The 57,737-nt window shown below is 42.0% G+C and overlaps 2 protein-coding genes across 2 annotated transcripts in view; one reads left to right on the top strand and one right to left on the bottom strand.

Annotated features, from left to right (window-relative positions):
- The first annotated feature begins 26,083 nt into the window (after window positions 1-26,083).
- On the top strand, window positions 26,084-54,046 carry slc1a7b (solute carrier family 1 member 7b). Its single transcript, XM_044043204.1, has 11 exons — window positions 26,084-26,384; window positions 36,397-36,476; window positions 36,721-36,936; window positions 45,078-45,120; window positions 45,196-45,427; window positions 46,115-46,214; window positions 46,960-47,193; window positions 49,678-49,872; window positions 50,352-50,486; window positions 50,966-51,065; window positions 53,374-54,046. The coding sequence occupies exons 1-11, from the start codon at window positions 26,244-26,246 to the stop codon at window positions 53,632-53,634; spliced, it is 1,737 nt and encodes a 578-aa protein (XP_043899139.1). The 5' UTR covers window positions 26,084-26,243; the 3' UTR covers window positions 53,635-54,046.
- A 1,306-nt stretch (window positions 54,047-55,352) lies between these two features.
- Window positions 55,353-57,737, bottom strand: part of podn (podocan) — a 16,449-nt gene continuing 14,064 nt past the window's right edge. The window contains exon 11 of the mRNA XM_044043202.1: window positions 55,353-56,000. Coding sequence (XP_043899137.1) covers window positions 55,868-56,000 — 133 coding nt within the window. The 3' untranslated portion in view covers window positions 55,353-55,867. The remainder of the gene's footprint in view (window positions 56,001-57,737) is intronic.

The following is a 57,737-nucleotide window of genomic DNA, read 5'->3' as shown; positions in this document are numbered from 1 at the left end:
GCTCCATGTCCACCTGCTGACCTTGTGGCTCCACCTGCTCCAGTTGTCACTCCATGTCCACCTGCTCCACTTGTCAGCATTAAAAGATAAACGGACATATTTTTTCGACAGTATTTATGTAACATTGCATAACAATAAAAGTCATGGTCAATAAAAAACAACAGCAAATGAAGATCAATGTAGTGTTCCCAATGATTCTGTAGATCCATCCCATATTATAACAAACACATAAATCTGAGTTTGGTGCATGAATTTGTTAAATGATTCGTCACATGTGTTTGTTGACATTAGAACAGCTGTAGTGAGAACGGGAGGCGGGAGGAGCAGCGGCAGCCTGCGTTCAGCGTAGTTTAGTAATCCACGGCAGTACTGTTGTGTAAGAACCGTGACGATTTAGCAACGTGAGTACCATGCAACACTCAATGTTTAAATCACAGCCCTACGTTGTATACGCCTCCCTGTAATTCACTCATTGAGTCCATCCTCACCTCCTCCATCACCATTTGGTACGCTGCTGCCACGGCCAAGGACAAGGGCAGACTGCAGAGTGTCATTCGGTCTGCAGAGAAGGTGATTGGCTGCAATCTTCCATCTCTCCAGGACCTGTTCGCCTCCAGAACCCTGAGGCGTGCAGGAAAGATTATGGCTGATCCCTCCCACCCTGGACAGAAACTCTTTGAGTCACTCCCCTCTGGCAGGAGGCTGCGGTCCATCAGGACCAGAACCTCACGCCACAAGAACAGTTTTTTCCCGTCTGCTACGAGCCTTATCAACAAGGCCCGGAGCGCCCCCCTGACTCCTCACACTCCTCCTCTGCCTCTACATGTCACATTATCTTACATCCTTTATGCGTTACATTAACATCATTACTGTGAACTTTTGCACCTGGTGAATATTTCACTGTTACTCACTTACTGCCCAGTTGTACTGCTCTTTACTGCTCTTCTGTAGTGCTCTTTTTCATCTTTAAAAAAAACAAACAAACAAAAAAAAAACATTTATATACTGTGTATATATACGATACGTTACTGTTTCACTTAACTTTTTACTGTTTTACTGTTTCACTTAACTTCTTACTGTTTCACTTTTTTTTTTTAAACTTTGTATGCTTGTATGCACCTATGTCACCAGAACAAATTCCTTGTATGTGCAAATCATACTTGGCAATAAAGCTCTTCTGATTCTGATTCATCAGTTACTCTGCTCATGTCGTGACTAGCACAGACATCCATGTTGCTGCTAATCAGTGTGCTTGCAGAAGCAGGGCATTATAATTCATTACTTGTGTTGTCGTTGTTGTTGTTGTTGTTGTTGTTGTTGTGAATGTACGGCAGGCTGTAGCCAACGATATATAGCGCAATTTATTACTTATGGGAAACGATTCAAGAGCAACAGGCTTACCTCCAAGCAGCGCAGCACAAGGGACAAGTGGGTGTAATGCAGAAGACCCAGCTGGAGCCAGGTCAAACCAACAAATAGAAACTCTTCTCTCTTCCACCAGCGTAGGCCCCGCCCATCAAGTGCAGTTGGATTTACAAACAAAACTTTATAACTCGTAAGCAAAGAGGACTGATTTATAAGCAACATGGTCGTATATTTTTACTTACAAACATTAGTTTTGATCAAAGTTGATGAAATATGTTCTCGCATTGTTTTTATCAATTGCAACCTGTTCTGTTTCGATCTCAAAACATTTTTTTTTTTATTGGCACTAAGTCTTTTTTGCTCTCTTTTGGTTTCAAATCTATTCTATTTGATTGAATAACAAAGGAACAGAATTCTCTCCATACCTGCACACTATCCCTTACATACTCTATGGCCAGCATTCTGTTCTGAGAGCTGATGCTAACAGACTCAATAAACTCATCAGGAAAGATGCTCCTGGTCCAGGAGTGGAATTCCAGTTGGCTGTGAGAGAGAGGGATGCTGAGGAAAACTCTCAACATCATGGACTGCAAACCATGAATAACTGTACAAATGAAAATAGTGGCAGTGGACAGCTATAATAGTTTTGAGTCAGTTGTGAAGAATGAAAAATCGTTTTAAATGATGAGTGAGTACTATCTGGATATATCTCGACTAAATATTGGCAGAACTTGGTGTTCTGTAAGATTTGGGTAATAACAAGCTAAACTGTTTTGAAAACACTTGATCCAGTTCGGCTAAACAAGTCTATAATTCCTTTCCAATACATCATTTAATTAGTAATAATAAAGCATCTCACCTTCACAAAGGTACTAAAATGAGCCTATGCAGGTTGTCTTGGGCGAAATCAGTAAGTCTGCAGCGAGGGGTGAGGATTTCACATTTTACGTTGCCCTTCTTTGACTTCTTTCCAAGAAGAAGTATTGGTTTATAGCCAATAGCAAGGAGTTTCACAAGTCTGTATTATCAGTTGAAAAATACAAACAAATACAAAGTTAGCAAATACAACACTAACTTAACACATTGATTATTGGCAAAAATATAACATTACTGAGGACAGCATTGATTCTAATACCATTTAGGATGTTTTAACTTCATTGTGAGTGTCACACTTTTGTATAAAAATATATGTGCAAACAGGAACAGTTCATAAAGTGCAAGCAAAAAACAAAACTTTCAGACGAATAGCAAAAGTAAGGGTACAATATGTATCGCATTTGTAACACTCATTCTTCATTTAGATAACTAGAAACTGGAGCTTCAACAATGACAATTTCTAAATGTATTCAAAATAGAGAGAAACCTTTGTGATTCTATGACTGCTGGTGAATGCTGCAAATGCATTTATAGTTGGCAGTGTATACATTTTAAAAGCTGTAGTGCTATGAACTTTACACTATTGTATTGAGGTTGGTATTTTTGTTATGAACACAGAATATTTCCCATTTGTGCCACATAACATATTTCCAATATTATCTGAGCAGTTTAATGTCATTTTAAAATATGTACAAACCATGATGGTGGCTTCATCCTTGATGGGTGCCACGTTGTGGTTCTTCTTACGGCCATCCACCCATGCTTCTCTCTTCTCATCAAACCTCTGAAACTAAAGAAATACTTTCACAATAATAGTACGAAAAAACAATATTTAAGTAACATCAGATGGCATTGCATTGTCACAGTAGTGGCACATTAAAAACTAAACAAATAATACCTTGCCATATAGTGTATATGAAAATTAAATGCGGACATTCTAGCTGTATTGTATGGGGAAAAAAGCAGGAAGCGGATATAGAAAATAACCTTAAAAGAGTTTTCTAATCACAAAATGCCTGAATCCTGCAGCAAAAAACAAGAATAAATTCATTATTTCGTACATTCTTAAATGTATTCTTAAATGTACAGATTTGACGTCACATTAAAAAAACGATAAAGAAGACCGAGTTATATATACCACATGCAATATGATATACGAGGAATATCTGATGATTAAAATGCTATGTTCAGTTGTTGTGAAGGTCCAGAAATGAAATAAAATCAAACCCCATCTTTGCGCCGCATTTACAATATGACTGTCGTGCTTGTAGGCACGAAATGAACTTCCAATTGAAATACATGCGATTGGAATACGTTCTGAGTAAAAATCAGGAACGCACGCACAAAACAATAGATTAATTAATGTGACAGTTTCACGAATTCCCATGAGACCACACTGACACTCACTTCCACACTTCATTGTATGTTAACTTTGTATTTTGTCAAATAAATTTGTCTTATTTCACGTCACACGTGTCTTTATCCATGTTTTGGTGCGACCCTAGAGCCAGTCGTAACAATCCCGATGATCATAGACCAGGGATGCCCAACCTTTTTTGACTCAAAATCTACTTTTCAAGTAGCCAACCTCCCGAGATCTACCAGTCCAGTGTCAACATTACAAACCCACACACATGTTTCCAGCATGCAGTAACTAACCTCTGTCACACCCTGACTCTAAAGGCATGACAAATATGGCAGATACACCACTTTAAGAATAACAAAGTCATGCATTGAACAAAAGTCAAATTACAAAATGAACGGCTAAATATTTACTATATAATGACTATACTTACTATATGTAATGCTATTATATAAATATAGTGTGAATATCAGTGCAGTCAGTAGTGTAAGGTGTGCATGAGGGATAATGTGTGTGTAACTGACCTTAATATCAACAAAATACAATAATACAACACATACAAAACAGGTAGATATACACAATATACAGGGACTGCCTGTCTCTTCCTCTCTCTCTCTCTCTCTCTCTCTCTCTGCCTGTCTCTCTCTCTGTCTCTGCCTGTCCCTCTCTCTCTCTCTCTCTGAGTGAATGGTGGGAGTGAGCGTGGCTGAGAGTGTGGTCAGGGTGAGTGAAATTTCTAACTTTTCTGACTTTTTCTATACTCTTCTTTTTGCTGCTTGGTGGTTTTTTGTTGATATTTAGTTTTTCTTTTGTGACCACTGATTTTGAGTTGTTAATAGTTTATAGTTTTAAAGTTATTTGTGTTTGACGGTAGCTGCCGCCGGCGCTGCAGCCGGGCAGGTAAATGGCAGCACCTGTAGTCTCCGGGTTGGAGAAGCTGACTCGCCGACATGCCGTTAGACTGTCGGCGTGTCAGTGGAGGCGTGTGGCCTGGCTGTGGGAGCAGTCGTGGGCTACAGCAGAGTCAAGTCCGCCTCCAGAATGAACAGTGCTGTCGTCATATTTTTGGACAGCACTGACAAAGTGAACGAGCTGGTTGAGAGCGGCGTGGTGGTGGACGGCTCTCTGGTAACGGCTCTCTGGTAACACCTGCTAAGAAGATCATTATTTCAAATGTTCCGCCGTTTCTGAGCAACGAGTCTCTAATGAAGGAACTGTCGCGGCACGGGAAACTCATGTCCGCGATAAAGATGATTCCGCTTGGCTGTAAATCTGCTCTCCTGAAGCACGTCGTGTCTTTCAGGAGACAGGTATTTATGATACTCAAGGACAACAGATCCGAGTTAAATCTGGTTCTGAAGTTCAGAGTAGATGATTATGACTATACAGTTCATGTCACGTCAGACTCGCTCAAGTGTTTCGGTTGCGGGGCAGAGGGACACTTGGTCCGCTCATGCCCGGGAAGAGCAGGTGACCGCCGGCCTGACGCTGCTGCTGCTGCCGCTGCAGCGGAGCCGCCGGTCAGTGCCGACGGTCCCCGCACAACACACACACCACAGACACAGACACACACACACACACACCACAGACACACACACCACACACACAGACACAGACACACACACCACAGACACAGACACACACACCACACACACCACAGACACACCACAGACACAGACACAGACACACACACCACAGACACCACACACACACACACACACACACCTGAGACACACACGGAGGTACAGAGTGATGCAGCACACACACAGACAGGGACAAGCCCTGATGGACAGAGTGTGATGTGTGGAGATGTTTCCACAGGAGCCAGCGTCAATAAACCTGGCTTCACTCTAGAGGCAACACACTGTCTTACGAGCATCATTTTAATGTTTTTAAGAGCAGTATGATCAGCCCTGTCGGGTTCTCCGATCACTCCCTGGTGCAGTGTGTGGTTTTTATAAAGAACGTGAAATGCAGAAGTGCGTACTGGCACTTTAACACCACACTGTTGACCGATAATGGTTTTAAAGAGTCACTCAGATATTTTTGGTTTTATTTCAGACGGACTAAGTCCGAGTACAGTTCTCTACAGCAGTGGTGGGACGTGGGAAAGGTTCAGATCAAACAGCTTTGCTTGCAGTACACTCTCAGTGTCACTAGAGACATGACCAGGTCTATGAGAGATCTGGAGAGAGAAGTGGTGGAACTACAAAACCAAGCAGACTCCACAGGAGACCGAGAACACATTGAAGTTCTCAAAGTCAAACGCTCAGCTCTGTCCGACCTGCTGGGTTTTCACGCCCATGGTGCTCTAGTTCGGTCAAGCTTCCAGAACGTCGCGGAGATGGATGCTCCTTCTCATTTTTTCTTTGGGTTGGAGCGGAAGAGTGGACAGAAGAGACTAATGCACTCGCTGAGGTCTGACAGTGGATTACTATTGCAGGAGGACGCAGACATTCGGCAGTGTGCTGTGGGTTTTTATCAGGAACTTTACACAGCAGGGCTTCGGGAGGAACCAGAGGTGGCACTGTCATTCCTTGGAGGGCTGCCGCAAGTGACCGAAGACCACAGAGAGAGTCTCGAGGCACAACTTTCTGCCCAGGAGCTACAGGAGGCGCTACAGACTCTGCAGAGCGGGAAGGCTCCCGGCATAGACAGTCTCCCTGCGGAGTTTTATAGAGCCTTCTGGACAATCATGGGGGACGATCTTCTGTGTGTCCTGCAGGACAGTCTGAACAAGGGACGGCTGCCCCTGAGCTGCAGGAGGGCTGTCCTCACCCTCCTCCCAAAGAAAGGAGACCTGCAGGAGCTTAAGAACTGGCGTCCTGTGTCTCTGCTATGTACTGACTATAAACTGCTCTCTAAGGTGCTGGCCATGAGACTCAGGAAGGTGATGGACCAGGTCATTCATGTGGACCAGACCTACTGCGTGCCCGGCAGGTTGATATCTGACAACATTAGTCTGATTTGGGACATTTTGGACCTCTCTAGTTCATTAGGCTCAGAGTTTGATTTCTCTAGATCAAGAAAAAGCTTTTGACAGAGTTGAACACCATTACCTGTGGCTGACGCTGCAGACTTTTGGCTTCAGCTCAGGATTCATAGCTAAGATCAGGGTCTTGTACAGTGACATTGAGAGTGTGCTGAAAGTCAATGGTAGATTAAGCGCTCCTTTTAAGGTCCAGAGAGGTGTTAGAAAGGGCTGCTCAATGTCGAGCATGCTCTACTCTCTGGCCCTGGAGCCTTTTCTCCACAAGCTGAGGTCTCGTCTGTCTGGTCTGTCCTTTCCCGGCTGTGAGGGCTGTTTTAAATTGTCAGCATACGCTGATGACGTCATCCTGTCTGTGAGGACTCAGGATGACATAGTGCTCTCACCCAAACTGCCACTGACTTCGGGAAACTCTCCTCCTCCATAATTAACTGGGAGAAAAGCGAAGCTGTGGCAGTGGGGGAGGGGCTAGAGAAGAAGCTGGTTTTACCCGGGGGCTTAGTGTGGAGAAGGGGAGGACTTAAGTACCTTGGTGTCCATCTTGGAGATGCAGCCTCCACCTCCCACAACTGGGACCTTTTTATTGAACAGGTTGAAAGTCTTCTTAAGAGGTGGAGATGGATTTTACCCAAGATGTCCTTCAAAGGTCGAGTCCTCATTATTAATAACCTTGTGTCCTCCATGCTGTGGCACCGGCTGATGTGTCTGGACCCGCCAGAGAGGCTGCTGTCCAGGGTGCAGGCCGCTATGGTGGACTTCTTCTGGGACCGTTTGCACTGGGACCCCCAGAGCGTCCTCTTTCTCCCAAAAGAGGAGGGGGGCCATGGACTTGTACACCTGGCCAGCAGGAGAGCAGCGTTCAGACTCCAACACATCCAGCTTTTTAACTAGACCCTCGGACTTGGTCTGGAGGCCGGTGGCTCGTGCCATACTGGAGCGGTGTGGTGGACCGGGTCTGGCAGACTCTCTGTTTTTAATGGATTTACGTGGGCTAAACTTGGATAATGTCCCCACCTTTTATAGAGGACTCTTCAAAGTGTGGGGACTCTTCTGCAAGGAAAGAGGGCGCTGCGACTTTTTTTCTGGCTCCTAAAAGAACCAGTGACTCACGGGACACGGCTCCACTGCGTCGCAGGACCGTCCCTACTCCAGAAACTGCGCGATGCCAGGGTCCTGACCCTAGGCCGTGTAGTTCAGGTGTGCGGACCTCGCCTGGACAATGCTGCTGCTCTGGCCCAGTGTCTGGGGACCAGGTCAGTCAGGGTGAGTGGTCTCCTGCTGAAAGACTGGAAACAGTAGCTCACTGATCCTGAACTGACTCTTTTAACGAACTATTGTGACGGCTCAGCTCAGCCTGACCCCACAGACTCTTTCCCTAACATGAACATTACTCCTGTTCTTGAAAGTGACTATGAATTTTATTTGAAAGTGAATGATTTTATTGATTATGGTTTGTGGAACATGACGGGAAAGACAATGTATTACTTGGTTTTAAAAGCATTACTGCAGAGCAAGCTCAGGGACAGAGTGGATACTCCTTGGAGGACCCACCTGTCCGTCACAACAGCTCAGAAGCCTGAGTGGAAGGCTCTGTACAAGCCACCGCTAACCAAGAAAGCTGGAGACCTACAGTGGAGGCTTCTTCATGGTGCGGTGGCTGTAAATGCTTTTATCTCTGTTATAAATCCAAATGTCACTGATTCATGTCCATTCTGTTCACTGAGAGAAACTGTCTTTCACTGTTTTTTACAGTGTGTCAGATTAAGTCCTCTGTTTCACTTTCTGTTTCAGGTTTTCTCTTTGTTTAATGAAAATTTTTCTCACTCTGTTTTTATTCTTGGTTACAAATATGACAGGAAAAGAAAAAATCACTGTCAGCTATTAAATTTTGTAATCGGCCAATCAAAGATGGCCGTTTATTTAACCAGTAAGAATAGAGTGGAGAACAGTGTGGATGTAGATGTTAAACGGATGTTTGTGCGAATGCTGAAGACAAGACTGAAAACTGATTTTACTTTTTATCGATTAACAAATATTTGGTGTTTTTTTTGCAAGTGTGGGGGGAGAAGGGAGTTTTATGTTCGGTGAAAGACGATGATTTAGTTTTCGGTCAAATCCTGAGTTGATTATTTTATGTTTGTTGAATTTCTTCCACTGTTTTTTTCTCCTCCAGAGCCAAAATGTAATGAATAACATGCTCTGAGCAAATAAAGGAGACTAAAAATCAAAAAAATCTCTCGCTGTCCCTCTCTCTCTCTCTCTCTGTCTCTCTCTGAGGTGGTGTGTGAGTAAGGAGCTGAGAGCTTGTGGTTTTCGTTTCAACTTTTAGTAAGTTTTGAGAAAACCATTTTCTTTTTTGTCAGTATGAGTGTGTTTATGAATCTTTATTTTATCCCTTGTTATTATCAGGGCTTTTGTGTGTGTGTGTGAGTGTGTGTGTGTAATTGTTTGTGAGGGGCAGCGTGCTCTGTGTGGCACAATGCCGGTGGCAGAGGCCGCACCTGCGGAGTTTGAGAAGCTGACTCGCAGACATGCGATCAAGCTTTTGCCCGCGGTGCAGTGCTCGGTGGAGGAGGCAGGGCTGGCTGTGGGAGAGATTGTCGGTTGTGACAGCGTGAAGTCTGGCTCACGGATGAACAGGGCCATTGTATTGTTTGTCGACAGTACGGCTAAGGTTGGCGAGGTGGTGGAGAGGGGAGTAGTTATCCGAGACACCTTCACTCCCATCTCACCTCTCGTCAACCCTGCCACAAAAATGATTTCAAATGCTCCCCCGTTCATTACGAATGAGTTATTAGTGAAAGAGCTCTTCAGATACGGACACATCGTATCCCCAATCAGGATGGTTTCACTGGGATGTAAATCTCCGAAACTAAAGCATGTCGTGTGTCACAGGAGACAGGTTTTCATGATCCTTAAAGAGAGAAACACTGATCTGAGCCTGTCTTTCTCGTTTAAAATTGATGGTTTTAATTATGTGGTTTTCGTTTCCTCGGAAACGATGAAATGTTTTGGTTGTGGGGGCGAGGGGCATTTGGTCCGCTCTTGCCTGAGGGAAGGCGGAGCGCGGCGGGCTGCTCCGGGGGCTGCTGCTTCTGGTGGAGATCCGCCCGTTGCTGCTGCTTCTGGTGGAGATCTGCACGTTGCGGCAGCTTCTGGTGGAGATCCGCCCGTTGCTGCTGCTTCTGGTGGAGATCCGCCCGTTGCGGCGGGTGCGGGGGGAGATCCGCCCGTTGCTGCGGGGGCGGGGGGACATTCACTCGCGCCGATTACTGTGTGGGGCACTCCTGTTGTTGCCGCAAGGCCGTTTTTTTCTGCTCCGGTGGGGCCATCCGTCGAGGAGAATCCTCCCACGGCGTCGGTCCCCGTGGTTGCTGAGACTCTAACTCCTAAAGCAACCATTTCGAATACAACTGAAGACATGGTTGAACAGATGATGGAGGGGGATATGTCTGATGACGATCTCCTCAAAATGTCACTGAAGAGAAAGAACTTTGAATCCGGAAAAAAGAACAGTAAAGTAAAAAAAACGAGCTCCCAGACTGAGTCCACTGAGTCAGAGAGCGATGTTCTCCTGACCCAGCTGGACTCTCAGGGTAAATACCCCCCAGAGAGTATTAAAGCCTTCCTGGAGCAAACTAAAGGAGCCAGGCTGCCTAATGTAGGTGAGGTCTTTCCTGACCTACAATTATTTATTAATTCAGCCAGGCCGCTCACCAGGAAGAGCTGTGGGGAGGAGGTTTTAACAGAGCAGGAAATATTTAGACTAAAAAAGTTAATACTGAAGGTGAAAACCCAAATCAAGAATGATGATGATTTTTAGATGTTTTTACCTTCTATTGACTGCTCTTTTTACTGCTGTTCTTTTTTATCTATGTGTGATTTTAACATCAGCACCTTAAACCTGAACGGGGCCAGGTCTGATTTTAAACGAGCCGCTCTTTTTAAACTGATGGAGACTAAAAGATTTGATGTCATGTTAGTTCAAGAAACCCACAGCACTGTAGACATCGAAAGTGACTGGAAAAGGGCTTTTAAAGGGGAGGTGGTTTTAAGCCACAGGTCCAGTCTGAGTGGAGGAGTGGGGATTTTATTTGCTCAGAGCTTTTTACCTTTGTCTTTTACTGTGGATGAAGTAATTCCAGGGGTTTTATTGAAAGTCAAAGCTGTCTTTGAAAATGTTAAACTGGTGTTTTTAAATGTCTACACTCCCACTAACGCAGTGGACAGGGTAGCTTTTTTAAACATTTTAAGTGACTGTGTTAGGAACTGTGAGGATGATGGTTTTATGTTTTTAGGGGGGGATTTTAACTGCACAGAAGATCCAACCCTAGACAGGAACCATCCTGAGCCACACCCTCCTTCATCTCACACACTCAGACAGCTGATGGAGAACCGGGAGCTGAGTGATGTGTGGAGGGTTTTTAACAGTCAGCACAGACAGTACACCTGGAGCCACAGCAGGGAGGGGGTTTTATCTCTGGCCAGACTGGACCGCTTTTATTGTTTTAAACACCATTTATATATTTTTAACGTTTTATTCAGCCCGTGGGTTTTAGTGATCATTATCAAAAACATTTATTTAAAGAGCGCCTATTGGCATTTTAACACGGCCCTTTTAGATGACCAGGCTTTTAGAACTGCTTTTAAGTTTGTTTGGGAGTCCCATAGAGAGAGCAGGCCTGCCTTCACTAGCATACAACAGTGGTGGGACTTTGGCAAGAGCCAGGTTAAGCAGCTCTGCCAAGAGTTCACTCGTGGTGTCACTACAGACTTAACCCGGTCCATGAAAGATCTGGAGTCGCAGGTGGTGGAGCTGCAGGCTTTAGCAGACTCCACGGCAAATCGAGGGCTTTTAGACTCCCTCAAGTCAAAAAAGTCGGCCATAGCCAACCTGCTGGGCATCTCAGCACAGGGGGCTCTGGTCAGGTCTAGGTTCATGAACATCACACAGATGGACGCCCCATCTCGCTTCTTTTTTGGGCTAGAGCGGAAAAATGGACAAAGGAAGACCATTAATTATTTACGAATGGGTAGCGGCTCCCAAGTCGCAGATTTGTCTGAGATTAGGAAGTATGCTGCCGAGTTTAACAGAAAACTCTTTAAGAGTGAGTGGACACATAATACAGATGTGCACAGTAGCTTCCTCAGCGGTCTCCCTCAAGTCAGCGAGGCTGACAACAGCGAGCTGGCAGCAGAGATGACGCTGCAGGAGCTCCACACTGCCACTATGAGCCTGCAGAGTGGCAGAGCTCCTGGCATGGACGGCCTTCCTGCAGACTTTTACAAGTCTTTCTGGTCCACATTAGGACTAGATCTACTAGAGGTAGTAAACGTAAGCCTGAAGACCAGCAGACTGCCTCTGAGCTGCAGGAGAGCCGCAATAACCCTGCTGCCAAAAAAGGGAGACCTGCAAGAACTGAAAAACTGGAGGCCAGTCTCATTGCTGTGCACAGATTATAAGATCCTGTCCAAAGCTCTGGCCCTTAGACTGAGAGAAGTGATGGGGTCCATCATCCACCCTGACCAGACCTACTGTGTACCCGGCAGGCTCATCAGTGACAACGTCACTTTAATTCGAGATGTCTTGGAGCTCTCCAGTTCATTGGGTATAGAGACTGGTCTGATCAATAGACCAAGAAAAGGCTTTCGACCGGGTTGAACACCAATACCTGGGGCAGACTCTGGCTGCTTTTGGATTCAGCCCTGGCTTCATAGCCATGGTCCGGGTTCTCTATAGTGACATTGCGATCATTCTGAAAATGAACGGTGGGCTGAGCGCACCTTTTGAGATCCAGAGAGGGGTAAGGCAGGGCTGCTCTCTCTCTGGGATGTTATATTCAATAGCCATCGAGCCTCTGCTCCACAAACTCAGAGCTAAGCTTACAGGTGTGTATGTTACCCCCAGTGTCCCGTGTCTTTTAAACTGTCTGTGTACGCAGATGATGTCATTGTTTTAGTTAAATCACAAAAAGATATTGACATTTTAACTAACATTGTGAAAGACTTTGGTTTTATTTCATCTGCTCGAGTGAACTGGGGAAAAAGCGAGGCTCTGATGGCTGGAGGGGAGCTGGGGGGTCGGCTGGGGCTGCCTGGTGGCACACAGTGGAAAAAGGGAGGTCTCAGATACCTTGGGGTCTTCCTGGGGGATGAGACCTATAAAAATAAGAACTGGGACAATGTCCTAGAGCATGTCAAGGGTCGGCTGGAGAAGTGGAGGTGGCTACTCCTAAAAATGTCGTATAGAGGCCGAACCTTGATAGCAAACAACCTGGTCTCATCCTCCCTGTGGCACCGGCTGGCCTGCGTCGATCCTCCAGTTTCTCTCCTGTCAAAAATTCAGTCTGTTTTAGTTGATTTTATTCGGGACAAGTTGCACTGGGTCCCACAGAGTGTCCTGTTTTTACCTAAAGAAGAGGGGGGGCAAGGCCTGGTCCATCTGGCCAGCAGGGGCGTGGCTTTCCGCCTCCAGTTTATTCAAAGACTGCTGACCGGCCCAAAGGACACTCTGTGGAGACCCCTGTCCCACTGCATTCTGCAGGGTTTTAAAGGCCTTGGTCAGGATTTGAATTTGTTTTTAATGAACATACCAAACATGAGCACATCTCCTTTACCTGCTTTTTATAAAAGTGTTTATAAAAGACCTTCCCAGCTGGGCAGGTCAGAGTCTGACCACAAGGCTGCAGACTGTGGGGATCGTTACACTGGGACAGGTGGTGGCACTGACTGGGCCCCGGATGGATGACCCCTCTGGACTCGCTGCCCAGCTGGGACTAATGTCAGTGAGGGTCACACAGAAACTCCTAGAACACTAGAAGCAGAGACTCACAGGACAGTGATGTTCTTCCTTTGTCAATATTTCTGGACTGTTTGAAATAAAGTTAAGAAAAAGAAAAAAACACCTTGTTTTTCATTGGGTATCAATAATAAGCCCCACCCCCAAAAATCCAGGCCAGTCAGAGCGTCCGTGCAGGACCCTCCACCTTCATGGACGTCACGGTTGCCATGAAGCAACGCTCAGAGTCTGGAGGCTGGTTGTCACAGTCCAGTTTTCCTCTCAGGAGGTGTTTCCTGAAACCGCGAGGGCCGCGGTGCACCGCTCTGACTTGGTTCTGGTCCTTGTGGACGCAACGTGGAACCTGAAAGGCAGGAAAATTCACCTGAGACTGATTCTGACATAAACACAATTGTATGTTTGTAAGAAAACAAACAAAATAGCTTTTATTTTGTTTTTGTTCATAAAAATAAGCCGATTGAACTTTGAACTGTGACGTTTTTCCATGAATAAATTCAGTACATAATTTTTCAGTATATGACATCAGTGCATATGTAGAGTCAAGAACATGCTCTCATGGACGTGTTACCAGAGTGAGTCAGCAGGGGGAGCCAGTGCTGCAGTGGTTACCTGCTGCTGCTCGCAGTGAAAGACCATCGTCCAGCCCTCTGGGTTTGGTGGTGATGAAGAGATAACAGAGGACACACAGAGTGATGATGAAGGCCAGAAGAACCAGAGCTGCTACAGAGAGACCCAGCAGAGCCCCAAGACTGAGACACACACACACGATCAATCAATCAATCAATCAATCAATCAATCTACAGAGACCCAGCAGAGCCCCGAGAGTCCGCCATCAGACACGAGAATCTGTCCACGAGCACGTTTTCTGTGCTGTAGTAACTCTCACAGTCTGAGCTCATGACAGACGCACGGACACAGAGACAGACACGCAACTCTGCTCATCCTCCTCCTCCTGCTGATGTTACTGCTGCTGCTGATGAGGCTGCTGATGAGGCTGCTGCTGATACTGCTGCTGTTACTGCTGCTGCTGCTGCTGATGTTACTGCTGCTGATGCCACTTCACAGCATCTGCAGGAGCTTGACTGACTCTCTCCCCCCACTCTCTCTCTTCATGAAGAATTTACAGAAGCTTTATGTTTTCATGTTTTCATTTCATGAACATGAAGAAAACTAATTTTTTTTAACCACTTCACAATTAATCAGAAGCCTACGATATCTTTAATAACATGTTTTGTTGCTGCCTCGTGTGGTCACTTTTATAGATAGATGTATAGATCTATAGAAGGCATAGATTACATAATCCCACACACGAGTGAAAAACACTCCAGGTTAAAAACATAAAGGAAATTTAACATGTGTTGATGCTGCTGAATTGTCTTTCATTAGATGTGTGTGTGTGTGTGTGTTTTGATGAATGAATGAATGACTGACTGCATGTCAGGAATTGGGAGTCTGTCTGACACTGTGTAATCCCGGCAGATTGAGTGGAAATACTGGTAAATAAGAGCAGGATTATGGAGCGTGCACATGCTTTACTCACACACATGCAGCTCGGCTCTGCTTGGCAACTTTCATCATTCCTCCACACATCAAAGAATTGGACGCGGCTGCATCACAACCTGTTCTGTTCAGCTGCATTCTCATTACTTTATATCTTTGATATTTGTATTGACTTTTTTATTATTCTCCTGACATGTTCATTTAGCATGTTTTTCTGTATTATTATCATTATCATCATTATTAGGGACCGAGCACTCACACAGTGTGCGAGGACCTATTGTAATTCGAGCAACATGGACCGAGCACTAACAAAGCAGTGTACAAGGACCTAGGACCGTGCACAAACACAGTAGTGTGCAAGGACCGAGGACCGGGCACGCACACAGCGCACGTGGGGTCCGAGCCCATGCAGTGGGCGAGGACATATTGTTATTCTAGGAATTATTATTATTATTATTATTATTATTATTATTATTATTATTATTATTATTATTTTCTTTCTCTCCACGGGATCTTGAATTTGACCCCCTGAACCTGCGTGAAAACGGACGAAAATTGGCACGCACACCAGAACTGCCGAAAAATTCCAGAAAATAGTGGAATTGCGAAAAACCAATGAAAAATGGCTCAGTAGCGCCCCCACAGGTCACGTGCCTATGGAGCAGGCAAAATTTAGTTTCACCGAATTTCCCGAAACTTGGCGGGGTGATTGTTCGGCGCAAACCGAACAAAAAATCCTTTTGAGACCATGACCTCGACTCAACAGGAAGTCGGCCATCTTGGATTTGGCGTCCATCTTGGCGTTTTACAAGTTTCGTAACTGAATTAACTTGTCTGAGGGCGTTCATCATAGCGGCGCGGAAAACGCGTCAAATTGTTCTAGACCCATCCAAGATCAAAAGTTATAGAAAACTTTCGCAGATTCAAAAGGGCGTGGCCACAGCAGCCATCGGAATTTTGGCGAATTTCGATGGCTCGCCGCGAAACAGGAAGTGCGCTATAACTTTGCCATACTTTGGCCTATCCGCACGAAACTTCATACGTGACACAAGACCCCGCCCCTGAACACGTCTACGAATTCGAACTTGACCCCAACGGGATGTCGGCCATTTTGAATTGCGCGTTTCGCCGCTAAACAGGAAGTGCCCTGTAACTCGCCCAAAAATTGACCGATTGGCCCAAAACTTGATATGTGAGACCATGTGCCCGCCCTGAACACATATGCAAGACATCACCTTGCACACAGGAAGTAGATCCTCTGAAACAGGAAGTGCCCTTTAACTTCACCAAACATTGACCAATCAGCCTGAAACTTGATATGTGTGACCAAGGGCCCGCCCTGAACACGTCTGCAAAGTATGACCTGCACACAGGAAGTAGGTCGCCTGAAACAGGAAGTGCAAGGCCATTTGCCCGAACATTGACCAATCGACATTTAGTTTCACCGAATTTCCCGAAATTTGGTGGGGTGATTGTTCAGCGCAAGCCGAACAAAAAATCCATTTGACACCATGACCTCAACTCAACAGGAAGTCGGCCATCTTGGATTTGGCGTCCACCATGGCGTTTTACAAGATTCGTAACTGAACTAACTTGTCTGAGGGCGTTCATCGTAGCAACACGGAAAACGCGTCAAATTGTTCGAGACCTATCCAAGATCAAAAGTTATAGGAAGCTTTTGCAGATTCAAAGGGGTGTGGCCACAGCAGCCATCAGAATTTTGGCGAATTTCGGCGGCTCGCCACGAAACAGGACGTGTGCTATAACTTCGCCACACATTCGCCGATCGGCACAAAACTTTATACGTGACACGAGACACCGCCCCCGAACATGTCTACAAATGCGAACTTGACCCCAACGCGATGTCGGCCATTTTGAATTGCGCGTTTCGCCGCTAAACAGGAAGTGCCCTGTAACTTCACCAAAAATTGACCAACCATTCCAAAACTTGATATGTGAGACCAAGGGCCCGCCCTGAACACGTCTGCAAGACATCACCTGCACACAGGAAGTAGATCCTCTGAAACAGGAAGTGCCCTTCAACTTCACCAAACATTGACCAATCGTCCCGAAACTTGATATGTGAGACCAAGGGCCCACCCTGAACACGTCTGCAAGACATGACCTGCACACAGGAAGTAGGTCACCCGAAACAGGAAGTGCCCTTTAACTCCGCCAAACATAGACCAATCGGCCCAAAATTTGATATGTGGTACCAAGGGCCTGCCCTGAACACATCTGCAAGACATCACCTGCACACAGGAAGTAGGTCTTCCCAGACAGGAAGTGACCCGTAGCATTGCCATACGTCGACCAATCTGCAATAAACTTCACATGTGAGATAAGTAGCCCGGCCAGAGCCCACGTTATACATGACATGCCGGTAGAGGGTGGCGGCCGCGAGGTCCCGTACAACGCTGCTTGCAGCTTTAATTATTATTATTATTATTATTTTCTTTCTCTCCACGGGATCTTGAATTTGACCCCCTGAACCTGCGTGAAAACGGACGAAAATTGGCACGCACACCAGAACTGCCGAAAAATTCGATAAAATAGTGGAATTGCGAAAAACCAATGAAAAATGGCTCAGTAGCGCCCCCACAGGTCACGTGCCTATGGAGCAGGCAAAATTTAGTTTTACCGAATTTCCCGAAACTTGGCGGGGTGATTGTTCGGCGCAAACCGAACAAAAAATCCTTTTGAGACCATGACCTCGACTCAACAGGAAGTCGGCCATCTTGGATTTGGCGTCCATCTTGGCGTTTTACAAGTTTCGTAACTGAACTAACGTCTAAGGGCGTTCATCATAACGACGCGGAAAACGCGTCAAATTGTTCTAGACCTATCCAAGATCAAAAGTTATAGGAAACTTTCGCAGATTCAAAAGGGCGTGGCCACAGCAGCCATCGGAATTTTGGCGAATTTCGAAGGCTCGCCACGAAACAGGAAGTGCGCTATAACTTTGCCATACTTTGGCCTATCCGGACGAAACTTCATACGTGACACAAGACCCTGCCCCGGAACATGTCTACGAATTCGAACTTGACCCCAACGCGATGTCGGCCATTTTGAATTGCGCGTTTCGCCGCTAAACAGGAAGTGCCCTGTAACTCGCCCAAAAATTGACCGATTGGCCCAAAACTTGATATGTGAGACCATGTGCCCGCCCTGAACACATATGCAAGACATCACCTGCACACAGGAAGTAGATCCTCTGAAACAGGAAGTGCCCTTTAACTTAACCAAACATTGACCAATCGGCCTGAAACTTGATATGTGTGACCAAGGGCCCACCCTGAACACGTCTGCAAAGTATGACCTGCACACAGGAAGTAGGTTGCCCGAAACAGGAAGTGCCAGGCCATTTGCCCGTACATTGACCAATCGACATTTAGTTTCACCGAATTTCCCGAAATTTGGTGGGGTGATTGTTCAGCGCAAGCCGAACAAAAAATCCATTTGACACCATGACCTCAACTCAACAGGAAGTCGGCCATCTTGGATTTGGCGTCCACCATGGCGTTTTACAAGTTTCGTAACTGAACTAACTTGTCTGAGGGCGTTCATCGTAGCAACACGGAAAAGGCGTCAAATTGTTCCAGACCCATCCAAGATCAAAAGTTATAGCAAGCTTTCGCAGATTCAAAGGGGCGTGGCCACAGCAGCCATCGGAATTTTGGCGAATTTCGGCGGCTCGCCACGAAACAGGACGTGTGCTATAACTTCGCCACACATTCGCCGATCGGCACAAAACTTTATATGTGACATGAGACACCGCCCCTGAACACGTCTACAAATGCGAACTTGACCCCAACGCGATGTCGGCCATTTTGAATTGCGCGTTTCGCCGCTAAACAGGAAGTGCCCTGTAACTTCACCAAAAATTGACCAATCAGCCCAAAACTTGATATGTGAGACCAAGGGCCCGTCCTGAACACACCTGTAAGACGTCACCTGCACACAGGAAGTAGGTCGCCCGAAACAGGAAGTGCCCTTTAACTCCGCCAAACTTTGACCAATCGGCCCGAAACTTGATACGTGGTACCAAGGGCCCGCCCTGAACATGTCTGTAAGACATCACCTGCTCACAGGAAATAGGTAGCCCTAAACAGGAAGTGGTTTGTAATTTGCCCGTACATTGACCAATCAGCTCCAAAATTGATATATGGTACCAAGGGCCCGCCCTCAACATGTTTGTAAACCATGACCTGCACACAGGAAGTAGGTCTTCCCGGACAGGAAGTGACCCTTTACATTGCCATACGTCGACCAATCTGCACTAAACTTCACATGCGAGATAAGTAACCCGGCCAGAGCCCACATTATACATGACATGCCGGTAGAGGGTGGCGGCTGCGAGGTCCCGTACAATGCTGCTTGCAGCTTTAATTATCATTATTATCATCATCATTATTATTATTACTATCATTATCATCGTCATTATTATCATCATCATTATCATCATTATTATCATCATCATAATCATCATCATTATCATCATTATTATCATCATTATCATCATCATTATTATCATTATTATCATTATCATCATCATTATCATCATCATTATTATCATTATCATTATTATTATCATCATTATCATCATTATCACTATTATCATTATTATCATCATTGTCATTATTGTCATTATTATCATTATTATCATTATTATCATTATCATTATTATGAGGTTCCTGAAACGACAACAGAAGAGGTAAACAAGAAAAAGAAAGAACCCAAAGTAAAGAGCGACTACACCTGAGGGCAGTCCAGGAGTCAACTCAACAGAAGACTCAGATAATAAAATCTACCTCAGTTTAAGTCTAGGATATCTTTAAGAACATGTTGACGTCTTTATCTCACTGTGAGAACAGGAAAGTCATCATCATCATCGTCCTCCGCTTATCCGGGGCCGGGTCACGGGGGCAGCAATTTCAGCAAGGGACCCCAAAATTCCCTTTCCTGAGCCACATTGACCAGCTCCGACTGAGGGATCGTTCCCAGGCCAGAGTGGAGATGTAATCTCTCCACCTTGTCCTAGGTCTACCCCGAGGCCTCCCCCCAGCTGGACGTGGCTGATATACCTCCCTTGGGAGGCGTCCAGGAGGCATCCTCACCAGATGCCCGAACCACCTCAACTGGCTCCTTTCAACATGAAGGAGCAGCTGTTCTACTCCGAGCTCCCCCCGGATTACCGAGCTTCTAACCCTATCTCTAAGGGAAAAGCCAGCCACTCTCCTGAGGAATCCCATTTCGGCCACTTGTACCTGCGATCTCGTTCTTTCGGTCATGACCCAACCTGCATGACCATAGGTGAGGGTAGTAACGAAGATTGACCGGTAGAGGTGCTGATCTTCATCCCGACCGCTTCACACTCGGCCACGAACCGATCTAGTGAGCGCTGAATGTCACAGGCCGACGAAGCCATGAGGACCACATAATCTGCAAAAAGCAGCGACATGATCTCAAGTCCGCCAAACCGCAACCCCTCTCCCCCACGACTACGCCACGATATCCTGTCCATAAAAATCACAAACAGGATTGGTGATAAAGCGCAGCCCTGGCGAAGGCCAACACCCACAGGAAACAGGCCTGATTTAGTGCCGAGAACCTGGACACAGCTCATACTTTGGGTGTATAGGGATTGGATGGCCCTAAGCAGTGCCCCCCTCACCCCATACTCCCGCAGCACCTCCAACAGTATCTCCCTGGGAACCCGATCATACGCCTTCTCCAGGTCCACAAAACACATGTAGACCGGATGGGTGTACTCCCAGGCCCCCTCCAGGATGTGTCATCCAAGACAGCTCCACCACACCCAGAGCCTTCAGTATTTCTGGGCGGATCTCATCAACCCCTGGGGCCTTGCCACTGCGGAGTTGTTTAACCACCTCAGTGACCTCCCTCAGGGAGATTGACGATGATCCCCGTCAGCTTCCCTCTCTGCCTCCACCACAGAGGGCGCAGTCAACTCCTGTCAGATTCAGGAGTTCCTCAAAGTGTTCCTTCCACCGTCCGGTTACCTCCTCAGTCGAGGTCAACAGTGTCTCATCCTTACTGAACACAGCTTGGATGGTCCCCCGCTTTCCCCTCCTGAGGCCCCGAATGGTTTTCCAGAAACACCTTGGTGCCGACCGATAGTCCTTCTCCATGTCCTCTCCGAACTTCTCCCATACCCGCTGCTTTGCGTCTGCCACAGCAGAGGCTGCCGCCCTTCGGGCCTGTCGATACCTTGCAGCTGCCTCAGGAGTCCTCCGGGATAACATATCCCGGGAAACACTCCTTCTTCAGTCAGACAGCTTCCCTGACCACTGGTGTCCACCACGATGTTCGAGGGTTACCGTCCCTTGAGGCACCTAAAGCCCTGGAGGCACAGCTCTCCACTACATCTTTCACAATAGAGGCTTTGAACACTGCCCATTCAAGTTCAATATCCCCAGCCTCCAGGGATACAAAGGAGGTGAGAGTTGAAGACGTTCCCAGTTCATCTGCACTACACGTTTGGGTTTACCAGGTCTGTCCAAAGTCCTCCCCCATCCTCTGACCCAACTCACCACCAGATGGTGATCAGTTGACAGCTCTGCACCTCTCTTCACCCGAGTGTCCAGAACATGTGGCCTCAGATCCGATGAAACGATCACAAAATTGATCATCGACCTTCGGCCAAGGACACTCTGGTACCAAGTACATTTATGAGTGTCCTTATGTTCGAACATGGTGTTTGTTATGGATAGTCCATGACTTGCACAGAAATCCAACAACAAACGATCACTCTGATTTAGATCAGGTAGACCATTTCTCCCAATCACGCCTCTCCAGGTTTCCCCATCGTTGCCCATGTGCGCTATGGAGTCCCAGACGGAGCCCCTTGCAGGACTCCATCTAGGGCCTCCAAGAAGACCGGATACTCCGAGCTGCTGTTTGGCGCATAGGCACAAACAGCAGTCAGGGCTTTCCCCCCTACACCCCTAAGGTGCAGGGAGGCGACCCTCTCGTCCACCGGGGTAAATTCCAACGCAGCGGTGCTCAGCCGGGGGCTCGTGAGTATCCCCACACCCGCCCGGCGCCTTACACCCTGGGCAACTCCGGAGAAGAAAAACTTACCCCTATGCAAGAGTGTGGTTCCAGAGCCAAGGCTGTGCGTGGAGATAAGCCCCACCAGATATAACTGGTAGCACTCCATCTCCCGCACAAGCTCCGACTCTTTCCCCCACAGCGAGGTGACGTTCCACGTCCCCAGAGCCAGCTTCTGCCGCCCAGGTCCAGTACGTCGAGACCCCCGACCTTCACTGCCACCCATATGACAGCACACCCGACCCCAGTCGGTCTCCCTACAGGTGGTGGGTCCACAGGAGGACGACAAAGAGGCCACGGGACTTCTTCGGGTTGTGCCCGACCGGGCCCCGTGGTAGACCCGGCCACCAGGCACTCGATCACAGGCCCTCCATCTGGGCCTGGCTCCAGGCGGGGGGCCCCGGGCTTCCTCCGGGCAGGGTCACTCTCTTCCTCTATCGTTGTTTCATGGGGTCTTTGACCCATTCTTCGTCAGGCCCCTCCCCTGAGACCAATTTGCCTTGGAAGACCCTACCAGGAGCATAAGGCTTCAGACAACACAGCTCTCAGGATCACAGGGACACTCAAACCTCTCCACCACGATAAGGTGATGGTTCCCGGAGAGGTCCAACAGGAAAGTGAAGTTTGTAAACCACTCACTCTTCCACACCAAAGTCCAGTGATGATCCCGATCCCAAAGTGAGTGATTTTAGCTCACAGGGAAACAGGAGCTGCTGGACCTCTGCTGCCTGGTCACTTTCTGTCACTGAGGTCAAATGAAACACAGATTTGAAATGTCGAACTTACAAAATAATACATCTGAACTAAGTGATGGAGGCAGCAGTGGATCAACTGTGCTGTGACGCTAAAATGAGAGCGTCGTTAGAGAAAAAACGATGATTTTCTCTATGGGGTTTGGTGTGGGAGAGTGAGTGGCTTTACAAAGCCACACCAACTACACTCTGACATCAACAAACCTAAAACTACACAAACACAGGTCAGTCTGTTTGTTATTCAAGCAAGAAAATAAAAATGTTTGTTTTGGTTGTTTTTTTAAATGAGGAGTTTGTCTACTTTAAGTTGTTTGTGAATTGACCAAAAAACGGTTGAGATGAGGTTTAGAAATGTGTCTTTTTTTGATTTGAGGTGAACGACAGCTGTCAGGAAGTCATGTGACTGAGCGGGGCAGCTACTGTACACACACATGGAGGTCAATGCATCGCTGCTAATCCCCTGGCTCTGCTCATATAAGGCATTTAATACATACATTACTGAATGAAATCCATATGAAGTGTAAAGCCCTCCTGCACACACCACAGCTCAGGAGGAACCTGATCCTTTATTTCCCCCTTTTATCCGTCCTGTAGTTTCAGTAGGATACGCTTTAACACAAGAAATAATGAATACATATACTGTGGAACTCATCTCATCCCATCTATCACCCAAACATATAATTAACAGACTTTTCTGACTGGAAACTTTGTAAATCATGTTCTTTCCCAGAGAAAATAAGTTATTTTAACATCACACACACACAGGATTTGTTGATCCACTGCTGCCTCCATCACTAAGTTTAAATGAGCTGTTTTTTTGGTTTGGCATTTTAAATCCTCGTTTTAAATTCTTTTATTTACTTAAATACCAAAAAGTGACCACACGAGGCAGCAGAAGACCAGCAGCTCCTGTTTCTCTGTGAGCTAAAATCACTGATTTTCTCTCTGGACTTTGGTGTGGGAGAGTGAGTGGTTTACAAACTTCACTTTCCTGTTGGAAAAGTCTGTGAGATAAAGACGTGAACATGTTCTTAGATTAATTTGTGGTTAAAAAATGGTTGTTTTCTTCGTGTGTCTTTGCTGGCAGCCATGTTTTCATTATCGAATGACAATTTCTTTCTTACTAATTTGTTGTTCTTCAGGAAGGGGATGTTGTTTTCGATGTTGCTCAGCAACTTTATTATTAGTTTATATTAGATGATGTTTGGTCCAACTCACATCAGTCCTTCACATGTTTGAGATGTTTTTGCAGCTAAAAGCTTTTCCTAGGAAAGATGCTGTATTATTTTTGTGCTCATACAAGGAAACTGCTGTGTAACCTTCAGAGAAAATGTAATAATACCTCAGATACAAATATAAGACACTATACAAACTACAGTTCATAGTGTAAACAGTGTCTAAAGTCTAATATAAAGGGTCATTGTGTAATATTTAATAGCAAAAATGGGGAAAGGGGGCGTGGTCTGGTAGTGAAGGCCACAGCTTTGTTGTTTATAAAAGAGGGAGACATCTGGGACAACGAGTCTTGTGCCAGTTGGACAACAAGTGCAGGTATATAATCTAGACTCTAACTCAGAATGACCTGGGGGCCAGTGAACTTCGGAGAAAAAAGTTTGACAGTTCATGAAAAATAAACTGTTAGAGAAAAGAAATTAAAATCAAATCTTGATAATCCATCGTAATCTTCCAATTACAGATATTAACAATGATATTTTGGATATCATATATTGGATTGTATTGGATATTTCACAGCATTTCAAGGTACCTGGTAATATTTTTAGTACCAGGTACCTGTACGAACATCGCTGAACTGTAGATAAATTAAAACTACTTAACAATCCTAACAACGTGGGTTAATCTCCAACAACTACAGAAGTCTGGTGTAAAGTCACTAGTCACTCGTGTGTGTGTGTGTGTGTGTGTGTGTGTATAAAACGAAGTAACCGCAGTTTCACTCAGCCGTGCAGTGATGACTCCGCCCACGTTAAGTAGGTACTTTTTTTTTATTGGATTTGCAACCTAATTGTGCCGTGGCGAGACGAGGAGAGCCGGTGGAAATGCCCCATTAATTATGCTGCTATAGACCTATACTGCTGGGGGAATTTCCTGTGGTGCACTCACACTCACTCTCTCACACTCACTCTCTCAAACTCACTCTCTCACACTCACTCACTCACACTCACTCTCACACCTCAAACTCACTCTCTCAAACTCACTCACTCTCAAACTCACTCTCTCACTCAAACTCACTCTCACTCACACTCACCTCATTCACTCACTCTCTCAAACTCACTCACTCACACTCCACTCTCACACCTCTCCTCACTCTCTCACACTCACTCTCTCACACTCACTCTCACTCATTCTCACTCACTCTCTCACACTCAAACTCACTCTCTCTCACAATCACACTCACACTCACTCTCTCACACTCATATGAATATGACTTTTGTCATTAACTTTGTTCTTTCTCTCCCTAGTTTGTGTCTTTCCTTCCTTTCCTCTCTCTCTCTCTCTCTCTCTCTCTCTCTGTGTCCTCATCTTGCAGGTTGCAGGATCCAGATCCAGTTTCGAGGCTGTTACTATCATACATATCACCATTATTATTGTGCTATAATTGTTATTATGTTTATCAACAGTCTCTGCTGCTGCTTATATAAATGACATCATAGTTCTCTAACTGTCCTGTATAAACTTGATCCAGTTGTCCAGTTGTATCTGCTCCTGGTCTCCCCCACCTCTCCTCTGTCCTTCATTTTTTTCTTTTACCCCAACCGGTCGAGGCAGATGCTGCACATGTGTGAGTCTGGTTATGTCAGAGATTTCTTCTTCTGTTAAGAGGGAGTTTTTTCTCTCTGAGATCATGTATGTTATGATTTGGTGCTATACAAATAAAATTTAATTGAATTGAATAAGATTCTTCTTCCACATTGACCAAAGTGTGTGGTTTCCCTCTGACTTGAATTCAGGTTATTTTATTTGAGTTATTTTTCTGGTGTCGTCCCCTGGTGGTTAGACAACATATTCTTACTTCCTGTCTCTGTTGGTCTGTGTTGTACATTTTTAAAGCTTCAGTGTGGGCGTGGCCTGTGACTCTGTCGTCATACTCATACGTCGTGGATCTTTAATCCGGCCTCAGACCTGTTTAATACAGTAGTGCTCTAACAGGATTGTTGGGATGTTATCCCTCCTCCTCCTCTTCCTCTTCCTCCTCCTCCAGGGATACGGCTGCCAGCTGTTCCTCCCCCCGGCCGAGGGTCAACGCTTTCCACATCCAGGCGGCTGGTGGGTGGAGCCGGGTGGGGAGGGGGGGGGCGGTGTTGTGTGTAAAGTGAGAGGATCTTCTTATCGCCGCAGTGAGAGGATGAGAGGGACGCAGTGAAACATCCCGTCCTGGAGGTTTTTCCCCCCCTTCATTCATTCACTCATTGTCATTGATTTTCATCCTCTCATAACCCCCCCCCTCCCCGCCCCCCCTGGTTTGTCATCCTCACATTTATGGGTCACTGAGAGGACAGACTCACGATGGCCTTGGCATTGGACGCCGCGTGGCTGAGGGTGAAGAACGTCTGCAGACAAAATGGCCTCCTCATCATGTCCGTGTTGGCCGTGGTCATTGGGTGTCTCTTAGGATTCTTCCTGAGGACCCGGCGTCTCACCGAGCAGGTCAGTCCAACTCTTATCTCCTCCCACTGACGATGTCACAATGTCACGATGTCACAATGTCATGACGTCATCACTGTGGGGAAATATTATCGTCCATCCTCGTGCTCATGATAATCGATGGAACACCGGGGCAAATATGGATATTTTACTGAACAAATCTCAGTCTCTGCCAGTGTCGCTACTTCATGTCTCCTCATGGTGGTGCTGTTCAAAAGAATGAGGGGAAACTTGGGTGGAAGTGACCCGGATGAAGAAGAGTCCATTTACAGCGGGATAACGGTGGAGATGCTCCATCCATGTTCATGACCTTTGACCTTTCTCTATGTTGTGAATAAATCGAGAAATCCAGCACTTTCAGCCTTTCACGCTAACGTTTTGTTTTCTTCACTGAGACAGATATCGTCAAGTATCACTGTATTCACTGTATTCACTGTATTGTCTCACAGTATATTATTTATCACAGAATGGTTGTATCGTGGTATTAATCGTATCCTCGTGATAGCTACTACTTTTCCACTTTACAGTTCCAGCTCAACCCGACTGAGTTTAGTATCAGTCATGTTGTTTTCCATGACTTCATAGCTCCTCCTCAAAGTGGGCAGAGTCATCACAGCACGTCTTCGTGAAACTGCCGTGACGTTTTTTTACGCGACACAAACACAAACTAGTGACATGTAAAGCAGTTGTTTTGGGTGAAAGTGAATCATTAAAAAGATATGTTCACAGAATGGTTCAGTCCAGTCACTGAACTGAAATTATTTGAAAGCATTTCAGTAGATTTTGGAACTATAAGTATATTTTGGAACTAGTATATTTTGGAACTATAAGTATATTTTGGAACTAGTATATTTTGGAATTACTAGTATATTTTGGAATTACTAGTATATTTTGGAATTATAAGTATATTTTGGAATTATAAAGTATATTTTGGAATTATAAGTATATTTTGGAATTACTAGTATATTTTGGAATTATAAAGTATATTTTGGAATTCTAAAGTATATTTTGGAATTATAAGTATATTTTGGAATTATAAAGTAGATTTTGGAATTATAAAGTAGATTTTGGAACTATAAGTATATTTTGGAATATAAGTATATTTTGGAACTATAAGTATATTTTGGAATTATAAAGTATATTTTGGAATTATAAGTATATTTTGGAATTATAAAGTAGATTTTGGAATTATAAAGTAGATTTTGGAATTATAAAGTAGATTTTGGAACTTGTATATTTTGGAACTATAAGTATATTTTGGAATATAAATTTATTTTGGAACTATGAGTATATTTTGGAACTATAAATAGATTTTGGAATTATAAAGTAGATTTTGGAATTCTAAAGTAGTTTTTGGAATTATAAGTATATTTTGGAACTATAAGTATATTTTGGAATTATAAAGTATATTATAAGTATATTTTGGAACTCTAAGTATATTTTGGAATTATAAAGTATATTTTGGAATTATGAAGTAGATTTTGGAATCATAAGTAGATTTTGGAATTATAAGTAGATTTTGGAATCATAAGTAGATTTTGGAATTATAAAGTATATTTTGGAATTATAAAGTAGATTTTGGAACTATAAGTATATTTTGGAATATAAGTATATTTTGGAACTATGAGTATATTTTGGAACTATAAGTATATTTTGGAATTATAAAGTAGATTTTGGAATTATAAGTATATTTTGGAATTATAAAGTAGATTTTGGAATTATAAAGTAGATTTTGGAACTTGTATATTTTGGAACTATAAGTATATTTTGGAATATAAATTTATTTTGGAACTATGAGTATATTTTGGAACTATAAATAGATTTTGGAATTATAAAGTAGATTTTGGAATTCTAAAGTAGTTTTTGGAATTATAAGTATATTTTATATTTTGGAACTATGAGTATATTTTGAAATTATAAAGTAGATTTTGGAATTCTAAAGTAGTTTTTGGAATTATAAGTACATTTTGGAACTATAAGTATATTTTGGAATTATAAAGTATATTATAAGTATATTTTGGAACTCTAAGTATATTTTGGAATTATAAAGTATATTTTGGAATTATGAAGTAGATTTTGGAATCATAAGTAGATTTTGGAATTATAAGTAGATTTTGGAATCATAAGTAGATTTTGGAATTATAAGTAGATTTTAGAATTATAAATAGATTTTGGAATTATAAGTAGATTTTTGAATTATAAATAGATTTTGGAATTATAAAGTAGATTCTGGAACTATAAGTAGGATTCCTAAGTCTTTTATCTTTTGATCTACAGTTGGACATTGTTGGTTTTGATTCTTGTGTCAAACATCGCGCTCATGACTCTTCAGTGGTGTCACTCTCTGAGGCCGGCAGTCTGTTAACACCACATTTTAGTATCAGCTCAGCTCGCTTAGAACCTCATCAGAGCAGGAACTAAAAAAAACCCCACCTGGTACCAGGTTCTATCACTGATGGAGAAGAAGAAAACAAACCACGCCAATTCAAGCCATGCTGGAACTGGGCATCGGAAAAGCACCATAAGTAGTTACATTGACACACATATGTGTTTGTGTTTATGTTGATGATGAGTGTTCTATTTATCACAAAAGCACAAATCCAGGCTAAGATCGAAACCTACAAGCTTATGGTAAATACAGAGTAAATACATGTGGCAGCTCGTCGCTTTAAATACACACGGGGGGAGGGGTCTTTTTCTTTCTCTTCAGCCTCATCCCGACACTAAATCTCCATCTCATTCTCAAACAGGCCTAAAATAGACAAGGACTCCTTCACTTTGACAAACACAGGATTAAAATCCAATCCAATGAAATAAAAGGTGATCGCTTTGTGACAACTTTCACAGGAGCGATCACTGTGTGTGTGTGTGTGTGTGTGTGTGTGTGCATGTGCATGTGTGGGTGTTGGTTTTGCTGCACTTGTGAGGTCCAACTATTGACAGATGACATTTTTGGTTGGGACGACATTTTTGGTGGTCCTCACAAAAATCATGCTGCTGGGAGGCTATACTGGCAAATCTGTGTGTATCTGTGTGTGTGCCATTTAGTTTGATTCTATAACGATTCATTTCCAGATATTTCAGTTCTCACACCAACTTCTTCTTGTTCATGAAGGAGGTTTTCACAGACCTGCTGCAGATTGTATAAAAGTTTTTCTCTCTCACCTCACCACCATCTTTACAAAAAATTCATGCTTACATCAGAGCTACAATCAAACACATATATGATTTTACTAGTGCTGTCAGCGTTGTAATGTGTTAAAAAAATGAATGCAGTCAACGTTGTTTGTTTACTTCCGGTGGCGACGTGATCACGTGTGCAGGCAAACAGAGCCATCCTGGTTACAGGACAGTCTATGGCGCAACAAAGGATAAGGACGGATTTTTAGGTGGTTGTTAATCAATTAATTCAATTCAATTCAATTCAATTTTATTTGTATAGTGCCAAATCATCACATACATGATCTCAGGTCTGTACATAGACAACATCAAGGAGAGTAGAGAACCCAACAGTTCACACAATGAGCAAACACTAGGCATCAGTGGAGAGAAAAAACTCTGGGGGACAGAGGAGAGGTGGGGAACAGAATAGAAAGAATAGAATAGAATAGCCTTTATTGTCATTGTATTGTGTACAACGAAATTGGAGTGCAGCTGTGGACAGGTGTCTTTTATACAGATAACGAGTTCAAACAGGTGCCATTAATACAGGGAACGAGTGCAGGACAGAAGAGCTTCTTAAAGAAGAAGTTACAGGTCTGTGAGAGCCAGAGATCTTGCTTGTTTGTAGGTGACCAAATACTTATTTTCCACCATAATTTCCAAATAAATTCTTTAGAAATCCTACAATGTGATTTCCAGGATTCTTTTTTCACATTCTGTCTCTCACAGTTGAAGTGTACCTATGATGAAAATTACAGACCTCTGTCATAATTTTAAGTGGGAGAACTAGCACAATCGGTGGCTGACTAAATACTTTTTTGCTCCACTGAATAAAAAGAAAAAAAAATCCCCCAGCAGTCTAGGTCTATAGCAGCATAACTAAGAGAGCCCTAACTATAAGCTTTATCAAAAAGGAAAGTTTTAAGTCCAACTTGAAATACAGAAAGAGGCTCTGCCTCCCGAACTGTCATTAGAGGCTGGTTCCACAGGAGAGGAGCCTGGTAACTGAAGGCTCTGCCTCCCATTCTACTCTTACAGACTCTGGGAACCACAAGTAAACCTGTATTTTGTGACCTCAGTGGTCTATTAGGGTGATAGGGTAAGACTAGGTCTTTCAGGTATGAAGGGGCCTGACCATTAAGTGCTTTGTACGATTAATTAAAAAACTTGTAATTACAGAAAATTTTGCAATGAATTTGTTTTCTTTTTTTTAATCGATTGACAGCCCTACATTTTACATATATAATGAACAGCCTCCTCCTCCTCCAACTAAACACAGACTTTGTGTTTTTATCAATAATTGGCATGAACAGTGAATAATATTTTCATACAGTAGGTATATGTATGTATCACAATGTTAATTTCATACCAAAACGACATTTGTTTTGAAATGGTGCGCAATAATCGTCACAGTGATTTTTTTTTTTGACGATTATGAAGGAATATCCAGACATAATTATAAGCTCTAAACTGTTAACTTATTCTATTCTATAACAGTTAAGTAGCAATCTTTATGCAGAATGACTTGTAATGAAGTATTTGTCCAAATGTGATATAACACATGGGTTTTCATTTACACGTTTGCACTCGCTGTGAGCTCAACCACCACATTGTTAAGTTTCTAAACATTTTCAATAGAATAAACTAAATGTAACATGGTCGCTCAGAGAAGCAAACACCTCCACCTCAGCTGGGTTTCACAAACCAGACTTTTTGGATTTGTTTAGGACTTTTTAGAGCTTTTACCATCTCACATGAGACACTTTGTCCTGATCTGTTAAGATGTCGCTGATATACACATATACACACATAATCAGATTCATTTTGACAGAGATATCAGTATATAGTTTTACAGTTTTGCCCATTATAAAGAGAAATTTGATCGTGTTTTGTGGAGTCATCAGTGGGTTGATTCTCTCCAAAATGGAATGGGAACATACTTGGTTGATCAGCTACACATCACAAAAAAATCACACTGATCTGCTAAGATGGCACCAAGTTTATATGCATCTGAACCTCTTCAATGGGACTGGACTATTTCACATTTAAATTCCAGACAAATCCATAATTTGGATCAAATCTGGATGAAACATAATCTGATGGTACAGCGTGTGATCCTACATACACGTGCCAAATTCCTTTCAAATTAGAGATTAGTTTTGACAGAGATATCAGTATTTACAGTTTTGCCCATTATAAAGAGATGGGGATTTCTGAAAACATTATCATGTTTTGTGGCATCATCAGTGAGTAGATTCTCACCAAAATTGAATGGGTACATACTTGCGTGATCACCTACACATCACAGAAAAATCAGACTGATCCATGAAAAGAAAATGGTAGCCAAGAAGTAATGCTGATGAAACTTTATCCAATTAAATACATGATATCAAATATAAAAGTCAATATTCCACACCAGCGCGACATCAGCACATGTTCAGATGTGCAGAAAATCCAATAAACCCTGACTATACTGTGTTATAGTGTGTCCTCTGATGTGTTTATATTTATGGGGCCCAAACACAGGAGAGATTAGAAAAACACTGGTCTCCTTGATTTGATTTCAACATAACTGTGTTGCATATTTGAACCAAGCGTAATTTTAGCCACTTGGCCAATCTTCATCCTCCGAGCATGATTTACTCGTTCTGTAAACTCCATAGCACAAGCAATGAATAATTAATCCCCCAGAAAATATCTGCACCTTCCATCTCCTCGGCTCATCTCAGTCATCATGGAGATTGTCCTGAAGGGCTATTATTTTGTCAAACATGTGGAGATAAATTGGAATTGTTAATTGCCACAGCAGTCACTGTCATTTGGAAAAGCCACCCAGGTCAAACGACGTAGAAAAATAATTTATAGCTTCTTGTGTTGTTGGAGCAAAGCCTTCAACTGAAACATGACAAATTCAATTAATTATAATATCCAAATTAATAAATAATTGTAATTTTTCAATATTATTGAGATAACAAAAATTAAAATCACTTTACTTTATCTTTTATCTTTTCTGAGCAAATCCTTTTGTCCGTACTTACTGTATAATTGTTTATCATTTTATTAGAGCTGTAACTTGTGATTAATCTGTTAATTATTTTCTTGATTAATCAAATACTCATTTGGTCAATAAAATGTCAGAAAATGTTCCCTTCATCCTCCTCTCCCTCACTCAGCTCTCAGTCAGTCCACTTCTTGACATTTTTCATTTGCTGGAGTTAACTTTAAAAAAATTTAAGTTTAGTGACCATTTTAAAACTGTGAGCTGAAGAACTTTAAGATAAGTTAAAGAACTTTGAAGAACTTCGAGATGAGTTAAAGAACTTTGAGATGAGTTAAAGAACTCTGAAGAACGTTGAGATGAGTTAAAGAACTTTGAGATGAGTTAAAGAACTCTGAAGAACTTTGAGATGAGTTAAGGAACTTTGAAGTCATTTAAGACGAGGTAAAGAATTTTGAAGAACATTGAGATGAGTTAAATAACTTTGAAGAACTCTGAGATGAGTTAAAGAACTTTGAAGAACATTGAGATGAGTTAAAGAACTTTGAAGAAATTTAAGACGAGGTAAAGAACTTTGAAGAATGAATCAACTCCACCCACTCCACCCACTCATGCTAATACCCATATTCCTAGAAGCTCAGGCCGAGGAGGAGGAGTAGCAGCCATTTTTAATACTAGATTATTAATCAATCCCAAACCCAAACTAGGATATTCATCATTCGAAAGCCTTATTCTTAATCTATCTCATCCTAGTTGTAAATCACAGAAACCAATTATAATAGTCACAGTTTATCGTCCACCTGCACCTTATTCAGAGTTCCTATCAGAGTTCTCTGAGTTCTTATCTGAGTTGGTGCTTAAAACAGATCAAATCATAATTGTAGGGGATTTCAACATCCATGTAGATGTTGACCGTGATAGTCTTAGCTGCGCATTGAACTCGCTATTGGAATCAATAGGTTTTATTCAACACGTTAAGGAACCAACTCATTGCCTTAATCACACCCTCGACCTTGTTTTAACTTATGGTATTGATATTGATAATTTAAACATAGTTCCTCAAAACCCTCTCCTTACTGATCATTATTTACTCACATTTAACTGTTCAATAATAGCTACAATAACATAAATAAGAAATACAGCTACAGCCGGTGCCTGTCTGATAATAATATTAATACATTCAAAGAGACAGTGCAACCTTTATTTAACTCGGTGCCATATGTCAGTACATCTGAAGGTACCTTTTGTGATTTTACTCCCGCCTTCATAGATAACCTTGTTGATAGTACAGCAGCCTCACTGCGTACTACATTAGACTGTGTTGCCCCTCTGAAAAAGAAAGTGGTGAATCAGATGAGACGAGCACCATGGTTTAACTCCAATACTCGTGCTCTTAAACAGACGTTACGTAGATTAGAAAGAAAATGGCGTTCCAGTAACCTAGAGGAACTTTATATAGCCTGGAAAGATGGTTTTGTAGCTTACAAAAAAGCCCTACACAAAGCTAGAGTTGCCTATTATTCTTCTCTAATTGAAGAAAATAAGAATAATCATAGATTTCTTTTCAGCACTGTAGCCAGGCTGACACAGAGCCACAGCTCCACTGAACCATCTATTCCTTTAACACTGAGCAGTGATGACTTTATCAACGTCTTTGTGAATAAAATAACATCAATTAGAGAAAAAATGGATCATCTCCTCCCTCATATTGGGACTGACTCATCTTCTAGTACAAGAGCTTTAGAAGCACCAGGTGCACAGTTAGACAGTTTCTCCCCTATAGATCTCCCTGAGTTAACATCATTAGTTTCATCATCTAAACCATCAACCTGTCAGTTAGATCCTATCCCCACCAAACTGTTTAAAGATGTGTTTCCTTTAATTAACAACTCTATATTAACTCAAATTAATCTATCCTTATTAACTGGATATGTGCCCCAAACGTTTAAAGTAGCAGTTATTAAACCCCTTCTAAAAAAAGCGACCCTTGACCCAGATATTTTAGCTAATTACCGACCAATATCTAATCTTCCCTTTGTCTCTAAAATCTTAGAAAAGGTAGTTGCTAATCAATGATGTGAATATCTGCGCATTAATGGCCTGTTTGAAGATTTTCAGTCAGGTTTTAGATTAAACCATAGCACAGAAACAGCACTAGTTAAAGTTAGTAATGATCTTCTCTTGGCGTCAGATAATGGTCTAGTTTCTTTACTTGTCCTGTTAGATCTTAGTGCTGCATTTGACACCATTGATCATGATATTCTACTGACACACAGCTATATTTATCGATGAGGCCGGATGAAATAAATCAGGTTGTTCAACTCCAGGAATGTCTCAGAGACATTAAGTCCTGGATGACCTGTAACTTTCTACTTTTAAACTCAGAAAAAACTGAGGTCATTATACTCGGCCCTAAACACATTAGAGAAAAACTTTCTGATCACATTGTCACTTTAGATGACATCACCCTGGCTTTCAGTTCCACTGTGAGGAACCTTGGAGTTACTTTTGACCAGGAAATGTCTTTTGATTCACACATAAAACTAATTTCCAGAACAGCCTTCTTCCACCTGCGGAACATTATGAAAATTAGAAACATTCTGTCTTTACAGGATGCTGAAAAACTAGTTCATGCTTTTGTTACATCTAGATTAGATTACTGTAACTCCTTATTATCAGGATGTTCTAACAAGTCTGTTAGAATCCTCCAGTTAATTCAAAATGCTGCAGCACGAGTTCTGACAGGAACTAGAAAGAGAGACCATATAACTCCAGTGTTAGCTTCTCTACACTGGCTCCCCATACAGTTTAGAATTAAATTTAAAATCCTCCTCCTCACGTACAAAGCACTTAATGGTCAGGCCCCTTCATACCTGAAAGACCTAGTCTTACCCTATCATCCTAATAGACCACCACACAGGCTCCTCTCCTGTGGAACCAGCTTCCAATGATAGTTCGGGAGGCGGACACTCTCTCTGTATTTAAAGTTAAACTTAAAACTTTCCTTTTTGATAAAGCTTATAGTTAGAGCTGGTTCAGGGAAACCTAAACCATCTCTTAGTTATGCTGCTATAGAACTAAACTGCTGGGGGATTTTCCTGTGGTACACGCACATTCACTCTCTCACACTCAGCATTTGATTATGACTTTTTATATGTCATTAACCTTGTCTCTTTCTCTCCCTAGTTTGTGTCTTTCCTTCCTTCCCTCTCTCTCTCTCTATATTCTCATCATGCAGGTTGCAGGATCAAGATCCAGTTCTCGAGGCTACGCTCATCATCACCATTATTATTATTTTGTAATTAAAAAGTCGATATCAGTAACTGTATAAACTTGTAACCTGATATAGTTGTTGTGTATCTGCTGCTGGTCTCCCTCTCTCTCTTCTGTCTCTCCCTCATCTCCCTCTTGTCCTTTCTCTCCCCCCATTTTCTGTCCCCCACCTCTCCACTATCCCCCATTTTTCCTTTCACCCCAACCGGTCGAGGCAGATGACCGCACATCTCTGAGCCTGGTTCTGTCAGAGATTTCTTCCTGTTAAGAGGGAGTTTTTTCTCTCCACTGATGCCTAGTGCTTGCTCATTGTGTGAACTGTTGGGGTTCTCTGCTCTCTTTGATGTTATCTATGTACAGTGCCTTGAGATAATGTATGTTATGATTTGGCGCTATACAAATAAAATTGAATTGAATTGAATTGAATTGAATTGAATTGAAGAACTCTGAGATGAGTTAAAGAACTTTGAAGAACATTGAGATGAGTTAAAGAACTTTGAAGAACTCTGAGATGAGTTAAAGAACTTTGAAGAACTCTGAGATGAGTTGAAGAACTTTGAGATTTCTTTCATTATTTTCTAGGAGGTGAAGTATTTCCAGTTTCCTGGGGAGCTGTTGATGAGGATGCTGAAGATGCTGATTCTCCCCCTCGTTGTGTCCAGGTAATGACGTCAGTCTCCACCTCACTCTTATGATATTACATTCATATTTAATAAATCAAATCTCCCGGTTGGGGCAACATGTGGTGGTGAATTAAGTTGTAATTCATTAACAGTACATCTCTTGGAAATTATGATTTTACCTATTCAAAATATTAGGGCTGCAACAATCACTACCATTAAATGTGAATATTTTCTGCTGTTACATATTGAAACTTTGATGTTTCTTCTTCTCCGTCTTCTCCAGTCTGATGTCAGGACTGGCTGCCCTCGACGCGAAGTGTTCCAGTCGCCTGGGTCTGATCACCGTGTCGTATTACCTGTGGACCACGTTCGTGGCTGTGATCGTGGGGATCATCATGGTCTCCATCATCCACCCGGGTGGTGCGGCCCAGAAGGAGGACTCTGAGGAAAGTGGGAAGCCCATCATGAGTTCTGCCGACGCTCTGCTGGACCTCATACGGTAAAAACCACCATGACATCCGTCTTCTTAACTGTGCAAACTTAATTTACGTGTGTGGCAGTAGAGGTCCACATCAAGTTTCTGGGGCTGATAATCCATGATTTTACAATGGTCATCATCAGTTTGTCTATTGATGCCTCTAAAAGTCTTTCTTGAGCAGAGACGATCTTTCCCAGTCAGGTTCTGAGCATTCTGTGAACGCATCAATGGAAGAATCTTCCGTAGGCAACTGGACTTGCTTGAGTTATAGCAGAGCTTTGCAAGTCTGGTTGCATGTTTGCCTTTTTACTCTACTCCCCCTACAGTTTAAGAATAATTATTTTTACAAAACCATCCATCAACTTCTTTATCCTCAGTCCGAATGTTTCATGCACAGTTTAACCAAGCAAAGGCCGCAGAGTGATTAGTAAGGCATTGAGTTTACATGCGCAGGAGAAAACCATGTACCTCTGACTCTGTCTCTGTAGGTGGCGCTGTACTCTGCTAATCTCTATATAGTGCACATTGAGACAGTTTCCTGTTGACCTTTACATCACAGAAAAACAACAGTGAGATGGATTCAGCTGTGGTTCTAAAGCATAAATCTTCGTCTCAGTCATCGTGTTGACAAAGACTAGCTCGATTTTAGTCAGAATAACATGTTTACATGACATTAAGAACATTGAATTATTGAATTATACAGCTAAAATCTCACTTTTAACATGCATTCCATGTCCTTACCCATGTCCATGTCCATGTCCTTGTCCATGACTTTGTCCATGTCCTTGTCCATGTCCTTGTCCTTGTCCTTGTCCTTGTCAGTTATTTTCAATTCCTGCGTTTTGAAAATTTTGCTTCATTGTTGACTCGTGTGGTCATTTCCTCTGACAGTTTTGTCTGCTTCTTTTTCTCTGGCTGTGTCGTGATAAACATCTAAAATATCACTATCATTTTTGTATTTATGTATTTTTCTCTTTAGTAAGGAAAGTAGGTTTATTTTGGGGGTGTTTTTACGGGGGTTTGATCCTCCCATGGCCACTGCATTCAAACAGTTGAGTCTGCAGCAGAAGAATGCTTTATTTCATGTTTTATTTACATATCTTCTTTAGTTTGATGATGATTATGAAGTGGCAGCAGCGATTCACGTCAGCCAGCCTTTGAAACATGACACAATAAGCTCATTCTGCCTTTAAAAGAAAAAGAGAGATAACGTATTAATCTGATGAGAGTTTATGTTGTTGTGCTCTCAGCACATGGGCGACAAAGTAGGTCCTTGATCTTAAAGGTACAGTGTGTACATTTTAAAATCAACATGTATTATTGGAGTTACATGTTACAGCTGAATGTCCTTCATGTCAGTATGTGTTGTTGAGACTACGTAGCCTTCAGTTAGCTTCAAAACTCAAAAGATGTTTCGTTTGTCCCTTGTTTGTACATTGTGTAAAAACATTGTGGTCAAAAATGACTGCCTCCTGCTCCTGATATAAATGTAAAAGATTGAAAAAAGTCATACAATAAGGAGATTGTACACTTATTTAAAGAAAGAACAATAAGCATAGTTATTTTGCCTTCAATTCTGGACCTTTAACAAGATGAGAAACATCTAATTTCAAAAGCCTTTAATATTTCACAGTAATTGAATCATTTTGTCACTTTATCTCACTGTGAGTCAGACCTTTCCAACAGGAAAGTGAAGTTTGTAAACCACTCACTCTCCCACACCAAAGTCCAGAGAGAAAATCAGTGATTTTATCACACACACAGGAGTTGTTGATCCACTGCTGCCTCCATCACTAAATTCTAATGTCTTATTTTGTCAATTTCTTTTGGCATTTGGCATTGTTCAGATTTGGGGGGTGGAGTGGCTCAGTGGTTAAGACCCTACCTTGTGTACCAAAGACATCATGGTCGCAAGTTCGATTCCACCCCTGGCTAATTGTACTTGATTCCATTGTAAGTCGCTTTGGATAAAAGCGTCTGCTAAATGACATGTAATGTAATGTAATAATTTGTATCAGTGACACAAAGTGACCACACGAGGCAGCAGAGGACCAGCAGCTCCTGTGTCCCCGCAGCTATAATCAGTGATTTCCTCTCTGGACTTTGGTGTGTGGAAATGCATCAGATAATTGTTAGAATTCACATTTATCTTCTGTCTTTCCTTTTGTTCTGTTCTTGCTCTTGTTGCACAGACTGGGTCTGTAGTGGATTAGAATCAGATTTCTGGTATTTTTGAGTCATTTCTTTGTTATTCAACACAGAAATGATTTACATCCCACAAGAGAATTTTTCTGAATTTCCTTTCCAAACATGCAACTGTATGATAAGGTTTAACATGATATTTGTGTCCTTTTTACATTTAATTCAGTCCTGCATGTTCATGAGAAAATGATATTTTATATCTTCTTATAATTGTGTTTTCTGTGTTTTTTGTATAGCTTGGACACGTGTGTATATTGAGGTTGTTATTTTGTGCAGCTGTGCAGTTAATGGCTGTTTTAATTTGTCTTTTATTTCCTCTCACCTGGTCAAACTCCCCTCTCTCTCTCTCTCTCTCTCTCTCTCCCTCTCTCTCTGAGTAAAGTGGATGCTTTTGAAAATCTGTACAAATGATTTGCATTGGATTAAAGTGGTAGTTTAGGGTTTTTTAACTATGGATGATGTAATATGGATGTAAGACCCCCACATTCATGTGCTCATTGACTGAGCCTTTGCAGACACTCATGCTTCATTCATTGCCAACAGCTGATTGTCTCCATCTCTGATATAATCCAAAAGATTTGCAAATGACGTCAGTAGTTCCACATAAAAATAGGTCCTTTTCAAAACAGCTCTCTGCTGCACCTCTGGACTCAAACTGACAACAAACCAAAAACACTCAGCAACAAAGTATAAGAGATATTACGTATATTTTAAGATTTACATTCCAAAAAAGTGATTTTTAAAAACCAGTGTTGTAAAACAACAAAGCACAAATACTTTGTTACTGTACTTAAAGTCCAAAAGTCACATATCTGTACTTTTACTCCACTACATTTCCTCTAACTATCTTTATTTCTCATTACTACCAAATAGAATCAGAAGAAGAGAAGTTATAGTTATAGCCTGTATTTATACAGAGCTTTTCTAGTCTTGATGAGCTGCTGCACACTACAGTTTTCACCCATTCACACAATTCATGATGAGGTTAAGACGAGCCAGGAGTTCAGTTAAAAACAGTTATGCTCTAATATGTGACATAATACAGCAGAACTTGCCGCTCATTTGTGTACAAAATCCATCCTTTGTTCCGTTCTCCTCCTTCGTGAAGTCTCTTGGTTGTTTTTTTGTCGTTGATGAAGAAACTGCTTCGCTATTAAATTAAATGTGATACATAAATACATAATAAAATAGATATTACATTTCATAAAAACAGTATTTCTGCTGAAATATTGCTATTATGTCCAATAAACAGGGTTGAAAATGCTGGTGTCGGAGGCCAGCTGACAATAGTGGCTAATGTTTAACTCAAGCAGCTAATAACTAGCTGTACTAGCTGTCTATAGCAGCTAACAGCTAGTTATAGTGACTAACAGCTATATGTAGCAATTAACAGCTAGCTTTGGTGGTGAATAACTAGCTGTAGCAGCTAACTATAAACTACTAGCCGTAGCTGGCTTCATGAAAGGCTTTACCTGTCTCTATGACTCTATGAGTTCTGGTCTTGGTCTCTGTCTTTGAGATAAATCCATTTATTGCGTCTAGAAAACACACACACACACCAAAGTCCAGAGAGAAAGTCAGTGATTTTAGCTCACAGGGACACAGGAGCTGCTGGTCCTCTGCTGCCTCGTGTGGTCACTCTGTGTCACTGAGGTCAATCTGAACAAAGGATTTCAAACACTGAAAACACAAAATCAGACATTTGAACTTAGTGATGGAGGCAGCAGTGTGTGTGTGTGTGTGTGTGTGTGGCAGGGTGGGTGGGTGGGTGGGTGATGTTAAAATCACTGATTTTCTCTGTGGACTTTGGTGTGGCAGAGTGAGAGGTTTACACACTTCAGTTTCCTGTTGGAACCATGTTTTCTGCTGGTTCTGTGGCATTATTTGGTACAATCACACTTCAAGGAAGACCTGAACTATCCCTTTAAGGTTTAAGGCAAACCAACTAAAGATGGTTGGATGAGGCCGGAGTGACATTGTGGGTTTTTTTGGTTGTGATTAAACAACCCAGGAAAACAAAGTCAGGAAATTAACTCCAGCAGAAATATTTCTGCTCATTTTAATGGCTCCTGTCTGTTTTCTTAAAATAATTTGACCTTGTTCTTTCAAACTCGCTGCCTTCAAATTTCCAGGGCTTACAATTGCAGCTGCCAAGCAAATGTGGTTTGATTGTATCAAATAAAACAAATGATATGACCACACTTTATTTGACATGGTTTGTCCTTTTTCATGAAAAAAATCACATGGACTGGACAGAGCTCTTCCATGTAACCGCAGCAGTCAGGACAAACAGGACTGTACGTCACAGTCACAGTGTCTTTTCGACCAAACCTGAAACTCTGAATCATAATGTGGTGGATTGTTGAGCACATCTGAGGGCTTTGCTTTTGGTGGTTTGGTTCAAAAACAGAAGGAAAAAAAAAGACCCAAAGAAAAACAAGGCTGAGGATAAGAAAATAACATGAATGCAAAATTGGACTAAAAGCAAATATTTAAGAGGGGAAAAACAAGCAGCATGAGACATGTATAATCATGTCTTTTTTTTTCCTCACAGCACTTTTTCTGCTAATTTCTCTCAAGTGGACGCTCTGTTCAGAGCCATATTACAAGTTCCCTTAGCATGCATAAGGTGTCTGTTTAAAGAGGTCAGTCAGTCATCATCTAAACGCTTTATCCTCCACCAGAGGGTCGCGGGGGGTGCTGTGCCAATCTCAGCTACATCGGGCGATAGGCGGGGTACACCCTGGACAGTTCGCCAGTCCATCGCAGGGCCACACACAACTAGAGACAAACAACCATTCACTCTCACACTCACTCCTATGGTCAATTTAGAGTGTCCAATTTACCTAATCCCCACATTGCATGTTTTTGGACTGTGGGAGGAAGCCGGAGTACCCGGAGAGAACCCATGCACACACAGGGAGAACATGCAAACTCCATGCAGAAAGGCCCTTGTTCCAACCGGGGCTCAAACCCAGGTCTTCTCGCTGCAAGGCGAGAGTGCTAACCACTACACCACCGTGTGGCCCTGTTTAAAGAGGTGTTTCCTTTAATTAACAGCTCTATATTAACTCAAATTAATCTATCCTTATTAATTGGATATATGCCCCAAACGTTTAAAATATCAGTTATTAAACCCCTTCTCAAAAAAGCGACGCTTGACCCAGATATTTTAGCTAATTACCAACCTATATCTAATCTTCCCTTTGTTTCTAAAATCTTAGAAAAGGCAGTTGCTAATCAATTATGTGAATATTTGCGCATTAATGGCCTGTTTTAGATTAAACCATAGCACAGAAACAGCACTAGTCAAAGTTAGTAATGATCTTCTCTTGGCCTCAGATAATGGTCTAGTTTCTTTACTTGTCCTGTTGATCATAATATTCTACTGCAGAGATTGAAGCAGAGTCTTGGTATCACAGGTGCTGCCCTCTGCTGGTTTAAATCATACTTATCTGATAGATTCCAGTTTGTTCACGTTAATGATAAAGCCTCACTACAACCAAAAGTTAATTGTGGAGTTCCACAAGGCTCAGTGCTTGGGCCTATACTTTTTACCTTATATATGCTTCCTCTAGGGAACATTATTAGGAAGCGCGACATTCACTTTCATTGTTATGCAGATGTATAATTTATATATTTATAAATAATCAGGTTGTTCAACTCCAGCAATGTCTCAGAGACATTAAGTCCTGGATGACCTGTAACTTTCTACTTTTAAACTTTTATACTCGTCCCTAAACACCTCAGAGAAAAACTTTCTGATCACATTGTCACTTTAGATGACATCACCCTGGCTTCCAGTTCCACTGTGAGGAACCTTGGAGTTACTTTTGACCAGGAAATGTCATTTCATTCACACATAAAACTCATTTCCAGAACAGCCTTCTTCCACCTGTGGAAAATTATGATAATTAGAAACATTCTGTCTTTACAGGATGCTGAAAAACTAGTTCATGCTTTTGTTAATCTAGATTAGATTACTGTAACTCCTTATTATCAGGATGTTCCAACAAGTCAGTTAGAATCCTTCAGTTAATTCATAATGCTGCAGCATGAGTTCTGACAGGAACTGGAAAGAGAGAACATATAACTCCAGTGTTAGCTTCTCTATACTGGCTCCACCCACAGTTTAGAATTCAATTTAAAATCCTCCTCCTCACGTACAAAGACCTAGTCTTTCAGGACCCTATCACCCTAATAGACCACTTAGGTCACAAAATACAGGTTTACTTGTGGTTCCCAGAGTCTGTAAGAGCAGGATGGGAGGCAGAGCCTTCAGTTACCAGGCTCCTCCTCTCCTGTGGAACCAGCTTCAAATGACAGTTCGGGAGGCGGAGCCTCTCTCTGTATTTAAAGTTAGACTTAAAACTTTCCTTTTTGATAAAGCTTACAGTTCAGGGAAACCTGGACCAGCTCTTAGTTATGCTGATATAGACCTAGACTGCTGAGGGATTTTGCTGTGGTGCACGCACATTCACTCTCTCACACTCAAGGTATGAATATGACTTTTTATATGTCATTAACCTTGTCTCTTTCTCTCCCTAGTTTGTGTCTTTCCTTCCTTCCCCCTCTCTCTCTCTGTATTCTCATCTTGCAGGTTGCAGGATCCAGATCCAGTTTTCGAGGCTATCCATATCATACATATCATCACCATTATTATTGTGCTATAATTAAAAGTCGATATCATTAACTGTATAAACTTGTAACTTGATACAGTTACAAGTTTATAGAGTTTTACAGAGTTTTATAGAGTTTTACAGAGTTTTTTCTCTCCACTGATGCCTCGTGTTTGCTCATTGTGTGAACTGTTGTGTTTCTCTGCTCTCCTTGATGTTGTCTATATACAGAGCCTTGAGATAATGTATGTTATGATTTGGCGCTATACAAATAAAATTGAATTGAATTGAATTGAATTGGTGAATCTTTTGTATTCCTAATTCCACAAAGAAGCGTTTAATCCACAGCTGTCTGTGTCCTACTGTCCAGTCTTTACAACGTCTCATATTGTCTATTTCTTGTTTTTTGACTTACCTCTTATTTTATTTTACACATGTACTGGCACATGTCCATCTTGGTTCTATTCTAAACATTGTTTCAGTTTTCATTTTGGTTTTAAAGACATCACAACATCGGCCACAACAAACATGTAAACAGATTCAACTGCTTATCACCACAGTTGTAGCAAATAGGTGAGAGACTATTACCTGTCTGTCCTCATCATTCACCTGTCCGTCCTCATCATTCACCTGTCCGTCCTCATCATTCACCTGTCCGTCCTCATCATTCCCCCCATAATGGATGGGATTAAAGGTCAGGGCTCTGTGTGGGGCCACACCAAACTCCAAGTCAAATCATGTCTTTATAGTCCTTACTTAGTCCTACTGCGACACAGTCATGGATTAAAAAAGGACCTTCTTCAAACTGTTGGAAGCATAGCATTGTCCAAAATGTCTAAATTGTCCTTCACTGGAGATAAGAGGCCTAGAGCCCAACACCTGACACTTTAGTCCATATAGTGTATTATTGTGGATTCACAAATGTGACGACAATAATGGGTGTGTTTGTGTGCTGTCATTTACAACAACAGTAAATCACAAACACTTGCAGTAATAATCGTCAGCCATCGACACTGACCTGTGATGGATCTAACCCTAACCTAATATGTTACCCTTGCAGTAACACATGTCAACCACTAGACGGTACACTACACTGTAAACAAAATGACGTTAATATACAGAGGTCTCGTTGGACCATGAGCACAAGTCAGGGGTGATTAGATTTAAGTGACTCAAAGCACAACTTTCATGCAGCTCATGTGGTGTTTGTGATTTGACCTGAGGACACATTGATTACAGATATTGGGATCATTCAGATGTAAACATTGATATAAACCCTCCAAACCAAATATAAATCTCATGTTTCACTAACAACGTTATGTGTGTGTTTATGTTTTACAGAAACATGTTCCCGTCTAATCTGGTCCAGGCGGCGTTTCAGCAGGTAAGACACATGCAGCACTGACAACACGGAGCGCCCCCTGCAGGTTCAGAGTATATATTCCATTTCTTTCCTCAGTATCGGACGAGCAGTGAGTACATCGTCAAACCAAAGTCGACCGTGAGTGAGACGCCGTCAGAGTCTACCACACGGCGAGCGCTCATCTACGGCATCCAGGGCGACAACGGAACCGACGTCCAGAACTTTGCCCTTGACTTGACTCCTCCCCCTGATGTTCTCATACGCACTCGAGACGGGACAAGCGACGGAATGAACGTCCTTGGGATCGTTATCTTTTCAGCCACCATGGGTAATACTAACATAACCCTCGTCCTTTCTGTCCGCCAACCATATGAACACATGTGAGCAAAACGTGCTCAAAATGATTGATTTTGTGACATTTGGAAATACGTCACAGTTCAAAGTTCTCTTGGCTCGTTTTTGTGAACAAAAAGAAAAGAAAAACTGTCTATTCTGTGACTTCTGCACAATTATCTCTATTTCTGTTGGGTATTATTCCGATTGCAATTTGCTAAGAGTGCTCCTGATGGCACACTCTGTTTCCACCGCCTCGCCTCGCCTCGCCTCCGCACGGTTAAGATGTGTTTCCTCTACCTGGTACCAGTTACTTTTTTAAGTACGCTCAGTAGGTACAATGCGTGATGTTGCCAGACTGCCGACCACTGATTGGTCAGTGTGCTGTTATAGGAAGAGACGTCCATCACAATAATCAAGCTTAACAGTGCCGAACTGTAGATCAGTTAGACTCCTAAACAATCCTAAAAACGTGGGTTCATCTCCAACAGATACCTGGGAAATGTCTGATACCTCAATATTTAACAGGAGTCTGCAAGGCGAGGCGAGCTGGGACCATAAGTGGAAAAGGGAAAAGAGAACTAAGAGTTAACAATGATTGTTCTTCTATGAAGTTTTGTCCACAGACCTCCTGACATGCAGATGGGTTAGTACTTTCATCCATCGCTTGTGTTTTTGTCAGGTATAATGTTGGGGAGGATGGGGCCAAATGGAAGCGCCTTGGTGAACTTCTGCCAGAGTCTGAACGAGGCCGTCCTCCGCATTGTCGCCATCGTAATATGGTGAGAAACACTTTCTCTGACCTCATGCAGCATAGCGGTGAAACTCAATCACGCCAGTGTCACAATGTTTGACATTTAAAAAACAAAAAAATTATTCATTTCCCTGTCCTTATCATTCACTTGTCTGTCCTCATCATTCACCTGTCCTCATCATTCATTCCCCTGTCCTCACCATTTACCAGTCTGTCCTCATCAGGTGAATGAATGATGTGTCCTCATCATTCATTCACCTGTCTTTATCATTCATTCCCCTGTCCTCATCATTCATTCACCTCCTCATCATTCATTCCTGTCCTCATCATTCATTCACCTGTCCTCATCATTCATTCCCCTGTCCTAATCATTCATTCACCTGTCCTTATCATTCATTCACCTGTCTGTCCTCATCATTCATTCACCAATCTGTGCTCATCATTCATTCACTAGTCTGTGCTTATCATTCATTCACCATTCTGTCCTCGTCATCCATTCACCAGTCTGTACTCATCATTCATTCACCATTCTGTCCTCTTCATTCACTAGTCTGTGCTCATCATTCATTCACCATTCTGTCCTCATCATTCACTAGTCTGTGCTCATCATTCATTCACCAGTCTGTGCTCATCATTCATTCACCAGTTTGTGCTCATCATTCATTCACCTGTGATACAATGAGATGATGAGGTGGTTGTAATTCTATAGAACACTGTGATGTGATCTAAAGTTGGATACCTTACAGAAAGTCTTTGATGACTCCTCGTTGCAGGTACTTCCCATTTGGCATTGTGTTCCTGGTGGCCGGTAAGATCCTGGAGATGAGCGATCCGTCCGACATGGGGAAGAAGCTGGGCTTCTACGCCGTCACCGTGGTGTTTGGTCTGGTGCTGCATGGCCTCTTCATCCTCCCCGCCATGTACTTCTTCATCACCAAGAAGAGCCCCATCGTCTACATACGGGGGATCCTGCAGGCCCTGCTCATCGCCCTGGCAACCTCCTCCAGGTACAAGGAAAATGACCAAACTGTTCTTTTCACTCATTTATTATATCCAATTGTCATTTGTTTTTGTTTTTTACTTCCCATTCATCCATCATTTATCCCTCTTTCTCTGGCTGAGGTCAGATGTGGATTCTGGTCACAGTCGCTCTGACCCTCTGATCTGTGTCTCCACTCATTTCTCTGCTTACAAGTGAAATTTTGAATTTATTTATTCAATTGACTATTTATGTTCAGAGAACAAAAAAACATGACAAGGACTGGACGAGGTAGATCATGTTCAAGACATTTTTTAAGACTTTTATAATGTGTTGTAATCAAGGAGACACTAAATCCAAGACCAAGACAAGACCAAGACCCATAGAGACAGGGACTGAGTCAAGATCAAGAGTTCATAGAGACCAAGATAAGTCTGAGACTTGTAAGGATAGAGAAGGTGTTAAGACCAAGACAAGACCAACATGTGTAGAGAAAGAGGCCGAGTCAAGACCATGACAAGAGTGTACCAGGACTATGACCAGATCAAGAGAGAAGACCAAGATAAGATCAAGACTTGTAGAGGGAGAGGCCAAGTCCACATCGACCAGAGTGTAGCTATACCAAGAAAAGACCAAGACTTGTAGAGGGAGAGGCCAAGTAAGATAAGATCAAGACATGTAAGGATAAATAAGGAATCAAGACCAGACCAAGTCCAGGGTGTATAGAGACCAAAATGCGACAGAGATAGAGACCAGTGTGAAGCAACACCAAGACAAACCCAAGATTTGTCGGGACTGAGACCAAGTCAGGACCAAGACCAGAGTGTATAGATTAGACAGACATTAAGACTTGTAAGGATAAAGAAGGAATCAAGACCAAGAAGTGAGGACAGATATCAGGACAGACGTCAGGACAGAAGTGAGGACAGGACAGGAAACTGTAACGTTGTGAATGTTAGTGGGAATCACATTCATGACTCTTCTGTGACCTGAGAGTTTGAACAAATCTCACATTTCCCAGGAGACCGAGCAGATCCTGGACAGGACTTCCTGTTTTCCTCCACATTTTTGATCAGAGTCTTTTCAAACATGGATGTTTTGTCTCTCACACACCTGCGTCTGAGAAACACGAGCGTAAAAATCCCTGACACAAAACATCTGCTGTGTGTGGGAAGAAACTGGAATGTAAAGGAGCATTCCATGTGATTAGACTGTGTGTGTGTGTGTGTGTGTGTGCATGTGTGTGTGTGTGTGTGTGAGTGTGAGTGTGTTCTGTCATAAACACTGACCTCGTCAGGACCAGTAGTCGTCATGGAGACCAAAACCTGGCAGAACCTCCTTCCTGAGAAACTGGTTAAAGTTCAGGACAAAGAGACGTGAACTGGTTATGGTTGAGACTACCTGTGTGTGTGTGTGTGTGTGTGTGTGTGTGTGTGTGTGTGTCCAGGTATTACTAATGTTGTGGGGACCTAAACCTGTTTACACAGTCACATTATGGGGACTTGTCTTCCTTGTGGGGACAAAAAGCAAGTCCCCATAACGTAAATTACTACATTTTAAGGTGAAGGTATGTTTTAAGGTTAGGCTGAGATTGAGATTAGGGTTAGGTTAGGGTTAGGATTAGGATTAGGCCAGTAGTAATTGTGGTTATGGTTAGAGTAAGTCTCCAGGAAATGAATGTAAGTCAATGCAATGTCCCTCATGTCATGAATGTCAACGTGTGTGTGTGTGTGTGTGTGTGTGTGTGTGTGTGCGTGCGCATGTGTGCGTCCAACAACCAAACAGCTTCAGTCAAGTTTATCAATCATTAATCCAGAATGTAGACGAGTTTTGTGGGAACATCTTCAAGGTTTTAAGACGTTCATCAGTGTGAAGAACAGTCAGTCACTGCCTATGATTTACACTAAAAAACAAAACACCAAATACTGAAATGTCTTCAGTCGCCCACAAGAACAGCAAAGAACAGCAAAGATCAGCAAACATCAGCAAAGAACAGCAGAGAACAGCAGAGAACACCAAAGAATGGCAATGAACAGCAAAGAACAGCAAAGATCACCAAAGAACAGCAAAGATCAGCAAAGAACAGCAAAGAACAGCAAAGAACAGCAAATAAAAGCAAATAAAAGCAAAGATCAGCAAAGAACAGCAAAGATCAGCAAAGAAAAGCAAATAAAAGCAAAGATCAGCAAAAAAACAGCAAAGAACAGCAAAGATCAGCAAAAAGCAACAAAGAACAGCAAAGATTCTGCTTGTGTTATACACAGGCAGAATCTTTGCTGTTCTATGCTGATCTTTAAATACTTTTTTCATATTTTCTAATTGTGTTTCTTGTATTTTATTTGCTCAGTCAAAATATTTCTTCTTGCCAGGCAGTTTTGTTTTTTGCTATAAGTATTTTAGTCCATAATTATCTTAAAAACTTGCTTAAAAAATAAGAGTTGACAAGAACAAGGTCAGACTTGTTAAACACAGATTAAATAGAATATTAATCTGTGTTTAACGTCTCCCTCAGCTCAGCCACGCTGCCGATCACCTTTAAGTGCCTCCTGGAGAACAACCACATCGACCGCCGCATCATCCGCTTCGTGCTCCCCGTGGGCGCCACCATCAACATGGACGGCACCGCCCTCTATGAGGCTGTGGCGGCCATTTTCATCGCACAGGTCAACAACTACGAGCTGGACTTTGGTCAGATCATCACCATCAGGTCAGTGGAGCCACGCTCAGTTATTTAATTTTTGTAACCATTTTTAAATCCCAAACAACTAATAAATAAATATGGCAAATTGGAGGTTCATTTGTGTCATAGTGAAAAACATGTACTTTTTAAGTTGAAGTTTACAATGTCTTCAGAATATGTTCCTGTTTTATTTTTATTTATTTTATCTTTACACTGCCTTTTCTGACTGAAATATTCATTTCCACTCTCCCACACACACACACACACACTCACTCACCCACACCAAAGTCCAGAGAGAAAACCACTGATTTTAACATCACACACACACACTGCTGCCTCCATCACTATAGTTCAAATGTCTTATTTTGTCACACATAAGAAATAAAGATGTTACTGATCATGTGACAGCTCGTCCATTGTGTATCGATACATTTTTACGGAAAATGTACATTTTTCTGTTTCCATCGATTGCTGTAAAATAAAATAAATATCATGTTTCTCATCAGTATCACAGCCACTGCAGCCAGTATCGGTGCAGCAGGAATCCCACAAGCCGGCCTGGTCACCATGGTGATCGTGCTAACATCTGTGGGGCTGCCGACAGATGACATCACACTCATTATCGCAGTGGACTGGGCGCTGTGAGTGTGACAGAAGAGTGTGATGATGATGATGGTGATGGTGATGATGGTGATGATGATGATGGTGATGATGACGATGATGATGATGATAATGACAATGATGACGATGATGAACGATGGCGACGGTGATGACGTGATGGTGATGATGACGGTGGATGGTGATGATGATGATGATGATGATGATGACGGTGACGATGACGGTGATGGATGATGGTGATGGATGGTGATGATGATGATGATGATGATGATGATGATGATGATGATGATGATGATGATGATGATGATGATGATGACGATGACGGTGACGATGATGTTGATGATGTTGATGATGATGACAGTGACGGTGATGATGGTGGTGATGATGATGATGATGATGATGATGATGATGACGATGACGATGACGATGACGATGACGGTGATGATGATGATGATGATGATGACGATGACGATGTTGGTGTTCTCTGTGTCGTCGGTCACAGCGACAGATTCCGCACCATGGTGAACGTGATGGGAGACGCTCTGGCCACAGGAATCATGGCTCACATCTGCAGGAAAGACTTCCTGCAGGAGGGAGACGGGGTAAACCGAGACACAATATAAACAATTACACATGCAAAACAATTATTTTTATTTTTGTCAGTGACACAAAGTGACCACATGAGGCAGCAGTGGACTAGCAGCTCCTGTGTCCCTGTGAGCTATAATCACTGATTTTCTCTCTGGACTTTGGTGTGGGAGAGTGAGTGGTTTACTTTTGTTTGGAAAAGAGAGATTTAAAACAGTGTTTTATGAGGTGAGATCTTTGTTAAGTGGTTAAACTTAGGTTTTTCCTGGTGTCCCAGAACAGATGGTAGCTACAGGTGGTTAGTTTAATGTAAGCTAGATGTAGGCCCCTAAAACTTTAAATCTACGATCAGTGATGTCATATTTTATCAAATGTGACCTGGATAAAATTTGAAAACATTAGAAAGTTTTTCTTCTCGATTTTACTGTCAGTATCCAACGTTTTATATTAAAATGACGTTATATTAAACTCTAAGTAATTATTTTTATAAAATAAATACACAATTTGATTTAACTTTTAGGCAATAAAATACACAAATACATGCACCATTTATTTTCTACCTGGCTTTCAATATAAGGCTTTTTACTGCTTTTGCAACCTTTTTCTGTAACACTGTCTTTTGTTATTCTTCAAAGATAAAAAAAATGTTTATATTTTTTTATTCTGCTATATAATAAAATATGTTATTTTACAATAAAAATAAATGTTATTTTTAGTGTTAGTAATTCTACAACTGTGATTCTACAACTCCCATTTGTCTCACGGATGTATTATAAGACCTGGATGTAGCTCCGCCCCTTTGGCTCTGTTCATTCCTATGGAGTTGCTCACTCAGCACATATGCCAAAAAAGTTCCTGACTTCCTGGTTTATTTCCAGGTTGTGCGGCACATAGAGCATGTGCAGTAGTGTTACTCCCATCATGCCTTTCATCTATGTGAACGAGCTGTCCACGTTCTCGACTTGCTCGACGCGTCCATGAACAGTGAAAGGCATGATGGGAGTACGCTGCTGACGTGAGCAAGTGCATTTCATGTATACTGATGTCACGTTAGCTTCTGGCTTTAAACCATGGATTTATAAATGAATGTGAAAACCAACGATAGTTAATACAGTAAAGTGAAAAGTATAATGACGTCATTACAGTTAAAATGATCAGTGAATATTAGTTTATATGGGTTGTTACAGGAATGATGTTGTTTTCTTCCATTCACTGATAAACTGTATGATAATCACTGTCACAGAAGAAAATCATGACAACATGAAGTACTTTTATGATGATTAAAAAATCAATTCCATTGAATATTGTCCATGAATATGACTTTGGTCTCATTGCTATGCTTTGTATTTTGGTTGAAATTTCTAACTGTTTTTGTAGGTGGTTTACAAATAAAGCTAACTTCAATTTATGGTAAATATAATAATCATAAAATATTAAAAACAGAAAACCTGCAGACTCATGATCATATTATTAGGAACAACAACAACATGTTAAAAGTAGTTTTCTAACTCCAGATTCTTTCACTCTAATTCATGGGTTCATCACATTTATCAGTAACTTTATGAACAGATAGTTTAATTCATGTGTTCATCACATTTATCATTAAGTTTATGAAGAGATAGTGTAATTCATGTGTTCATCACATTTATCAGTAACTTTATGAACAGATAGTGTAATTCATGTGTTCATCAGTGGTGAAGTGAGCGCAGGTCTCAGGTCATCACACCGTCATCTGCCCCATGTTCACAATGTCAGCATGAATCCACACAGCAGCTTGTTAATACATCGATAATAAGTTTGAAATAAATCCTAATGAGCGACGAATAAATAACTAAAACCTGTTTTGTTGTAATGTTTTAAAAAATGTAAAAGAAAACCCATCATTGTCTTCATTTATTCACATTTCTCATAAAGTTTCGTACGGTTCCCTGACAGTAGCCGTCACTCTGGGAAATAAGATGTTTTTTATGGCCTTTAGGAAGGCTTTACAAATGTAAAAATATAGAATATAAAGATCTATACATGTCTGTGTCCATGTCTCCAGGTGTCCTGTGGACACTTTTACACACGTCTCTTTTACTATTGTAGTCAATGGGAAAATTGCTTTTTGGGCCCATATGTATTTTTTGTTGCAGTACCACGAGTGGCCACCATGACATCATTGTCCTCATGGCAGAGGGGGCGGAGCTCTATCCAGTTCTTATAATACATTCATGTTTTTTCTACTTTCCACTGACAGCATTTTGAAACGTTAGTTATTCAACATTTTCATATCAATAATCTGTTTTCTTGCTGACATATGATTTTAATCTGCAATCTCAGGTGCCTTTAATCTGTGAGAGCAAACCTGCGATGAGCACGCCGCCGCTGATGAACTGTCACAACAACAACAACGGCAGCTACCGTCCCCCGTCCTCGGGGTTCAAACATGAGCATGTCCCCCCGGACCTGGCACGACTCATGCGGCTGGAGGAGGGCGTCCGGCCGCCCGGGAGGAAGAAGCCGCCGGTTCCTCCGAGGCGCCTGAAGAAGAACAAAGAACACTGCACCATCGACATGAATGGCCTTGAGACTAGCGTATAGCCTCCTGCTTACGTCCACCGAGTCGTCAGAGGACATGTGACACGACGAGGTTCTGGAACGTTTACACCGGACTCTGACGACTTTTCATCGAAGCAGCCATGAAACTGTTTTAATCCGACTGAACGATGGAATTTAAGACGCAGAAAGAACGAAAAAGTAGAGTTATCTTCAAAAAATTCTTGGACATGAACTCGTACCTCACGGGTGTGAGGACGTCAAAGAAAGTTGATGAACTGATCTACATTTTATATGATTTATTTATTTTTGATTGATTTTAATAAAAACTAGTGTTTTAAACATTTTTAATGACTGTTCGTCATAAAGTGAAGCGATGTTCCTGTTTTTGTTTGCTTGTTCATATCACTTTTCTAGCATTGCTCAGCACTTAAATGCTAACATGTGGAAAATGAAATCGGTGCTGTTATCAATTTTTTATTTCCTGATCTTCACCTAAAGCCCCGCCCCACACTGAAAGATAATTGGCCAGATTTGGGTCCCGATCTTGTTCTTCTGACAGTTGTGGGTGTCTTCAGATTTTACGGCTGTTACAAGACGTCCAACACGTGAGATGTTTTCTGGTGATTTTCACCGGCACCATGTCAGTGTTTTACGAACATTATTCAGGCTCCTATTGGACGATACAGCCGTCAATCACACTCACATTTGTCATAATTGATCTTTTTTTCCACTGAATGTGAATGTAAATAACAAAACTGTCATCACATTCAATTGAAGAAGAGCTGAAACTAGTGAGTGAGACATTAACTTCTTGGGAATATGTTTTCAAATTTCTTTTAAAATTAAGTCAATAATCTAAGCTAAATACCAGAGTCGCCCCCTGGTGGCTAACTGTCCTGAAACCAAACCCAAAATCACCAATTCCACTTCTAATAAACAGTCTATGGGATTGTGGGTAGTGTAGTCCTTCTTATGGACATGCTCAACTTTTTTGCCGCAAAAATAACTTAAACAACAACATTTTTGACAAACTTTTAAAATTTTACTTCAAATGGTGACACCTAAAACTCAGTCTAAAGTTATATGAAGATAACTTCAAGAAAGGTCCATAGACCAATTTAAGTTTTTATTATGTTTGTCAAATATTTTCTTAATTTTCCGGTGAGATAAATATAGTATTTATAGTAATAGTTTTTTAAAAATCAAGTCCTGTTTAAGAGTTGCATTCAACGACCATCACACTGTTCTTAATGTAAGCGTGTGTATCTACGGTGGCCTGTAAGAGCAAAACAATATTACGTTTACATTCAGGACAAAACAAAGTTAAATTACATTTTACAAATCCCAATTTATTTTTTATTTTTTTTACAAAACTTGAAACATTTGCATTTGCATTTATTTATCATTTATTTTGTGATTTGTCAAAATTTGATCTTTTCAAAAATGTAAATTTGTCTGAACTTGTGTAATTTTGTTTTATATTTTGTAAATATATTTTAAATTTTGTAAAATGTGTTTAACTTCTTGGAAATTGCAGAAACAAATTTTCAGAAGTTGAGACAAATTTACTTTTTTGGATTATTTCTGGATTTTCTAAATGTTTCACATTTTCAAAATTTGTCTAAACTTTGGTAAAAAAAAACGTGTTTCATATTTTGTAAAGTGCTGACACAGTTACAACACTTTCACTCATCCCAAATAACCTCCTATGTACACATCAAGGTTTGTTAATTACTTTCAGGATTTGTAAAAGTGCTTCAAATCTTTTTGTCCTGAGTGTAAATTTGTCCCAAATTTTGTAACATTGTTTTGAACTTACGAGCCACCGTACTCACCGGTCGTCCTGGTGTTTTCAACACAAATGGCTTCACAATATTAGCCGTAAAAACACTTTTTAAAGTCTGTTTAACGAGGCACCCATTAACAAAAGAATTAAAAAGAAAATAAAGCAGACGTAATGACAGTGTGAACATCTGTCCTTTTTCATGCTTTCTCATAATGATTGAGACTTTTACAGCGTGAACTTCACAGGGATTTTTGTGACTTTTTGTGTGCATTTCTTTATAAAACCATGTAGATGTAAAAAAATATCAAAGCTCAGGTACAGTTTATGCATTACTAACCAGCCCATACAATGGAAACTAACGTAACTTCATCCGGTATCCTGCACCAGAAATATGCGCCTCTTTCAACAAACGATAATGGACGTGTGAAATAAATTCACACATTCACAGGTTCAGTCCCATCTCAAAGTCCATGTCAGTCCAATGTCAGTTTAAGTTTCCTCCTCGTCCTCGTCCCCCTCCAGATCATCTCTCTTGTTTCCCGAGCCGATGTCCAGCACCTGTAAGTTAGACAGATGGGCGAACGAGCTCTCGTCCACAGCGTCCACAGAAAGACGGTTAAACCTTTAAAGGAAAAAAACAAAGGACTTGTTTGTAGTTAAAGCTGGAGTAAGTACTTGAAGTCATCTTTAAGTATAATCTAAGTCAAGTGATCTAAGATAGAACAGCTCATTTATTCTAATTATTATAATTATTATAATTATTATAATTATTATTAATGCCTGCAGCAATGCATAGGGAGTTCTGACTAGAATGCATTGCAGCGCAAGCATCTCTTGTAATCCTGCGCGTTTATTCTTCTTGATATTATTCCTCCTCTGCCTGTTTTTCGCCGCGCTACTCCTCCCGCAGTTTCGAGAAAACCCTCACACAGAAATCGCGAAAAACTGCAAAAATGTTCACATACACATGAATGGGAAACGGAGACAAACCAAGCCCACTTTGGAGCATCACAGTGTTGTATACTTTAACGTAGAAACATGATTGTTACTTTAAACGAGTCACAAGACTTGGGACTTTTCTCACCTTTAAATAATCGCAGTTTTGCACTTTTGTTCGATGTTTTCAGATTTAGAATGGGCGTGTATTGCGTGTGTACAGGTGACCAGGTAGTGCATCATGACGGCTGGGAGAGAACGTGAGTGGCTCAGCCAAGCTGCCGCTTTATTGAACAGTCTGCTATCTTCACCAGAAGCCATTCAGAATGTATCAAATAATACATCACTTCAACCAGACATGCCTCAGTGGACGGTGAAATCACGTCACTGTTCCTTTCTGGTCGTAGCAGTACTAACATGCCACCGATGGCAGCTAGAGAGGGACCTCGTTATCAGGCACAGCAGCACCATGGCGGTCAAGCCAGCCGTGATTCGCGTTTGTCTGGTCAAACAACCGCACGTTTTTTTTTCGAGTGCGCAAATCTACTATCGTTTACGGTAATCGTAATAAAACCGCACTGAAGAGCTGGGAGTGACTGTGAGGAGTCCAAGATTCAAAGAGGTTTACTCAAAACGTACATAGCAAAAGCATTTCATATTATTCATGCAGGTAGTCTAGGGAGTACTTAGTTCAGTAGTGTTTGAATCTTGGACTCCTCACAGTCACTCCCAGCTCTTCAGTGCAGTTTCATTTCGCACACTGGAAAAAAACGTGCGGCTGATTTGACCAGGCAAACGCGAACCACGGCTGGCTTGACCGCAGTAAAGCGCGTGTTTTGTGTATGTGAGAGGTAAAATTGTGGCTGTGAGAGCCAAAACTAGTGAATGTGAGAGGTAAGATTGTGTACGTGTGAGGTAAAAATCTCTAAACAAACTCTTCTCCTGCCCATAATTTCCAACCTACACAGTCGTCTAACCCTGTGAGTGTTCTCATGTTCATATGATTTGTAGTTTTTCTTAAAATCACCTCAAAGCGCAGAGAGTTCTGGTCTCAGCCTCCATTCACTTCCATGTTAAAATGTCTGCTTTGGAGTTTTGGAAAAACCAAGACAAGGGTGATTTTAAAACTGTGATCTCTCTGTCAATTCACACCCGTTTGTACAAACTGAAATGTGGGAGCTGCTGAAAGCCTCCTGACGGTCACAAACCAACCAAAAATTTAATCTCTATCATCAACCGTTCTTGAAATATGACAACTTTAAAATATGTTTTCTCTACTGGTTTTGGACAGTTAGGGACAGGTGTGTGTGTAAGGAGAAGGGGGGACTTAGGGAGGGGCTTGTAAGTCTCTCTGTATTCTTCCACCCAAAATTGGACGTGTAACTCCTCCCACAGTTTTGAGAAAACCCCCACACATGTTATA

This window comes from Solea senegalensis, linkage group LG14 (genome assembly GCF_019176455.1).
Source record: "Solea senegalensis isolate Sse05_10M linkage group LG14, IFAPA_SoseM_1, whole genome shotgun sequence".
NCBI classification, from domain to species: Eukaryota; Metazoa; Chordata; class Actinopteri; order Pleuronectiformes; family Soleidae; genus Solea; species Solea senegalensis.
The sequence above is the reverse complement of the archived record's forward strand: the minus strand, read 5'-3'. Positions and strand labels throughout refer to the sequence as shown.

Coding starts and splice junctions, on each gene's coding strand:
- slc1a7b (XM_044043204.1), top strand. CDS start 26,244: ATGGCCTTGGCATTGGACGCCGCGTGGCTGAGGGTGAAGAACGTCTGC. Junction 45,428..46,114: donor TATCTTTTCAGCCACCATGG/GTAATACTAACA, acceptor TGTTTTTGTCAG/GTATAATGTTGGGGAGGATG. Junction 50,487..50,965: donor ATCGCAGTGGACTGGGCGCT/GTGAGTGTGACA, acceptor CGTCGGTCACAG/CGACAGATTCCGCACCATGG.